The sequence below is a fragment of the Calypte anna genome, chromosome 3, assembly GCF_003957555.1.
Source record: "Calypte anna isolate BGI_N300 chromosome 3, bCalAnn1_v1.p, whole genome shotgun sequence".
NCBI classification, from domain to species: domain Eukaryota; kingdom Metazoa; phylum Chordata; class Aves; order Apodiformes; family Trochilidae; genus Calypte; species Calypte anna.
Genome location: NC_044246.1, coordinates 12,300,806 through 12,372,894, shown reverse-complemented (window position 1 = coordinate 12,372,894; position 72,089 = coordinate 12,300,806). Strand labels below are relative to the sequence as shown.

The window sequence follows — 72,089 nt, the reverse complement described above, 5'->3', positions numbered from 1 at the left end:
CAGGAACAAATAGTGACAGGTGTCAAGAAGAATTCTGTTTTACAGTGCCAATGTTTTTGCTCTACTTTGTAAAAACATTTGCTCTCTGCTATCCTGCAAACATCATTATTAGAAACACATTTTCAAATTATATAAAGGATCACAGCCAGAGCTGATTATTTCAATAAAATGTATTTCACTTAACTTGAACACCCTTAATTGTGACAGATGCTTTATTGGAAAAGCCTTCAGAGAATCAATTTACAGTAGTACATAGAAACATCTGGGACTTAATTAGGACAGCAGTCACAAGTTTTCCTTAATGAGGTGTATCTGGCCACTGGCATAGGTTTACAAGGTATTTAACCAGGTGTTAAGTATGTGTGAAACATATTCAGTCTTTTCATAGAAACATTGCCAAACAAAGATGTAAAGAACAACAATAAATAAAATTCAATATTATAATTCTCATTTGCTTTAGCACTTCATTTCATTCTGAGCCCACTGCTCCCTTTTGGGGTGTGTTTCAGTGCCAGGTCTGGGAAACACTACAGATTACCATTTGTGTATGTGAATATCAATATTATAAAATAGATAACTTCTGTAATAAGTTAGGCAGCAGAGCAGCAGCCTTCCAGGTCATGGAACATCACATGTCATTCTGTTCATGTTATTTTGCCTTAATGTACCAGTTCCAAGCCTCACACTGCTCTGGAATCCAGGTGAATGTGCAGGCCTGAATTATTCAGAATTATTGAAATACCATTCAAACAGCTTTTTGTAGTGGTTTCGGTGTCAGAATTGGGAGCCCAGCTTTATGTGAAGGAAAGTCAAGCCCAGAAATTCCTCCCGCAGTACCCATAGAGAGGGACACCTTTGTTTCTTTCCATGGGACTTCCATGGAACTTCAACCAGAAACTGCAGAGACAGCTAGTCAGTGAAGTTCAAGGGACTTAATTTTCAGTGAGGTTTTCCCCAAACTGTGAGGGTTTTAAAGTAAAATACACTCTTTATCATTGCTTACTATTTACATTCAGAGATCCTATCTACAAAAGAGGTTGTTTTCTTATGGCTTCTGAGCTAATGTTAATGTGCTAATTGATTTAGTTCATTAATTTTGAAACAGCTAACTGAAAAGTTGTTATAAAATTTCATGTCCATGAGGAAACCACACAATTAGACTGCTGTAATTGAGGAAAAAATGTCCTTTGTTTTCAGTCTCACAAAGGATAGAACAATAAGTTAAAACTGGAGTTCTTGAATGTCCTGCAGCATTTAGACATCAGCACCTTTAGGAAGATTTGAAAAAACAAAGAATTTTTAGATGGGAGATGATGTTTCAATTTTCTGCTAAAGTACATGAAGTTAAATCTTTTTAGCTCTCTCTGGTCTCTTTTCAAAACATTTGGATGTGTGAACAAAAGGGGTAAATTGGTATGAACTCACATTGAATCCAGTCCTCAGAAACTGTAAGAGACAGATAGAAATTATATTTAAAAAACCAACAACACAGTACTGAAGAATAATTACGTTTACTAGTGAGAAACTGGGCTTCTCCTGTCTTGCTTGTCTTGAACAGAACTTCAAAAACAACTTATTTTTTCTTGTCACTTCGTTACTCTCAGCTTCATAAACTGCTTGAGTCTGCTTTGGTCATTCAGAAGAATGTTGGAAAGAGGAACTCCAGTTGTTTTGCAGAGCAAGGACCCTGAGAATAAATGCTTTCCTGTTCAGCTGTGAGCAAAACTCAGGAAACTGGAGGACAGAGCAAACAATCATGACATGCTTTGATATTCATCCTATTTTTTGCAGCCTGGAAGATCTCCTGGTTGCAACAGGAGGAGAGAGAAAGGAGCAAGCCTGTATGAGTTACTAGGGATGTGAGCTGTCTTCACATGCACTCAGCTTTTCCAGGGACTGAAGGAGATACTAACATTATTCTGGCCTGTTTTGTACCCATCTGGAACTGAACTGTATTTTGGGTAACTAAGGTAATATCCCGAGGCATTTGGCTGTAAAAAGAGAAGTAGGAAGCAGATCAAGACATCAACAGAAGTCAGAGACCTGCTCTCTACCCCTCCTCCATGTAAAGGCAGCTCCCTCCCTAGAAACATCATGCTTTCCATATATATGATTAAGGGGCATATTATTGAGGTGTCCTATCTTTTTTATTTTTGCAAGTTGGATTAGAAAACATGATCCTCATCGCCTGTCAAACTAATAGACAAAGCAGTTACATTTGGACAGCAGCATAACTACAAAAGTGTCCAACAAAGTGTACCAGCAGAACTTCAATGTATTTCCTATTTTAACAGTCTGTAATTTGAGTGTTTGTTCTCTTGAGTGCCTTCAAATTATGCCAATTTCTAAAGATTAGAGTCTAGGCTAAGTACTCTCCATGAAGAGATATGCACTGGATCTCTGTTTTAGTTGGAATAAGGTATATATTTGAACTGATTGCTCATTGCCTGAAAGAGCTATTCATCTGACTATAAAAATTGTGGTTTTGACATGGGAATGTTCCTGTGGCATTGTTTTACATAGCAGTGGCTGAATCTGAAACTTTAGATTCTCTTTGGACACTTCAGCTGTGATGTGGTTTGAACTGGAGTACCCAAGGCTCTCTTTGATTCCCTACCAAAGGAGAAGTAAAATATTATTGCATGTTTTTGATGTCCAGAGAAGTCTATGTTACGTTCTCTGCAGGACTGCCTTGTTGTGTGGCAGGTACATTACCTTCCTGGTAAGTAATGCTGAATAATTTATTTTTCTGGTGCAGGAAAGCAAATGAAAGGAGTCAAGCTTATAAACTTGAACTTAGTCTAAATCACCCAGAGGAAAACATTTCTGTTTACAGACTAAGCAGTGACTAAAGGTTAGTAAGATTCTCTTATTAATCCTGTTTCCTATAGTGACGCAAAGCATAATCATAGGCATATCCCAGGACCTCATTTTCTTCAGGCAATACAGCTAGAAATTAAGTTAAAAAAAAAAAAAAAAAAAGAAGTGCATTGTGGATGCTGTACTCCATACAAAGCCTGAGTGTTCTTTGAATAAGTTAAAGTTCTTGACAAATATTGATTAAATGGGTGTGTATTTTAAAAAAAATATTTACGTGCACATGTGGATTACTGCACTCCTTACAAAGTAATGTTGCCTCATGAGAGAACAAAGAAATTAGAAAAGTCAGCTATTTATTTACATGAGCACCTAGAACTAGAAAAAGACTGGATTTTATGATTTCATTCTCTTGACAAACAGGTATGTTGCTGATTCTGGTAGACTGATATGGTGCAATTTTTGCCGCAGATTAAGTTTACAAGGCAGGGAGACTTTCAGACCATCTTGTTCACCACTCATTATTAACACTAATTGGTTAATTTCAGCTAGTGAGGAAGCTTCTGTTTAGTAGGTTTCCTCTCACATATGACTAGAACTTTATATTGAAGGAATTTCTGACATATGTTTTTAGCTGAGTTTTATATTTTGCATTACATTTGAATATAACATTTTTGAAGCATTCATGAGCAGCAGCTGAAAAAAGGATGATGTGGATTTTTTACAGTACACTGAAACTACTCCGTTTCTGACTGTTCTTAGATGAATTGAGGCAAAGTTTCTTTTGGAGTTTTGCTTGAATAAGTCCTACAGGACTTGATTTAGTTTTGCCTGTCTTCAGTAAGAAAAACAGTGTAACTGTGGTTTGTTCTTACCCTGTCACAACACAAATGGCTCCTTGTAACAAAGACCTACAATGTCAACTTCACTATACTGCATGACTATTGACTTTAACTTTGCTTAGTCAAGAACATTATAAAAACAAAACTGCAGATAGATGGAAAAAAGGCAGAGACTTTAGAATGAAAACATTCAGTTATTTAAAAATAGGTTGGTTCCTATGTGACCATTAAAAGAAAAAAAGAAGCTTTAAGTCATATTTTTAAGAATAAAATGGCTCTACTGTGCAACTTTTGCTTTCTTCCAACAGAATGGTTCTGTGTTGAATTTCAAGGCTGACCCTGGAAAGCATCTTAGGTGATAAAGCAAAGATCAAGGCCAATGTCCAATTTTTCAAATTCATATTTCTCCAGTGCTTCTAGAGTCTGGAGGCAAGATGAAATCTGACTGGATTGAGAGTATTATATTCCCACATATGTCCCAATTAAAAATTTCTGAGAACTAAAAAAAGGTAGAAGAAAAAATAGTTTATTCTTTTTGGCTTAGTATAAGATATGCATGTGTGAACTGTAATTCAAGCAAAGCTTTTCAGAATCTCTTGTTTCAGACTGATGCTCATGACTGTGGCGTGCAGCCTTGAATACTGAAATTGCTATCAGCAAATGGCTCTCTTCTCTAGGATCACATAAATGCTTCTGTGCCATGCTGAAAGAAGAAAATCAGGTTGTATTTCATTTAAAGATAGAATGAAAGCTGGAACTTATTTCATATTTTTCCCCATAATTTTTCTTCATATTTTCTTTTCCAGTCCTATCTGCATGGCTGATGGTTAACAGGGTGCATTGCTTCTGTGTGAGGAGGCATGTGTTATTGCTTGCTATTTTCCATAGCAACACAGTGTCTCTCTTCAGGATCCAGTGGAGATGACCAAACAGAAAAGACTTTAAGAAGCAGTTTGTAAAAGAAGCTAAATTAAACTTAACTCTTTCAGGTTAACTGTACAGTCAGTATTTATTCTGGTATTAAAAAAATCTCTTGTTGAAGGCCAGAACACCCTCAATCTTTAACCACAAGAATGGCCATATTAGGCCAGATTCACTGAGTCCTTAGCACAGAAAGCCATCTCTTACAGCACTGGGTAGTGGATTTTTGCAGAACACAAAAGCAGGGCAGGCATGACATGATAAACAACCTTTTCTCACCTTCTTCAAGTTACTACAGGCTGCAGATTTCCTGGCCAGAAAAGCATCTGTTTTTAAATGTCATTGTGCACAAATTGGTTAGATTGCAAATAATTTTATCCCTTATTTACTCCACTAATGGCAAGAAACTAATCATAGTATCTCTGGTTGCACACTTCATTCATGAACAGTAAGAAAACTGTAAGAAAAAACAGGCATAAATCTGAGATGGGAATCAGGAACTAATTGGATTTGAAAAGTCCAAATCACTTATTGAACCTTCTAAAAGCACCAATGAGTTTAGAAGTACATAGCATTAAAATGTCTATGCTGACAACACTTTGTTTCCAATTAGAAGAGCAAGGTAATAGTAAATTAAGACTCATGTCAGGCTGTGAAAGATGAAATATTCCAGAGACATACTCAGCAAATGGAAAAGGTACAAAAACAGTGGTAAGGATTTACATGGCAAACAATTTGTGACCCACTCCACAAACCCAAGTATGAGGAGGATTGTGTGCACAGGTGTTGCTCCTGTAGCAACATATTGTAGAAGCAGATATTTACAACCCACATCTTTTTTGAGTCCTTTTCCATACCATACACTACATTACCTATCTGGTGATGGCAATAGGAGCCAAGAACAACAGCTATAGGTAAAGGGCATTACCTGGACAGTTTTTTGCTGTCATTGCAAAAGGTTTTTAATTTAATAGAGCATTCATGAGCATTGCCCCAACTCTCCAAACTTTTACACTTCCATATATGAAGGGTGCTTTAACCCCAAGTTCTGAAGTCATTTGCTGTACTGTAATATCTGCACTTTTATCTTTCTTTCCCTTGTGTTTATATCCCTCATGACTGCAGTGAAAACCTTAAACACCTACTATAAATTCTGAGACCATAGCTGAACAAATGAAAAGAATTACTAGTTTTTAGTTCCCATCATTGCCAAACCAAACCCAGTTCACATGAGCCTCATTCTGGCAGGCCTGCTAACACCTCACTGAGTTGTCTGACTTTCTGTAACAGCCCCAGCTCTGCATCAATCTCATATTCAGTGTCTGTCCAGCTAAGTGTGCTGTCATTACTTTGGCAACAGAAAACATCCTAAAGTAGTCATGTACTTACTCTTTAATTTAGAAAGTAAAAAAAAATCACTTTTAAAAAATAATACTTAAAATATATGTTAGGTAATCTCTGCCCACTAGCAGCTCTTAGGTTTCTATTGTTAATTTTCTATTTAACAGAGATAAATTTGGATTTCAACTATAATACTCTGGTATTTCTACTTTAAAATAAATTCACTAGAAATCATAAGGAGGTGGTTTGCAAATATTAGTGAAACATGCACTGCAAGAGCAGCAGCACACTGGTGAAAATAGCACACAGTATATAAAGTCACAAGGAAGGGTAAAGACTTAAGTCTGTAAGCAAAATGGTGTATTTTTGTCAGTCTTAATTAAGCTGACATACAAATACCATTTGCTCTCACTTCTTTTCATGGCTTGTTTCATTACCAGATTCACACAACTGAATAGCAGCCAGTTTACACATGACTTAAATACTATGTACAGGAGCTCTACATAGGATATTATAATTAGGATTTCTCCTCTGCTACAACAAAATTGTGGTTATAGACACTTTTAAAGATGATCAATAATAATATGCCCAATTATAGAATTATGAAAATATCAAGCAACAAGTGAATAATAATATAGGGTTTTTACCTCAAAAACATTAAGTTAAGGAAGCAACAGCCTTAAATAAGAATAATAAGAAGAATAAAATAAGAAATAGCACAGAAGAGAGTAGGAAGAATATAAAAAAATGCCTGGGAATGTAAATCTTCAATATAAGCATGAAACAGCAACCTAACAAGCAAGAAGACACACAGGAAATCATACTGCTACTTTTGTAGTTTCGCAGTTAGATTCTATTTTTAAAATTTGGTTTTACAGTCTTTCTGTAATAGCTACATGTAGAGAATCAGAATTTTTGGGGGAATAATTTATAAGCTATACAACTATGTGTTTCTTGTAAAAATTGCTATTTCTTTACCCAACAAGTCAATGTGATTAATTTAAGATTAAAACAAACAAGCAAACAAACACCTAAAGTCTAAATCATTTTCTAAAATTTCTTTACACGTGGCTGAATCCATCATGAAAATCCAGACATGACAAGAAAGTACTTCAGGTCATACATGACATTAGGACTCAGTTTACCATCCAGAAGGTCTGAACAAAGTTTATCTTTCAACCTCCCAGTCACAGATCTGATGTGCATGTACACCACCTGCAGAAATATTGGCTTTTTACTGTATGGTAAAAACCAACTCTCACTTGGAATTGATGATCTTAGAGGGCTTTACCAACCCTACTGATTCTATGGTTCACTGCTGCCACACCTCAGCCAGGCCCTGGGGCAGCATCCAGGTCTGGATGTGATGTGGCCAGAGATTCAGCAGGTCAGAAGGGGCAACCATGCCACACAGAGCTGTGCTGGAGCACCTGAGCCTGGCAGGGCACCGGGGGCAGCAGGGCAGCAGTGCCACACCGGGATCTCTGTTGCTTTACCCCTGTGAGCAGTGCTGCTGGGCCCTATTGGGTCTTATCATGCTGCTCCTCAGGAGCAATGATTTCTCTCCACTGACTCTGGGCATGGGTAAATATCTGCTATACTTAAAAACAAATGAAGGAAAAGATAACGAAAACTTGAAAGAATTTAAAAGAATTTTTTTTTAAGATTCTTACCACTGTGATCACTTCTCCTTCTGATGTTGCTGGGGCCCGGAGCTGCCTTTCCTCCCTCAGCCACAACTCGATGTCTGTAGCTGGCAAGCCCCCAGATTTAGGCCAGCTCAGCCCTTCACCCAAGGTCTCAGCTGCTGGGGCAGAGGGAAAGGCGCCCAGAGGTCGCTGGGGCCAGCCACCCCTGGCTCAGCTGGTCCCTTCAGCTGCCCTGATGGGTGCTGGTGCCTGCCTGTGTCTCACCTCAGGGCAGAGGAAGGAGTAAGCGCAGACACGAGGCTCCTGCGGAAAGGGCGGGACTCCTACGAGTACCCTCTGCTCTCCCCATCTCCTTGCTTCAGGCAGCCGCAGCTTCTCCAGGTTCCCACCACCCTACTGCCTTCTGGATTCACACCAGATCTCTCTGTTTCAAGGAATTATAGGTGTGTATTGCGATCCAATTAAAACTTAAGAGTATGGTTTCAAAAGGCACAGCAGCCGATCTGAAGCTTGCTGCAGCCACAGAGGGATGTGTGTGCTCACCCACCTCCTCTTCCCTCAGCACTATCAGGCTGCTGCTGGTGCTTAGCAGACCTATTTTATGTGCCAATTCCCTTAGCTAAAGTGGCAAAACAACCCACCCAAAAAACCCTCATAATGAAAAACTGAATAATTCTCTGCCCTACTGAAGAGTTTAATCAGGTCACAGAAGGGCCCAAAGCATGCCAGAGACCTGTGAGAAAGGAGAAGCGCAGCCAGCAGCAGGAATGGAAAGGGGAGGGAGATGAGATTATGTCTTCTCTTCACCATGTTAAATCAGTTTATTGACTTTCAGTCTTCATTTTATTTTAACTCTGAAACCCAAGCGTATCAGCCTGGTATTGACAAGCCTTTCCACTCCCTTCCCAGTGACTAGGCCATGGAGTGCTGCCACCATTCTGGGGCCTGGCTTCGAGCAGCCACAGCTGCTCCTCCCACTGTTCACAAGGGCTACTAGCACTGTATTTTTGCCTTTTTAAGAAAAAAAAAATTCTAGCACAGGAATTACTTCTATAATATTTAGGAACTGATTTTACCATTATGCTACAACAGCTGAAATGCAGCCTGAGACCCTTTTGAATGAACAAATTGAATGTCAAACAGAACCTGCTGCAATGGCTAAATGTACATATCCTCAAGGTTTTGTTCAGAGAAACATCCTTCTGGAGAGTAATATTAGCTTCCTCTTTGCAATCCAATGCTCTCATGCAAATGCTTGTAACTTCTCTAAAGTGAGATGTAAAAATTAGCCTTTCCTGCAAAAATTGAGTCAATCCATTGAGTTTTACATTTACTCTCATCCTGATTCCCACTCCACAGACAGAATGGCTTTTATCAATGCTGAAAGTAGATAGGAGAGTTTTAGTATAAAAAGTAGGCATAGCAAAATGCAGTGGTTGATGTTTAGCTCAGCAAATTTTAAACAGGAAATAAAAAAATATTTTTAACAGGGAAATAACTACTGGAGCAGTTTACCACAGGCATGGAAAACTCAGCATGTTTCTCACTGCTTAAATTTGAATTGGCTGTCTTTATAAAAAGATATTTTCTAGTAAAGTTCTTGGTGTAACCATGGAAATTGCTGGACATGATAGGCAAGAGGTCAGGTTAGGTCACACTATTATAACCACTCTTTTTACTGCAAACCATTATTATTATGTGCTTAACAAGCCACAGACTGATAGCCTTCTAGACAAACAGGACATTTTCTAAAAAAGTTGACCTGAAAGCTGAAGATATAGTGTGCCTTCACTGATTCCACTGAAGAGTGGATGCCCCAAGTGGCCTGCAGAGAACTGTGAATTTGGAGGATACTCTACAATTAAGGCCAAATACCATTAGTTCCTCTTACATGACTATGGATTTTAGAAAGTAATCACTCCAGAGTAATGCAGGTAGTATTAGGAACTGGTTTTACCATTATTTTATATAACCGATTATTTTATATATATTTAATATATAGCTGATTTTACCATTTTACCATGCATCTTTATTTTCCTGTTTCATTTAGTATTAGCCACTTCCTAAAGTGTATTTGGATTTTTTTTCCCTGTATGGGCAATTTCCCCAAAATGCAAAGACACAGATTTCATTTATTTTAATTTCACTAAGAACATTCATTGTCATTAATAGCTCCGCTAGTAGAGTAGAGCTAGACAAAGTATCAAGCCCTATTACTAGCTGATTTGGATAGCTGCACTTGATAAGGTTTTTGAGGGAAAAACTGATAAAGGGAAAAATTGATAAAAAAGAAATAGGAAAAAATAATAAACTGTAAATATCAATACATACTGTAAAACTGTACATGATTACTTAACAACAGTAATGCAGTTAAATCAATATTCTAGCCCCAGTGCTTTTTGTTTCAGAATGACATATTTTGGTATTTTCCAGACTCTTTCACCTTATAGCTGCCCATTAATTACCTTCATTTTTCGGCTGGCAGTACAAACAGGGTACAAATGTTTAGTCTGCTGCTTGTGTTAATATCTAAGAGCTGCAGTAGACAGAAGGTTTCCAGAACTCTGCTGTATAATCACCCTATGAAACTGCTTAGCTCTGATGTTTGTTAGCATTACTAGAATGTTTTCTTTTTCTTACAAATAAAGTAACAGATGAAAATGTCTCAAGCTAACAACAGCTTGTTCACAATGTTAACAAAACCATTTTAGAGCAAAGTAGTAATTCTACCTCAAGACAAGTTTTAGATGTGCTTACTTACAAATTACATTTCAGCATTCCCTTTCAGGGCCAGACTGATTTACACAGTGGAATATTTGTGTAAGCTGCCTTGTGATCCCACCTCATGAATAAAATTGTAGGAAGAAACGGTGGTAAAAGCATGTCCATAAATTAGCACATTCTGTAGGTCTTCTCAGTCAGCAAAGCAATAGCAGGATGAGATACAAAGCACATTAAATGTTACTGCTGTTCTCCCAAAAAGGGAAAAAACTTGATCCCGCGCATTGGCTCATTCAGTCACTTGTTGGGGCAGAAAGCAAACCAGTGTATAAATGTGCATATGCATGACAATTGCTATCAAGCCTGAAATTAGACCAGGCTTCCTCATTGCCATGTGAGCCAGCCAGTGCCATGCATCATCCAAACTCTGACTAGGGGCAGCATATTATGCTGAAGAACCCATTTATTACTCAGCAGTAGACAGTTCAACAGTGAGAGAAATCCTAGCGCAGGGCAACAACCAGGACCCTGCATCTAAAGTTCTACTGCCACTTTGTTAGGAGGCACCCTCAGCTCATTTGATCACTCATCCAGGACCATAACCCTGTCAGCATTCCTTGGACTAGAGCTTTTCTATGAGCAGCAGCATCAACTGCTCTTAAGGCCACTTCTTTTTTTATCAGCTGTCAGCCAACTGAACAGGTACAAGTGGGATTCAGCCCCATTCCTGGAAAGGCATTCCCAGAGCATGACTGTGAATTTTTTTATTTATGTTTGCTTTCTGAGGTTCTTTTTGCACTGCAGCTGACCCGCCAGCTTATTTCCACATAAAAAGTCAGCAACAGCAGAACTGGCATTTTAACATAATTTCTCAGATTGCAGGAAGCTGGCATGGATGTAACAGACAGATATGATAGGTGTCCAGATCTTTCATTGTTTCACAATTGTCACTTAGCTTCAATGGATTTCTCATATATTTTAAATTAAACACAAGGTAATATTTACAGGACTGACATTGAAGTCAGATCAAATAAAACTATAGGTCTGTGCAGAAGAAAGATGGGAAGTAGCCTTTGCTCTCTGTCCAAGTGGACCTACTTCACCTTGTCTGCAAACTGCTGCTGTACTTGCCTCTACAGGTTAATAGAATATGGCAGTGATTTCTATCTTCAGGATTGTTGCTTCTGGCTCTTGCCTGAGGCAGCATGCAGGTCTATGCAGCTGAACTTTCCATGTTTATTTTTTACAGATTCCTTTTTATCAATAGAAACACAGATCAAAGCTACAACATTTTAAAAATTAAGGTAGAGACTAAAGACAGGAGCTGGTCCCCAAATGGAGGATTCGAGCCTCTAGGCCAGAGAGACTGGGGAATTTCCTCCTTGTGTCTCAGAGGATGTTGCTAAGGAGACCACTGTTGCTTCAATGAGTTTGTGGGAGGGACTGGTTAACATATATGTAATACTTGTGCTGCTAAAACAAAAGAGAAGCAGAAACTATGAGGAGTCCTTATCAGGACAGAGTACAGAAACCCACTTGCAAGGCCATTTTCAACTACTGTATTTGCTCCTACTGAAAAAAGTTGGCAACTTCTCAATTTTTTCCCCTTTCCTTTGCAGTCATCTTCATTTCAGATGGGACCCTTTGCTGTGAATGGCAAGGAGAGGGAGGGTATCTTACAACTAGCAGAAATCTAAGGAGAGCACAAGAGCACAAGAGGAACAAAGAGTTCCTTTGCAAAGGAACAGCTCTTCAGCTAGGCATAAACCTCCCATTACAATTTCAGCATGTAATAATTCTGTCATAATCCCCTGTTACTGGATTGTTTCAATGGTGCATCTTAGTAGCACAAATATTTGGCTTGGTTTAGATCTTAAAAACTCTATTTTTACACTTGACCTTCCAGCAGTCACAGATTTGATAATTTTCTGTTTTTTCATATTGACTTTTTTATCACGAGATTTGGCATTCACGTCAAATTCTGAGGTCACAGGACCTCTATTGTCCAATCTGTTGTTTTCCCATTATGATCTTTCTATGAGATAAATTAATCTTGATGAATGCTTCTGAAAAAAGAAGAGAGAGAAATTTCCACTGCAGGACTATTGAGAATCAAAAGGTCATTTAAATCTGATATACTTTAAAAAGTTTTACTGTTATTACTGTTTTGGTTTGAAGTGTACTTTTTACAGTTGTATTCAAGAAAGGCAGTTGGGTGGTCACCCATGTATAAATGTATTACCCTGAAATAATTAGCACAGGTTCTAGAATAAGTTGCATTTGAATAAGTATGTTCATCTACACTGAGGAAATTCTGTAAAACCTTGTAGCATTAAAGTAGTGTAGATGAGGCTGCCCTAGCAGTTTGTGGCTCATCTGGAAATAACAAAACAATAAGCCCTCCCTTGTTGCCTGAATCCAACTTCACAAATCTTTTTGTACAATATGGAAGAATGGCACACAGTTTTCATCAATGAGCTTCATCCCTTTCACAGTACTGATGCTATGTTATATACTTCAGCTGGCACCTGCTTCTTTAAATTAGGACTCACTTTTTGATCTTTAGCCTTTAAGATATTCTGTCCACCAGCAATATAAAGTGGCTTGCAATAAATACCTGAATAGCCCAGATCTTTCACATTGAAGACAAATTTAAGCATGTTAAGAAAGTGGCTGGCAAGAAAGGATCCAGGAAGCCTTAATAATTTATTTTCACTTAATTTAAGATCTTTTATTTCACCATAATAGACACATTGATACTCAGTCTACAGGGAAGTAGATGTGAAAAGGGAGTGTGGCATGACAATTTAGAGACAATGTGCTTAATTTCAATTATTGTCTATTTATAATTCTTTAAAGAGAGATTAAAATAACATCTCTAAAATTCAGTAAAGCACTTATATGTGTTTGCATTTACATTTTACATGAATTTTACACCTATTTACTGTTTCTGCTAGAGGAATGCAAACATTATTAACTGTGGACTAAACATAAAGCATAAACTATTTAATTCCTTGATGGTCATTGTTCTTTGTACTCTTAGGCTTTGTAGGAAGAAAACCAAAACATGAAAGGTGTAGTAAGAAGGGTGCCAATCTGTGAAAAACGTGCCTTCTCCTTATCAGCCACTATTCCTACGCTAGAGAAGGAGCAGGCTCCAAAGCAGGAAGGTGAGTGAGAGATGGCTACAGCTGGAGAAAAGTAAGGTTTTTTTAGTGTGGTGGAGGCTGGTTTCCCAACATCCAAAATTTCAGTAAGAACACCTGGGAAAACTCTTGAAGTTAGTTTTGTCATTTGTAAAGTAAGATGTAATTTTCATACTTATTTTTGTTGTTAATTTTGATTTTGGAAGGAGGTATAATCATGTGCTGCAATACATTGTATTTTTATGGAGCATTGTTTCATAAAATCGTCACCTTATGCCAAGCTATTAGGAAAGAATGAAATTTCATTGTAATGTCACTTAGAACTATCAGCAATTGACTCTGGTTTCTTCTCACTTAATTACTCATCTCACCCTAAACTATTTATATCTTAGAAATACTTGGCTTATTTTTCCCACTCAGAAGGAATGCAACTAAAACAAATTGAAAACAAAAGGAAAAACCCAAAGTTGTTTCAAAATGAGTGAGCATGATGTTATTCTTCTGAAAACCCTAGAGCTTCTTGACGAATTATTAACACTTAGCAAAGGAAAAGCCTAAATCACCAGAGATTTAACTGCAGACTTTTTGTGCTGAACCTTTAACCTTTTTAAAGGTTTACTGTGAAAACACTGTTTTGTTCCCAATGTGTCAATTCTTACTGGTCATAGAAGTTAATTCAGAAGATGTCATAGTTTAAATACCAATTTCCAATTATTTTTCTAAATTACTTCTTTGTTTGTGGGTTTATGCTTGCAGCCAGTAGTACACAACAATGGCTCCATTTCTTGCAAAGTTGGTATGTTCTGCATTCTGAGTATGTTGCTCAGTTTCTCTAAAACAGTCTGGGGAAGCAGGGGCTTCCCAACACTAAACCAAAGTGAATCAGTAAGCTGCTTCACACACATTTAGACTTCCTAAAACCTGTGCTATTTCTGTATTAGAAATGTGTGGGGAATATTCTTTGCTAACATACTGTGATTTCAACTAAGCTGTGACAGTTCTCAGCAGATGCTTACTCTCTCCTGCTTAGTTGTCACTTATTGATGTAATTCATGTCCTCTGCAATAATATTTACATTATAGTAACTTAAGTCCATTAGAAATGGGCCACATGCAGAATTTTAGGCTTTACCAAGGAGGAAAACAAGTAGGAGTTGTGATATTAGATCCTATGGTTAGCATTCAAGCCATCTGGGCCCCAGCAAAGTCAAAGTTTTGCCATTACTTTTGATGATTTTGTGACTAAATCTGCCTGACTTATCAATTGAGGTAATTTTTTTCTGTCTTCACGGTAGCATGAAAAAATGAGAAATTGTCTCAGAAATGAGAATCATACCCAACACAGCATATTCATAGCCACTATTTCTAGAAGGGTTAAGATCTATCTCTTTGGTTTGCCTCCATTTCCCGCAATCCTGAGGATGACTCTCTTGTGGTGGTTCAGCTGCATTAGTTTCCCAGATCTATGGGATTACACACCACATGGAAGCTGCATGAAAGCTCTCTGAGACTTCTTGCCACCACTAAGGGATAGGAGGAGGGTAGCTCAGGTGGATCCTTTTGCTTTATGAGGATTTACTAGCAAAACCATCTCCTTAACAGACCTGCAGAGGGACAGCTGCTGTGCTGCTCTGGTCTGGGTCATGGTGCAGGGGGATGGGAGGCAAGGCAGCATACAGCACTAATAATGGGTGGATACTATCCAGGTCTACAGTGTCTTTCTTCCAAATCCACATGGCATAAACCTCCACCTTTGTACCAAAGAAAAGCCAGCCACTGCTTTGAGAACAGCCTGCTGGAAGAGAGACCCAAAGATGGCATTGTAACACGAAGAGGGAGGTAACACGGGAAAACATCTAATTCACCCAAGAGCTGAACAGTTTTTGGGGTCTTTCAAGCATTTCAGTGCTATTAGGTATCCATATTATGTCTGCTAATGCCTAAAGCTGGACTCCCATTTCAGACCCAGGCCTGACCACGTTGATCTGTAATTTCAGGAATTCAGGACTATTTTACCATAACACTTAGCTGAAAATAAAAAACACATAACACTGGTGTCACCTCTGAGTGGTTCACTGCATAGCAGGCTTTCTACTTAGCAACAAAACAAGCACAAACTTTTCAGTCTCTAGTGTCTTGTCATTTCATGCAGGATAAAGGGAATCCTTAATACTAATCAAGTCCCAAGACCATAGAAGTTCAGGCACTACTGAAATCACTTTTAGGAAACTGTATAATCATCTAAATACAGGAAGGATGAGTTTAAACTGGAACATTTGCAGAAGAGAAATGGAAGGATCATTAGGGAGGAAAAGCTTTTAAAGATATTTAATTAGAGCAGCTTGTTTAGTCTAGCAAAATGAAGAGTGAGGGAGAAAATTAATGCTGTTGACAAATACACTGGTGAAGAGGGGTAAACACTAGGAAGAAAAGTTACTCAGAGTAAAAGACAGCACTGGCACCTTTAGTGATTTCAGACTGGAAAAGCAAGAAGGTTGCTGCCAGACTGAAATGCTAGAGTTATGACAACAGCCATGGAAACGAAGGATTTAAGATGGAGTTTGACCTAACTAAAAAAGGGTCTATATTATATGACTAGCTATGATGTGAGAGATCGGTCTTGATAACTGTTCTACTTAATAAAGTTTTATCTTTTTAAGACCTAGTCCACAAACAAACATGTACTGAAATAACTCGAGTCATTGTCTCTCCAGCTGTGAGCTGGACCTTCACACAGCAGATGCATTCCACAAGAACAATGAAATGAGTCCAGGCTCCCACACAAGTAAGAGAGACAGGGACTTGACTACTACATTTGGAATATGTTATTTGTAGAACTAAGGGTAAGCTTCAGACCTCACTGCATTCATAACTAAATATAAAGCTAATTTGTTTTATTTCCTACAATAAGCTTTATAGGCACAGACACACGTTTAGATTTTAAATATTTTTGTTATTTCTACAACTGAGGTGGAGAGAGTCAGTAGGGAAGAAATGTGGTTATGACATCCATAACTGATATTGAATAATCAGTTTTTAAACTTATTTTGAGAATCATAGGCAGGTGTCTAACTTTAATGAAGGATTCTGCACCATTTCCTTAGAGCAGTTTCTTCTAGGATATGTGTTCTTAGGCATCTTGGCAACTTAGAAAAATAACTCCAGAGCCACTCTAAGTTTTGCAATGCTGTATTAATAAATAACCTCGCAAAATGACTTAGCCTTTACATATGAGGCTTTTAACTGTATCTAGAGTTCTTTTTCATTGTACTACATCTGGAGACTATACATAACTTCTTAGACTTTCACCAGGGCCTTGTGTTCTCACACTATCAATGAAAGTCCTCTAATCCTCTGGTCAGAAGAGATGAAAAGGATATCTGAAGGCAATCTGTCCTTTTCCTGTCCTGTTGCTGAAGGGGGACCCAGAGGTGTCCAGTGGGCTGCATTTCTGTGCAATACAGTGAGGCCTTTCTTATATTCATGGCTTCTCATAGATGGACAGATAGAAGCAAAACGTTAAAACCACATCTCTTTATGATCAAGTTTAGATTTGCTGGCTTTAAATTCTTTGTTATATTTTGTGTGATCAGAAGAAATTGTTCATGTAGCACAGTAAATTCTTGCAGGCAGACTATGAAAGTATATTATTCTCTTTCAGCAGATTCAGCTATTGGGCAATCTTACCCAAAGATCTAAACTGTTTATTTATAAAACACCATTTAAAAATTATCTCTGGTGTGAAGTGTATTCTGTAAGGAGGGCTTGGGCCAGTTGGATCTAGAAGTGCAAATAAGAGAAGGGGGAAACAATACTATAAATGGATGAGATGAAGAAGATTTATGACATCATCTTGAAATTCCCCCAAGGTAAATATCAGGAATAAGTTATCATAGAAAACAAGTGGCGACTGTCTATGAGTCCAAGAGATAACTGATTCTTTCTGAGGAACACTGAATCATAGTATTCCTGAGTAGGGTCCTGTCATTGTTACATTTCAGATTCATGGTCTTAACTGGGTCAAATGAGACATTTTCACAGCCACCTGTATGTTACTGGAAATACAACTGAGAGTTCAGCATACATTTCTTGTGACTGGTCAAGGGGTGGTGGCAGCTAGAGGAAAGACATGCTTAGTACTTTGCTGTGGCCTTGTTGCAAGGAACTGGAAGGGAGAGGAAAGGGGCAAATTCAGAACCACTGGAGCATTGTAAACTCTTGTAGCTTCCTACAGACAGCTCTTCGTTTTCTAACTGCTTTATGAAAATCACTTAGATCTAAAACATAATATAAAGTGATAATTCTTCCTTCATTCCACAGGAGCTAAACCCTGCTTCACTGTAGAAGTGACCTGAAGGATATTCAACAAGAAACTTCACAGAGCATCATGAACTCAGCTTATCCTCAGGTCAGATCTAGAGTTTTCATTTTGTTAAACAATTATATGGTAGGGAAATCCTAATTACCTCAAGCTTAATTGTACTATGTGAATCTCTCACAGATGAGGAATTGTTACAGCTTTATGGATGCATTTAAGATATCTCTTAGCTTCTTTTGTTCCTTTTCTTTATCAAGTCCAGGCGTCACCGAGTTTTATTGAACTTCTGTGAGGACCTATGTAAAGCAATTGCTTACTTTGGGGAAAGTAGGAAAACCACTGAAACTGTCATTTTTGCTTTTCAAGGTATTCTGTTGCTGAAATGATGAACTCTTAATTTATTCAGTAGCACAGCTTTCTAATAGTGAAAAAAGCTTCGTATCTTTTTGAACTCTCCTACATCATAGACACATGTGTAACTGGAAAAGCACTTTAACTGGACAGGAAAACATAATCAAAGGAAATGTAGTTTTAATAAAAAAATGAGTTTGAATGGATTATTGCATGAGTTTTAGAAGGAAAATATCAAAGTTCAATATTTCAGATTGTGTGCCCTCCCTACTGTGACTGCATCATGGGCAGACTTGTTGCATGCATAAGTGAAAAAAACCTGGCTGAACTGAAAAGCTGGCATGTATCAAGTAGAAATTTTAATATAAATTTAATGCTGGTAGAAGTATAATGAATATGAGCAAAGAGGTATAGAATGCAAATAATTAAGTATCTACCTCCTTTGAATGAAAACTAGTGGTAGGTTACCCTGTTGATTTTCCCCTAAAAGGGAACAGTTCACAGAATCCAAAAAATAGCCATGCACAGGCCCGATTGCACATATCTCTGCCTGAGAGTGATGAACTTTTTATGAGATCGTTTCAATTATATCTTGAAGACATTTCCTAAAAAGGAAGAGATAGAGTTGTCCACAGCAGATTAAAAGATGTGATAAGAAACAGTGAACAAACAATCCAAAAGTGGACTCTGTAGGATTTAAATTTATTTGCACTTAACATGCATCTGAATATCAAAACACTAAGTAAAATTCAGCTTAATTTGTTACTTTGCTGACTTCCTACTCTTCAATCAGGGATATAACACAGTACACAATTAGCCTGGCTTTCTAAAACAATTGCTTTTTGGAAATCTCACTTGGGGTTTGCATGTGCATGAGATCCTGAAGTACTTTTTAAAAACTTGTTCTGTTTCAGTCAAAGTTGAGGGACAGGTAAGTGGCTCAGTTCTGTTTACTACAAACTTGATTAAAATAGGCAGCAAGGCAGAAGAAAAAGATCCTTTTAGTATGTCTATACTCATCCAGTTCAGAAAAGGCTGTATCATAAAAGGATATCAAAAAAGGAACTTTTTTCAGACATGAGAGAATCTGCACAACAGGATTTCCTTCTGCTCCCAAAGATGTAAAGCCTCTTAAAATTATAATGTGTTAGCAATCTTGGTTTATTTAAGTGTGCATACTTATGTCTTAATATGCATTTAATGATAGATTTAGATTGAGTTTTATTCTATAGCAGAAAAGCTTCATTAGCCAGTGGATCAGCTCTTAACTTATGTTCCTGTCTCAGGATTTCCCACCAGCGTGATGTATCTTCTAGCATGCCAAGGGCTAAATGGTTATGGCATAGTGTAGTGAGGAAGATTTCAGCATGCACTTTGCCAATGCAAGTTAACACTAGAGAGAGGGAGGAAGTAGGTCCATATTCAGTTTTCAGAACTGTAAGAGCCCCACAAATGAAAAAGTTTGTAATTTATATTTTGCTTGCTGTCATGTTATATGATACACAGAAAGCAAGACACAGTAGGCACACTTTCATCTGAGTAACACTTCACAAGGTGCATGAGGAAGAGGCAAAGCCCACAATTCCAGCAAGGGGAAGCTCTAGGATTATGCATAACTGGTGTGTTCTTGGACTTCTGGCTATGGGGCTGTGCCCTGGAAACAACTTGCCTGGGAGCAGAGCAAGATCCCAGCAGACATTTGTTTTCCATTGCTGTGCTCAGTTTTCAGTAGAAGGAACTGAACATGAGGGGCACTGGAGAGCTAGGTATGCTTGAGCTATGCCTTGATGCTGTTCCACAGGAGGATCTTAGCCTCAGTGTGCACTGTGTTTCCATTGCTCAGTGCCAACACAGTGTGAATGAATTGATTTCTAAATGGAAAAGGTTTTTAAGCTGGTGTGAAGGCACTGAGACTCAGAGAGCAATGGTACAGCCTCCTGCAGATTGTGGGACAGCTACGTGTTGGGCCCACAGAACCATTTTTTTGTTGCATGAAGTCTTATTATTTGACTCTCTCACACTCCAATGAAATGGGTCTGGTGAAAGCATGCCACCCCACAGATGGACTACTTATGTTTTGATTCTTTCATTCAGTAGCTGTAGGAAAGGATAATGTCCTCCCATCACTCCCACATCACTGAGCAGTTCCCAACATAAATGTGATAAATATTTTTCATGATGCATCAGTAATTAAGGATGTCTGTTTCTATTGCTTGCTTGCTTTAGGAATAGTGTCAGATACATTTTAGCTACAGGATGGATTAAGGCTACAAATACAGCTAGGATAGAGTACCTCATGCTTCACTTAGAATGATTTAAGCAGAGAGTTATTTCATGGTGGTCCCATCACACCTGTTCACACTTAACTGATTCTGCACACTTTTGATCTCTGCCTGACATCTCTGCTAACTTGTCATGCACAGTGAAGATCCCTCTGTTCCTGGGCACATATTGTATTATTTCTTGAATTGTAGGGACAGCCAGGTTATTCTAACTGCTCTCCAGACACAGGATAAGACAGTCCCCAACACTGTCCCAGGATATAGAACTCACTATGGAATCCTAATTAACGTTTAGCATATTTGTGGCTGGCATTCAAAAGTAATTTTATAAGCCAAATGCAGTGAAAGCTCTTGCAACCCTGTGGATGTAGAGGGTCAACATCTACAGTCAGCTTCCGAAGTTGCTGTCTCCATCTGCATTTTTCTAGTGAGAGCATTTCAGATAAAACAAAAGTGACATGAAGCTTTTCTGAATGTAGGCAATACTTGATGATTAAACATAAATACATGAACTATGAACTACACATGTGTCTGCCAGTAGAGGAAATAGAAATATTATAAGTAAGTCTTCAATTTTTTCAATCCACTGTATAAAGTTTACTAGAAATTTAGCTGGAGGAAAAAAGAATATATATAAATATATATATATATATGTGTGTGTGTGTGTGTGTGTGTATATATGTGTGTGTGTATATATATACCCAGAACTTTTTTTGTACTGCAGCAGAGTGCTTTGGCAAAAAAGAGTAGGTGCTGTGAGAAAGAGTGCGAACATCCTACAGTATCATTCAGAAAAAGAAAGTAATGGGTGGAATTCAGTTTCCTATAAAGAGAATAAATATTAGAAAACAAATAAGCAACCCATTTATTACATTATAAAGTAAATGGCAATTATAGTTGTTTGGAATCATCATAATTTAATATCTTATTAAAATTCTTATACTGCTTTTAGACAGGGGTCCAAAGAGACTTTCATAACTGTTTTCAGATAAAGTCAGGTCAAAAGTATTACCCACAAAAGTCTGCCAGAGGTGTCAGGGTTTTCAAGTGGGACCCCACACCTGTCAGCTCAACATAAAATGAAAGCATTTGTAAGAGACAGATGTACTGATGTACTTTGGGTTCATATGAAAAGCAAATGGATGCAAGGAGAACACTTAGGTCATTGCTAATTTAATTAATTTGCTTGCAACCACCATCAATTTTTCTCCTTGGAATAAAATCCAGTGTGCCTGTCTTCTGTTCCTCTGACATCATCCAAACTTTATTTGGCCTCAGTATGCTGGACCCAACACCTTCACTGCTAGGCTTGCATCTGGGTTATTTATATTTGATATAGCAAACAGCTGCTGCCAATGCTGCCCATGACTGACATTCTCAAAAATGCAGCCACCTGAAGTTCCCCTCTTTCACTAATTCTTACAGAAATTTGAAAAAAAAAAAAATTAGCTGATATACTTTATAGGAGTCAAACTCTCCTGTATTTTTCTGGAACTTGGCCTCAGCCTATTCTTGTTTCTTGTTGAGAATTTCATACACAAATAGGAGAATGCCCTTCATTCCTAACCCTGATATTTAGCTTCCCTGTTAAACATAAAGGCAAAAAAGGTTATGAAGTAAAATAATCCTTAAACAAGTTATTACTTATGACCCTCTTCATATTTTTTTTATACTTTCTACACTTTTCTGTCAAGTTCACATACTGTGTAATTATTTACACCCATTTGCCAGCAAATCCAGATGGTTCTGTCCTGTGTACACTTTGTAATGATATGGGCAAACAGGTGAAGTGAAATGGATACCTTAATTACATTAAAGTTTGTAGTGTGTGAATTCAAGTAAATGTCAATGATCAGCAATTTTTAATAACATAATGAAATTTTGTCAATGTGGGTAGAAAGTAAGGTTGGTGTGACATTCACTTGTTGATGTATCTGCAGAAGGGAGTTGCAAAAGAAACTGTTTTCATCAAAGCCCTGTCTGAGGGTTTCTTCTTGTCTCCTTGTCAGGCTGTAATCCTTCTGTGAGCTGTGATCCAGCTTGGGGATTTGTTTTGCTTTACAGTTTCCTCTAAGATACCGAATTTGGTCCTTGCCAAGACAGAGGTGTAACGTGGAGAAATTTGTGAACCTTTCAGGGGCTGTTTTAATGTTAGGAGACTTTTTCCCAGTGGCCAGAGAGTTGGTGGGATATCCAGGGCAACTCCTTCCCGTCCTCTATTTAAAGTCCAACTTGCAGTGGTATCTTGGTTTTGAGGAAATTGCTCTGTAACTCCCCCTTGGAAAGTTCATTTTTTATTAAGAATTTTATCAAAGCTTTAGGAAGGCAAAACTTTTCAAAGACCAGGAATTCAAGGTTTTGATCTGACAAGCTGTATTTTGACAGCTGAGATGCCAGATCAGATTACACAAGGCAGTATTTTACAGATGACTATGTCAGAAGCTGAGCACATTGCAGCTTTGCATATCTTAAGTCTTTACACATAAGACTGAGCAGATCTGAACAATTCAGGGATCCAGCTTCAGAGGGAAGCTTTAAAGGAAGACAAAATTCACACTGCAAACCTAAAAGTCCTTTTCCTGACTTGAGCTAAGTTTCTCCCCAACACAGTAGTTTTTTGCCTGGAGTCAAAGGTTATTTTAGTTCAGACCACCCACCCTCATCACAAGACCTAAGTATATATAAATTTAGAAGAGCAATCATATAGGAGGGATAACACAGACGAAAACTTCCTATGATAGAAGGATATTTTTCAGCAGACTAAGCTGGGAGGAAATCGAGTATATAACATGACAAAGCAAAACCAATATGATTGCAATGGCTGCTCTAAAAACCTGCTTCTGCTTTCTGGAGTCTACAGGCTTTTCCAGTGAAAATTTTGGCCCTAATTCTTATTACGTCCTAAGCCCTCTAGTCCCTTAAGAAACATGAGGTCAAGCAGAGCCTTGAACCTCCTTTCTAAAATACAAAAAGCAGTATAGTCACAAAAGCACCATTGAATCTTCTTGGGTCATGAATGCTCTGGAAATGTCATCCAGGTTTACACGCAGAGAATTCAAAGTCAAAGGCAATTAAGCATTATCTTAAAAACTCAACACCATTCTTGCCCATTCTACATTTCAGTTCCTAATTCATTTCTTTATTCCATACTCATTTACAGGAATAATATGGGAGTCTATAGCTCCATCTCTCATTAAAGCACAGTAAGATAACCAGTTTACTGGAAACAGAGGTAATGACTGTTCCTAAACCCCACTGAAGGAGTGAAATTAGTTGGCATTGACTCCCTAGAAATTTTAAGGATAGCTATAATGTATATCAAATCATCCTCAACTTACATGTTCTGAGATGAAGAAACTGATAAATGTTGTTATCTAAGGCGTAACAGTCTATAAACTGTCAGGATTTTACTTAAAAAAATTCAGTGAAAGCTGCCGGAACTCTGCCATTAACTTCACTAGGACCAAAGTATAACTGTCTTGCCCCCAGTTACTTGAAATTAGTGTACATTCCAGAGTACCCTTCCTGCTTGAAGTTTGTCCTTAAAACCTCAGGAAGTAAACTAAATTGGAGAAGTCAACTGAATTAAGATAATAGAATTTATCTGCCCCTTGGTCCCACATTTTTGCAACTCTACTGCAGTCTGTTTCATCACAGCAGAAAAAAATTTGTGGTTTGGAGAGACTAAGTACTAAAAGACAAAGACATTTCAACTGAAAGTTGAAGTTTTTTATTGTATTGCACAAGATATCTATGCAATCGATGTTGCTATGGTATTAAAGGATCCACATTTTCCAAAACATTGTTTGTTGCAGTACACATCACAAGCATTGTGAATAACCAGTGCCTTCCTCAAAAAGTAAAATAATCAGCTGCAAATTTAAGCATGTGTGGCAATATATGAAGAAGAAAAAGCAAGGAATATCAATACATATTTATTTTCAAACACACAAATATACAATTTTCAGAAGAGCACCAATAATGCCAAGCAACTATTTTAGTAAGGTACAGTATGTGTAGGGTTTGCAGTAAAAAGCCAATATGCACACAAAAAATATATTTTAACTTTTAAAATAATTTAACCATAATATCTTGCATGTGTCACTTGTTTACAACATATCATTTCATATACAATGTCAGGCCCAAGCCTAAATTTGTGTAAATTTGTGCATACTAATTTCAAGCAGCTTAGAATCTGGACCATGTGTTCAAGCTGAAAAAGCCTTCAAATTGTTCACATCTGAATACAGAGTGGTAATAATAAGACTGAGAATGTAGTTACAGTGAAGGTATAACAGAAATGGTACTATGGAAAATGAACACTATCAAACCCTCAAACACAAGATTCTAGTATGAGGCTTACATGTAAAGTGATACTGTAATAATTTATAGAAGTGAAGAATTAACATCAGTCTTCTTTCTGACACTTCTCATATTGTCATATATTCAGAAGCCCGTAGAAGTGAACTAACCAAATGTCACAATCAGCATCATCCTCAAACTCCATTTCTTCATTTTCTGATCATTAATACTGGTACTTAAAAACATTTTATATTTGCTGAAAACTGTTATTAAAATTTACCTTTCTGCTATGAGAATTTAGTGTAATAAAAATCATGAAAAACGATTGGTAAAAAAATAGTATTTTAAGAATATTTTTAGAAAACCCGTCAAACAACTGTAAATACAGCTGATTTTTATGAGTCTCTACTTTTGAACTATGTTTTTTGTTTGTTAGTTTAAGTAATCATTTGTAAAGAAGCAAGGGAGTACCAGTTCTAAGATTTATTCTTGTCCATTACATTGAGGACCTCATCCAAAAGTGATGGTCCCAAGTCAAGTTGCAACGAGAGAAGAGAGCCTGTAAGATCTGAAAGGGATTCTTCTGACTTACTCTTTGTCTTGGTTAGTTCACATGAAAGTTGGCTGTCATCAAATAAATCAACTGTTTGCCAATCAGTGCATCGTTCAGAAAAGCTGGATGAGTGACTGTCTCTACCATTAGTAAAATGCACAGAACCATTTTGCTCCCATATGTCATCTTTGTATGTTTCTTCATCCTCGATCTGTTCACTTTTCTCCTGCAATTTTTCTTCTATTACTGGTTCACAGCTTAGCCTAGGATTTCTTGATGACCTGATAGAATCTTGCTTTGAATTAAATGTCACTGGTGACAGTAAAGGCAATGTAAGGGCTTGAGAACCCCCAATGGCAGGAAGGGAAATAGCATTTTTCAGCACTGGTGATGGAGTTTCCGTAAACATGGATTCAGAAGTGCTGTTTGCCCTTAAGAATTCATTATGGACACCAGACTCACTAACTCTGGTTTCTCCTTCATTTCCAGGCAATAGCTCATAATTGCCTTGCAAAAAGGAGATGTCTCCAAAAACATCATGTTGTCCCTCTTTTCCAATGTGTATGGTGTGACGAAAATCTCCAAGTGGTGGACTGATCATATCAGGAGACAAGATATCCCTTAGTTTGAATTTCTTCCCTTTTTTATTGTTTGCTGCTTTCAAGTAGATGGGTGTCTTGGCTGGCATCTTTGCTTATAATTTCTGACAGAGGAAATTCTTAAAAAAAAAAATGGAGAAGAGTGAGAAAACTTCTACAAAGTCATGAAGTCCCTTTCTTCTGATGCAGAGAACTGTGGGGTATGTGGAGATAATTGTGTCCCTCTGCAGATCTTTCCAAGGTGGAGCATAAGTTTCAGGTCAGTTAGCAACCAAACGCCCTGCAACTTCCAGAACCTTGAGGAAACCTGCATGGGATACAAAGTTAAATCATTAATTTACTTTCCATGGTTCTTTCAGTCTTGTTTGGTTTAAAACAAAAGCAAAACATAAAACAAACCACAAACCCAAAAACCCCACAAAAACCATTAGTAATAGTACTGACAGCTCCAGTCTGCAGATCAGTTTTATGATTTTGCTTCCCTTCATTAGGCAGGATAAAAGAGCATAGATTAACAAGGACTAGCTAACCCTTTTCCAACTTCATAGACTTTTTTGAAGTCAGAGTGCCTTAGACATGGTTGCTGAGCACAATTCTTTTAATAAATATCACTATCTCAACCTTTCTTCTCCTTATTCAAGCATTCACAATGCTTGCCTTTGAGAGCACATGCAGAAACACATTTGTAATAATTAACAGCATTAAGCTTTTGGTAGACCCAGGAAGACTGACAGGAAACCTTTTAGGAAATGGAGTACACCACCTTGCCTGACACTCTCATTTAGTGCTGGAACTCTCACAAGCTGCCATCAATAACATATCTGATAGATGTGAACATTTAAAGGACAGTTTTAGTTATGTGAAAAAAAGTGGTAGTCTAGGTGTTTACAATTAAAAACAGCCAAATGCATGTGTTCTAGAAGATACTGACTCTTGTGACTACAGGAATTCTTCAGAGCAATTAGTTATATTTTGTAGCTCATTAATTACATGAGGTCATGGTGACTCAGTTGCTCTGGGCAACCAAATGAAACAGTGCTTGCAAGACATCTTTTAAAATGTGGTCTCTGAAAAACCTGATAAAGCAGTCTACAAAGGCCTTGGGTCAACAAGTTCTGGGAAAACACAATCTTCATGAATGCTTTAATGGTGTATTTCTTCTTCACAGTACCAGTTCCTGACTCTTGAGCCATCTAAGAATAAATACATTTTTCTCCTGGACATTTTTGTACTTTCTGCTGTTTAGTCCATGAAACACCAGAGCACCACAGGTCACTCCTCCTCACCAGAACATTCTGCTACAAATCCTTTACACTCTGTCCATCACCATCTTCATTTGTAAAGGAGCTTGCAGTTTTTGTACAGAGTTCCATGCAGTATGTGAAGGGAAGCTGTAACAAGGGCTGCTTTGACTGCCTGTTATCCATGTCCCAGCAGCTCTTTTTCTTCATCAAATTAAGCCCAATAAGAATCATCAGCTTTAAAGCTTTGTACTGCATGTCTATACACCCAGATTGTCATGAGGTATTTAAGCATTTTCACAAATCCTTCAACACATGTAATTAGTTCCTCCAGTGGGGTACTTAACTGTGCATCACAAGGGGACCTGGGAATCTAGCCAGGTCAGTATTCTGGGGGTTTGATTCCCTTTTCAGGACAGCTACATACTGTTAAAAAACCCTCCCCCCAAAAAAGTACAAATGAAAGCTGTAATAAAAAACTAGCTCAGTGTAAGGTTTTTATATTTTAAGGCTCATTTTGGAAATAAATTTCATCGCATCAGTTAAAAGCACTTCAAAAGTTCCTTCTACACAACAAAAAGGTAATTCATCAGGACCTACAGACTACTAGGAGATTCACATTACATACCAAAACTTCACTTAGCTCCATGTCAGTACTTTACGAAACAAAAAGAAGACTCCAATATCTACTTGTGCCACACCAAGTGGCAACAAAACTGATAAGCCAACTGTTTTAATTTTTCAGTTTAGTGAAAAAGTCACTGCATTGTTTTCTCCTCCCATTATCATTCTATCCAAGCAACCCATTTAGCTAAACAAAATATCCTCAGCTCTAAAGAAACTATTCTTAGCAAACAAAGCCAAATGGTGAGGTTATTCTATGTTTGTCTAGTGAACTCAGCTCTATCTCACTTCTCAGGAATAACAGGCAGAATTCTCTGATTCAGAGTCCTAATTCTTTCAGATCTTTTAAATATGGAATGAATGGCAATGTAGAGTCAATGTGGTCCAAAGTTATGCCTGTGGGTCACTATTTCAAAAAATGAAAGACAAATCCTAGTTCATTCAAAGCTGTCATGGGTTCCATCAGTTTGAATGTGTATGAAGACCATTATCACCAAACTCCCCAATGAGATTTTTATGAACCATGAAGGAGATAATGAAACATCTGAACATCAAGAATTACTAAAATCAAGTATAAAATAATTTTTTCTGTAAATAATCCATCTGATTTACAGAAGAGCACTGTATTTTGTTTAGTTCAAAGCTCAGGTAGAAAAAATGCAAAAACCCCGAACCAGCACAAACTTCTGGGGATCCGGATTTCCTTTCGTTGATGCATTACGAGAGAGCCCCAGTAAGGGGCACTGTAAAACCACACTACCCCAGAGGATGCTGCAAGTGTCCGGTGCCAGGAGTTGAAATCCCTTTCTCTTGAGTAGTTTCTGTACTTGTGAAAGCCCTGATTACCATTTGGCCAGTGGTGCAAGAGACTTTACATTTAAAGACAAGAACTTTCACAATTATGTATGTGCTTACTGCAAGTTCCGTTTGCTCTGCTGCAAACAAAGGCTCCCATTGCTCCAGATTTCACTAGCTGCTCTACTGAAAAAATATGCAAATTATAACTTCTAAATAAAAGATAAAGTTCTCTCCTCAATTGATAGGTTTTCCACAAACAGCATAACATTAGCTTCAGAGCAACTGTACTTTGTTTCTGCTTGCCTATCCTCTTTGTCAGCTACTGTGTGCAAAGGAGTAAATATTTTGAGCTACTTTGAACAGCTGAAATAGATAATAAATCCGGAAATATTCACTTAGCCTAAAATACTCTTGTTACTCATATTTCATTTACAATTAACTAATGAAGAACATGTCAATATATCACATGTGGTTTAAAGAAGTAGCTCTTAATAAGAAAAAAAAAAATAATCCAACTTTGGCAAATTAAGGAAGGCTTAACAAGAGTAAGTCTCCATCTCAGCTCCTGCAAAATTAAAAAAAGGAGTCCACAAAATTTTCACAAGAACTTTACACTCTCCCTGCATTCAGCAAAATTTAATAAAATCACTGATACACACAGGGTAAGAGAAGGGACAGAACATACCCTAGTCTTGGTACCATACCACACAGAAAGTTCACCTTGTCTTAAAATGAGGCTTTTTTCTGATCCTTCTGCTACAAGAGTCTCTGTTTTGTCTAATTTCAACTCAGTAACTAAGTCAACATATAACCGACCTGGAAAGCTAAAAGATAATTTATCAGAAAACCATATGCCTAACCCGAAGTCCACAATCCCAGGCTGCCAGCTTAAGGAAGACCTTAATTTCAGAGAAAAACAGCATGAAAGGACTTTTCTTCCAAATGAAGAGATATCCTGCTCATAACAAGATCCAACTGTGAGCTAAGCAAGAGAAACTTCAGCCCAGTAAAAAATAAAGTTTTTTGTCTGGCTGGAACACTTGCTCATTTTCATTCCTATCACTTCACACTCTCATATAAGTGTTTTGCTTGGTAACAAAGACTAATATTTTCAGAGGCACTTTTCCATCTGCCTTGCAAACCTTCTGTCCACTCAGCAATCATCACCTTACACACAGCTCAGTTTTCCATGGATGCCTCAGCTTATTCCACAGTCAGTTTTAAAGGACAGACTATCAGCAAATACCTTAACAGCTAAGCCTACAAAGACAGAGACAAATAAGGGTGAAAGTGCAGAACTTTATTTGTGACCTAGGTACTGAAGCAGTGTCCTAGACAAATAAATGGTAGAAAGCCAAATCAGGTTTCCGCAGAGCAGAACCAGAAGCAAGTGTGAGCTCTGGGAAGCTCATGGACTTTCTATGGGACAATCCCTTGCCGGGGGGGCTTTGCCTTACACACTCTTGGCTAAAAGCATGTGAACTTCAGAGAAACCCATTTCTAAAGCATCATTGAAAATAACACTGACTTATCTTGTGGAGCAAGTCACTAGGAGAAAGAGTCTGCAGGTTATTCTCCAAAGGAGAATACAGTAACACAGCACAAGACAGATACAAACTGAACAATAACCTGCTGTTACTTTTCTACCCAGTGAAATGTCTGCAAACACAGAAGTAGGCTTTAGGTTTTAGCTCACAGTAGCTTTCAGCAGCTCAAACTGTTGAGAATGCCCTTGTCAATGCTGATACTTTCACTATGCAAACCACATTTTTATTCTTTTTGTAACAGGGGCTTGAAAACTGGTTAATGACTACTTAAATGCATTTAAAACAATATGAGCAACAACCCCCAATATGAGCAAGTCTTAGGGTACAAGCAAAGCAGCAGATGAACCATAAAGCTTACCTCATCTTCCTGTGGACTTATGTGTCCATATCAACTGTCAGCCTCTGAAGATGAGACCAGAAGTCTTCCCACTAATAGAGCAGACCACCAGTGAACCTCTTTACAAAGCCACCACCTTCTGAGTAGCTTTAATCAAATCAGGTGCTAACATTTCTACCTCCAGACTGTTCATTTAACTATACCTTATTTATAAGAGGCCCAGTCTTTGAATTAATCTGTATTAAAGTCAACTTCTCTGATCAAGTTAGAAGTACTGGCCCCTTTGTTTCTCCCTCCATCAAGGAATTTGCATCCTTCTGATTAAAGCTAGACTTAATTACTTTATAAAAACACTCAGGCTAATCACACTTAAGTTCAACATATTTTCTCAAACTGCACTCAACCAACTTTCCTAGACAAAACCTAACCCATTTTATCTCATTGTCACATATGCTTTTAAGGAAATTAAGCAAAAGAAATTCCCAATCCTTCCCACAGCTACAGAAATGCAGGTCAAGATGATGCAGTTTATTTATTTCTCCACCCTCCTGCAAAGATCCAGATGCCTTCTGCTAGGCCTGGAAGATCTTTGTCCACCCTCTTCTTAAAATTCCCTACAGGTGCAGACTGCATATATGACTTCTCTTCACAGAGGTTAGTGATCAGAGATGATGCTCCTACAGTCTCTCCTGCTCCAATCTGGGCCCTGATGAATACAGTTCACTTTGTGTTCCACTCCTATCAGTGTTTTCTTTTTCACATCTAGCAACACAAGTATTTCAGCCTTTCAACACAGGTCATGTTTTCTGGAGCTTGGAAAACTTCTATCAACATCCTTTTCTGCTCTTCCTCTCCTCAGCTCAAATCTCTTTAAGCCCAAAAGCAAACACAATATTCAAGCAGGGATCTTGAGCACACAAGTTTAGCATCATCTACAGGTGTAATAAGCATATATTCAAATAATTCATGAAAATATTGTATAGTAAGAAAGATGGAAGATAGCCCAGCAGAGTTCCACCTGACATCTTTCCACATGAATAATAGCTAAATACTCCTTGGTACTGCTAGTTGAAGCAGCTTGAATTCTTGAAACAATTGTCTGCTTAGGGGTAAAAGCACAAGTATGCTCTCTAACATAGGTATGTTAATGAATGACAAGGAGTGCTTTGAAAACTTCAGCTATACACTAGTTGGGGAGAAATTATTTTAAAACAAAGGAATCAGTAATTTTTTAAAGTGAAGAAGAAATGTAAGAAAAATCATTAGGACACATTTTAATCTCCCTTGCTATAAACACTTTTCCCCATATAAATCAAAGATAGATAGCTGTGAGCAGCCCACTTGAAGTGTTAAAACTCATTAAGTGTAAGCACAGAACAGGCTGCCTACAGGCCAGGTATCTTCCATTTCTCCATCATTCTACTTTTTGCCCTCTGAAACTTAGGTTCATTAGAGAATCAAAACTAAGTTCTGAAATTATTTTTAATTGATGAGTGCTTTAAATCTTGCCATCTTTTCCTGAATAGTACCCCTTCAAATGGATCAAGCTTGAGTAAGTCATACTAACCTGGTAACACCTTCAGTTTTAAAGCATTGAAGTACTTGTTCATTAAAGCAAAATGAATGAGACGTTTCACATAACTAAGAGTTTTCACTTCAGGTTGTAAGGAAACAGAAATAGAAGAAAGACAATCTGGTCTGAAAAAAAAAAAAATCATTTCACAGTTCCACGTATACTTCAGACAGATGTACCAGTGCAGCAGGTACATAGCTGCTGCAGTTATCTGATTCAGAGCTGATGTTTAATTTGAGCAACTAGCCTGAGTCTCCAGGTATTATTTTGGTTTTTATCAGTTTGTTAAGCAACAAAAGCCCTTTATCAGTCAGGATCTTTCATCCCTATTAAGGTACTTGAATACTAACCAACTCATTTCTCAGCCATCCTTTTTGATCGAAGTGAACAGGGGGAATTCCTCATGTGGTGATGGTGGGGGAGTAATTTTAAGCCTCCAAATACCTCTCTCTCTCTCATCCTTTGAACCTCCTCCAATTTTCCAACATCCTTTTCAGAACAGATCAGAATCAATGACAACATTTCGGTATCGCTCCCTGTAACAGCATATACAAAGATAAAAATCACTTCTTTCTTCCCATCATTGCTGCCTTGTTTATAAACAAGATCATATGTCTGCTTTTATCCTCACCATCTTACAGCAGGAATTTTCCTGTATTTACAGGGTAGCATTATATTACAAACCTCTCAGGACCTCTTGTGCTGGTAAAACAAAATGCATTCCCCAAGCAGAATAAGCTCTATTGGCAAAAGTAGAAATCTGTCATTGCTGCCATTTCTTGGTTCAGAGTGGGCATCCCCATTCTGTTTTTTTAGGTTGAAGATACACATAAATTAGCTTAATCAACAAATTTTCTGGCATAGCAAATACTTTCCTTCTCCAGGAAATAAGCTGGATTTATATTTTTTTAGAATAAAATGCAAGGAAATATCTCAGAAAGGGAAAACATTTTATGTGAATGTGCCTAAACTATCAGTCAAAAAATAAACAGAGATTTCTCCATCTTCCTCATCAATTGACTTACCCACCAACCTCTATCACCTTCAGATTTATACCACAACGATTTTACACTCATTTGCAGGTTGCTCATAGAAATACTATGCAGCCCAATGCTCTATAAAAAGATCTCATTATTTTAAAAGAAATATATCCCTCTGATGACGACTTCTTTCTGGCATTTACTCTGAAATTCTAAATGTTTTTTAATACATGCTCTGTTGACACTGCAGAGGACTAATGTTTTAAAAATTTGGCTGTGATGCAATATCAATTCCAGTGCTTTATAGAGCCTGCTTTTTTTTGTTGTGCTTTTCAACACTCATTTGACTGTCTTAAATATTTTTTTCCCCAAAACTTTTTTCCAGCTTCAAGCAAGGTTTTGCTCACAGCTTTCTTTCAGCCTTGGAAGGTTAGCATCTTTTCTGGAATAATAAAATCCTTTTTAATTTTCCTCTCTTCTCCAGAGGCTGGCATTTATTGAGCTCATTGTATGTATTCTGTTGTTCAACTCCATGGACTGTGAGAGGTCCATCTTTAGTACCTTATTATTCACTTTGTTGGCTGATATATTTGTACATATGGATTTGATACCATATAGCACAGTTTTTCCTTGTCTTTCCATAAGTGGGTGAGTGCAAGACCATGCAGATTTAGGCACAGGTACATGTCAGTACAAAGCCTCACACCTTAACTCATGCATCCAGCGAAGGTGAGGTTATGCTACCTCAGACAGACTGCACTGAAGCAGTCTCACATCCTCCTGCAAAGCCAGCAGACCAGATGAGCAAGCAGCTGAGGACCATAAAATCATAAGGCACAAGGTGGAAAGGCTTAAAGACTTGCCCATTGGTTCTTCCAGGCCCAAGGAAAAAAGAACCAGAAATAAACAAACATACAAAAACCCCCAAAACACAAAAAACAACCTATAATCTGAGCCCATGTGCCACCTAAAAGGTTGGGTAACTGCCCAGGTTGGAATCTCATCTGCTGAGGAGGAAGTGATGAACAATTTTTAACTAAAGCAGCTCCCTGACAGAGCTCAAGGCAGTTCACAGTAAGTGCTGGTATTGCCATAGGGAAGAATTTGGGAAGATGTGGATTAGTATGGGCTCTTTCACTGTCAGCCAGCACTCTATCAGTTTAAATACATTAGGAATCCACACCCTTTGTAATTCTGAGCAGGTTAGCATAGATAGTTTTCTCCTTTTACAGAGAGAAGGTGTAGTTCCCCAACCCAGCACTGCTCTCAAAGCTGATTTAAGAAGTTCCCACCCGGGGTTTCTGACTCCTCGCTGCTGGTTCCTGGTTGTGCACTGCAGTTCTTTGTACCCGCTGTGGGCAGCCAGACCTTGAGGCTGCACTGCAAAGCAGTCAGGGCTGCAATTCACCCCACTGACTCAGCTTACAGTAGAGGCTCACCGACAGCTGCAGTCTGACTGATGGCAAGGCTTCAAAAGAGAGCTCAAGCCCAATATAACTACCACTGTCAGAAAGGCACTCTCCCCTTCCCCCCCGCTATCCTGTGCATGCACTTGGACCCTTATAAACCAGTGCAGCACACTGGACTGGGTGAAAACTAACTAGGAAAGGGGGTGCAAGATGAAAAGGAGTGAGGCTGATGCTTTCAGATTCAGCAAGCCACCAAAATGACTCAGCTAACTCATGAAAAATCAGTCTTGGAGAGGAAGAGTTCTCACAGAAGGGATAGGCAATTCTTAAACTCTTCTGCAAGTAGAAATGTCCATGGAATTCCAGCCAGATTTCATTAACTTCTGATGCAAAAATTGTTTGGTGGTACCACTAGCTCCTGCCTTAGAGTTAGCAAAGTAGTCACATGTTGAAATTATATTTTTCCAGCTATACTTAAGAGTTTATTATTTCTATTTTTTACAAAAGTTTCTTAGTTTAACTTTTCCTTAATTGGTAGCTCCTGATAATAGGTAATCTAAAATCAAAGCATTTCACACACACCCTCAAAAAAAAAAAAAAACCCCAAAAACCCCTATCCTGAACTCCCTACCTCTAGTTCTCAGATACCCTTCATCTCCAAATATCTTTTATCATCTCCTTAAAACACTGAAGTGACATAGGCATATATAATCACAAGTTCTACTATTATTCAATTCTCAAAGCATTTCACTTGAAATAAATATTTACTGTCTTGAAGTGGCTGATAAACTAAGTTTAAAACAAACTTGAAGCCTAGATAGCCCTCTATATGTAAAAGCTAACAATGAGATAGAGGTACAAAGCTACACACAAAAAAAAGCACAGGACATATTTGTTTTATTACATAAAAAAAGGATTAATCTTCCCTTCTGTGGCAGTTGTTCTACCTCCTTCAGAGTTGAATGGTCATCAAAGTAAGATCAAAGTGCATGAGGCGAGGTTAGATAGAAGAAAGTGAAAACCTCACTGAATTTCTTTTTTCATCCAATTCATGCCCCCTCTTTATGAAGCAGGGAAGAAATCACAGAGTAAACAGAACTTCTAAAATTTTGTTATCTATATACAATTCAAAGTAAATTGCTATTACTACAACTAAAGTATTTTATCACCCTTATATGAAGCAAAATGAAAAAAAGAGAAATCACATCTTCACTGAGAGTTTCAACTGTAGTCCTAAAACACAACTTCACTCTTTGAAGGCCTCATTTGAGCAGAGGTAAGAATCTGAAAGAATAAATGACAACTCCAAGACATGTTCATATTCTGGCTCTGCTCTGCAGCACATCAGTGACACCTGTGATGACAGGGACACATCACATGGGGCAGCAGGGCAGAGGTCTCCACTTCCTCCTGAAATCTCTTTGCAACACATGCTCAGTTCTATTAACTTGAGTTGCTTGTACTAAATTGATCAGACTTTTTTATTCTGTAATATAAAGTAGTATCAGAGCACATTCACTCTCTGTGCCAACAATTGTTTTCACATACTGCTATTAAAACTCGGCAGAGTTAATCAGCATAATTTGAAATAAATTAAATTAATATACTTAGCACTCGCACAGAGTTATGCTGTCTGAATATTCAGAGTGGCATGGTGGCAATTCAGTGATAAAGCTAGGTTACTGATTAGCAGCTGACACTTCATTCAAACTTTAAACCCCATTTATCTAATTAAACTGTCTGAAATACTGCTCTCAAATCCCACTAAAGCTACCTTCTCAACACCCCGGGTTTTACCTCAGTCAGTACTCAGCACTTATCTTCCCATTATTGCAGCTATATTTCAAAAGACAAGTACAGCTTTAAGACACAGCTTAAGCCAAATGGTGAGTGAGATGACAGCATCTCTGTGTATACACAGAACACAATCTCAAGCTTGCATGTGCAGGCAATATGACAGAATACTTAAATGGGTCAGGAAATACACTGTATCCAATGAACCCAAGCAGACCTAATGTACTGCAAGTCAAGTCCTGCCTTTTGCATCTTTCTGGAAAAGCCTTTTGCAGACAGTCATGTTCTCTCTGCACTCTGCAGGGGCTCCTGCTCAGAACTTTACCTCGAGACTGCAAGAGAACATAAATCCTTCTGTTTAAAGGTTAATTTTTCAAAGTGCTCCAAAATGGACATTTTGTTTTCAAAAGTAGTGTCAAGGGAAAGAGTATTGGCAGCAAAAAGCAAACTTCTAGTAGGCAGTGGCATTAGGGTAATGTAATCATGACTCACGCTCCTCACCCATTTCCTGAGCAGGGCTCCGCATGATCAAAAGCAAACCAGCCACAGTAATGCTGCCGCTCATTAATGTTTGCTAGCCTGAAAGGATTACAGCCTACCAAAAAACAAACTCATTGCAGAGTACCCTATTTGAAGCCTGACATAAACTGACACAAACAGAGTGGCGTAATCCCATACTCAACCAAACCAATAGCTTGCCTTTGTTGCAAGAAACAAGTTACAACTTTTAATGATGGGTTATCCTATCGGCACAAACCCTCACACACCTTAAAAAACTGCAAATCCCTGGGTGTGTAGGGAGAGGGTGGGGAATATCCAGTTGCTACATGGTCTCCAAGTAAATACAAGATACATGCCCTTTAGAAGGGCATTACGGCAAAGTCAGACTGCTGTAAAGCAACTACCACCTCCCCAGAAAGACTGTAGAAGAACATACATGCAAGCTGAAGCAGGAGCTGTGCCTCAGTGGCTGTTACCTTGTAAGAAAGGCACTGCAAGAGGCAACTTCTGTCTCAGTTTTCAATCCTGTTGGGCAGCCCGAGTGAAGCATGTGTCTAATAATACAAATTGGTGTTCATTTATAGAGAATTCTTCAGTGGAAAACAAATTTGAGATCCTTGTTGGGATGTTGGTCACATCTAATTTGTTCCAAAACCCACAGTAATGAAAACCCCCAAATTAGTCAGATATTTCAACAGCAACTAAGCTAGAATTTAGGTAACACAGATGACAACATTCAGCTGCACCTCTCTGCAGCCTTTATAGGTCAAACAAGGAGTTGATTCTTCTCCCCCCTCCTACCTCAGGAGTAAAGCCCTGCAATTGCAGGTCCTTTCACTCCCCTTTACAAACACCAACTAGCTGCTAAGCATGCTCCTGAGCACCAGTGACCATGTTTCTTAGCTACTTCTGACAAAGATGAAAGGGGAGAGAAAGCCTGACCATTAAATATATCGCCTATTGCCAAAACCATTGTCCACAGAATTAAGACTGGTCAGCAGTGGCACTCCATTCCCAGGATATTGAGGAGATCTACACCAAGTGCCTGACAGCCAAATTCCACCCAAATGAAAGCACAACGTGGCTTTTCAGTAAAACATTAACTTGCCTCTTAGAAATCTCAAACATTTTGCCCTTCACATGATGCAGAGCACTGGAGAACAGGCAGGAGAAACAGTTGCATTAGGCAAAAAGTCATGTTTAGCTCTGGCTAAACCAACACTAGCCTCCCCTTCTAATACTAAGCCTCCCCTTCCTTTAGGTTCCACCAATTGCTTCAGAGTTGAGAGAAGCTTATTCTGAAACAGAACAGATATTTACCAAGACCTTATATTGCACTGAGGCACTTGCTGCTAGACTGTTAACTCTGGTCATCCCATGTCTTATTTATACAACTGGAACAGCACAGAAGTGAGGTGCAGCAATCCCTTTAGGCATGGATGCACTTCTCTCTTGACCAAAAATGAGGTGTTACCACATGCTGCAAGTTGTTAATACAGCTGGTATGGAAGGCAGTGGGATGTAGTTATAGAAATAAAAATATAATTCAGGGACCTACTTTGCTGTATAAAGGGCACATTTATTTGCTTAATCTTTTCATAAGTAAGCAAGATGAACTTCTGCATTTACTGAAGGCTATTTAAACCAAATTTCTAATGGCTTTTGCAAGCTCCAGGGAGTCAGAATTCAAGTGATGGAAAGAGTGATATGTTGCTTGGTGTGGTTTACCATCCTTCAGAAATTTAATAAGAGGCAACGGGTTGTAGAGCTCAGGGCAGACACCTGCAGTGCTGACAAAAACCTCTGCTCAGCACTAGAAAAAAAAAATATCACAAAAACAAACAGAAAGAAAGCACAACAGCTATGATAAAAACAAACAAGCAACAAACATCAACTCAGAAAATAGAGCCAATGTAAAGATAGTCAGACTCCTTCTTGTAAAAGTAGCCAGGTATTCATGATCTTCTTAGTGGAGGCAAGAGGATCAGAAATTGAGTGCAAACCATACCCAGAAGAAAAATCCCCCATATAATAACGTAACATTGCATCAGGATTGCGTTTAATTTAAGGCACAATGTGGCCCTTTCTTCTCTTGAAAAAACCCATACTGTTTCTTTTAACAGAGAAAACCTCTGTAGAAATGTGGGATAGCAACACCACCCTGAGTTACAGGGAAACACATGGCCATCCGAGATAGTACACTCAAGAAATTTAAGAGGGAACTTGCATCTGAGGAGGGCATCAGCATCACTGTGTTGCTGCTTCAGCACTGGACAGTAAAAAAAATTGTGAATAATTTAGGCTTTGTTCCAGAGACTCTCTGGATATTCCTCACTTGGGAAGGAATAAAAGTATCATAACCAAAATACTCTAAATCACAGTCTCAGTAAGAGGCATGTACGGTAACTTCTAGAAGAAAGCCTGTATCACCAACCTGGCATTCCTCTGTATGCGGGTGCCACCTGAAGTCACCAGAGTTATGCTCCTCCTGGCTGCAGAAGCAGCAAGACAGCATGCTTGGGGGCTGAAGAAGGAGCCCAGGGAAAGACTTCCTGGAGGAAATTGTTAAAGTGTTCACCAACAGCTACAAAGATCCATGTTTATAAAACAAGAAATAGCTCATCAGCATCCCTATTGCTGTAGTCTCATGCTTCTTAAGTTAAACCTCTGCCTTGGGGAAAATGGGATTTTGTTGCTGTTTTGTTTAAGTTCTCTCAGAACATACTATACTTATACAAATCAAATACACCTATTTCCTTAGACAAAATAAGGCCCCAGACCCTGCTGTTAAAACTCTTGCCATTCCTGAAAGTATCCATTCACTTTAGAGAACAAATGCGGGAAGACAGAGACAATTTAACACTGGAAGAAAGGCCCAAACAACAATGAAGAATGATAAAAGCACCTAATCAATAAAACAAATACAACACATTAGCAGCTTGCAGTACAAGACTTCTAATAGTCACCGGGATCCCTGGTGAGTGGCTGCTGATTAAGAAAGTTCACACCTCCCAAAGTGAGTGTTTCAGACTGTCTGAAATAAGGCAGGCAGTATCCCTCAGGGTGCCAACACAGGTGGAAAGAAATTACATCTTAAAGTGAAGTCTCAATTTTAAAAACAAAAATACTGTGAATAACCGGAAAAATCCAGAGAGATTCCTAATCTGCCTTGCATTTTGGCTGTTATATTCCCAGTGATTTATTATCGAACAAGATGAACTGAGTGCTGCTCTAGACCTTGATTAAGCCTCATAAATAATGAAACTCCCCTCATACATCTTCCTATTCACCTTTCTTATGCCAGAGAAGATACAGAAAATTGTCTTCTATTGTGTTTTTCCAGACACAGAAATATTTTTTGGGGCTTCCCATTGAAAGGCTGACATTTACTTTCAATGGAAAATCACAGTTTGCTCCTTGTCAAACTTACAGCTGCAGCAGAGTGCAAGAAAGAGTTTACCAATATAATGAACATCTTGGGGGACATGTTGCATTTGGAGACCAACAAACCTCCACCTCAGAAAGTACTGTGAACTTCTATTTCTGTTCTTTTGTGATTGAATATTCCAATATTAAATACAAGAAGCAAGAATGGAAAAAAAAAACAACGTGTGGAAGTACTGTAGCAGGTGACAGATACTAATAACCCCTTTCCAATAGCTTCAAACAAACAGCCAATAAAAAAAAAACTAGACCAAGATTAACTTTCTGAATAACATCACCCACATCTCTTTCTTTTTTGGTTAGCAGTAATTAAATCAGTGTAATTACTGGAAGCTGCAACAGCTGCAAATCAGATCAGAATCAGGACCTTACTTCACTAAATAGATAATAAAACTGATATATCTGTAACGGAAGGATAGGTCTGTACAACACCCAATATACACAGCACTTTTGCCCAGTACATCCACTTGAAACAAAAAAAAGCATTCTTTTTCCCTTTCATGGGATCTTAGAGTAGATCAAGTATGATTTCTTATATGCCTGATTTCACAGGAGTTTCTCCTTGTTTGTATGCTGTAAAAGGTAATGTCACTCTCAAGTCTGTCTGATGTAATGTGATGTTACAAGCAAAAGTTGTGCCATTTTTTACTGTGGCTGTTAGGACTCATGTTGGCTTTCTGCTCAGCAAGACTTTCAACCTGCATTGCCAGTGGGTGCATTTAAACTCTTTGCCTTCAATTCATCCATTTCAGTTGGGGAATTACCCTAAAATGACCTTCACTGGAGGTCTGAGGGTTTGGGGGAGGAGAGGAATATTAACTGGTAGATAATGAAAATGAGGGGAAGACAGTGATTTTGATTAGTTGACATCTGAATACCAGCAAGCCACTTGCATTTTACCAGTAGTCAATCATGCTTTCAAGATTAAAATTTAAGATTAAATTACATAGGTCACACTTTCAGGATGGAAAATTGTGCTTAGAAACAGTAATGAGAATTTTGCAGATTAGAAGTAATCAACTGAATCTGATACTCTTGCACTGTAGTCACAAGGGACTACCCCAACGCCCTGCTGCCTAAGAGGACACTGATAAAAGGAAGGTCCAGTAATTCTGTATTTGACTATCACCATGTCCAGTCTCAGTAGCTGTAGTTCCAGGAGGATGCCACTAAAAAAAACCAACAGGGTTTCAGAGGATCGGCAAAACTGGTACTATCACTTATGGTTGCTAGACTGAAGCTAAACAGAGTGAAGTAAGAAAGAAAACATACCTTTTTATAACAGCAAGAACAATTTACTGAGGCTCACGTTGTATTCTCTATTATTAGCATTTTTATTTTAAAAGAAAAAAAATCTAAAATCTGCCCATTGTCTAATTCAAACAATTCAGGCAGAGCCAGGAGTCATACTGACACAGAACTGGGTGAAAATTCAGAAAGGCTTACAGCTTGTCACAGACAGGTTCCTAATGGTATGTTCTGGTCTTTATCATTTGAGATATGAACAGCATTTTTCCCTAAATATGTGACATTTCTCAAGAATTAAATATTTGGGAAAGCACTTTTATCTAGAGAAAACCATCCTAAATTTTTAGAGTATTTTTGTCCACAGATTGTTTTCTTGGCTGTGAAGATGATTATGAAGGTTGAAAGGGCAAATCTCCTTGAAGTTATCATAACAGAGCTCTCATCTGAACTGTTATGCTTGGAAAGTTCTTGTATATCAGCACAAAACAGGCAAAAAAATAGGTTTTTTTAAAAAATCTGTTTGATACTACTTCAAATCCTGGATGGGGAACCAAATAAATTCTTTCCTGTTAAACTGCCAGGAACTCTGAAACAGAGATGTGGCTTCACTCACCTTTTTTTTTTTTTTGAGATAGTTCTTGAATTTGACAATACTCTGTCATTTATTTTCAAGTGACATCTCCTATATCTCCTATATAGTGAGTGCTGTAAAATTTGATTTTGGGACTGCATTTGCATTTTCAAGATAACAACCAGAGAACTACAAACTTTGAAATTCAGAAAACCCAGTAGCTACTGGCATCTACCTCATAAGATGTACTGAAAGAGCACACTGAACCAGAACACCCGAAAAATTGTCTATTACCATTTCAGACAAAGATCTTTAATGTACACACATACACTGAGACAACTGCTCCTATTTCAGCAGATACCAGGCTTGTTTACTACACAGTGATTTCTTAGGTGATGCCTTTTTAACATGTTCACCTACCCCTCAGATGGAAGCTTCCATTTTAAAGCTCATTTTCAGCGTTTTTAAAAATATCAGACTGCCATTCAAACCAACATTTTCTCTCCTTCATCTGCAGCCATCTGTGTATGTTTGTTTATTGGGTGGATTAGAAGAAACTGGAAGAATTTTAACAGAAGTTGTTAAACTGTTTCTCTAATGAGACAAAACTATGTATTTCTACTCCCCTGCTCCACCATCATGTCCTTTAATCCCATGCATGTACCACTGATCTAAATCCGATGCCTTGCTAAAAAGTTCTGGAATTTCTGTGCTTTTAAAGATAGTCTTGACATTTAGATTTTTATCTGGGAACGTGTATTTTCCTGTAACTGAATTACAAGGATGGTCAATTTATAGGTATATTGAATTGTAAAATTTTTGCAAGATAAAATAGCTTTGTGTTTGCCAGATAAAGTGCTCCAAAATTATCTTTCTATTAAATAAACCACCCTTCCTGCTTACATTCCTTTATCCCCACAAACAACTCAACAAGGAGAAATAACTATCAACCCAAATTCAGGAAGGGCAGAACCTCCACCTAGGAACTAGGTATGTGGAAGGGGGTGATAGAGGACAGTGAAAGTGAGGAAAAGATTGACTCTTGCACAGATGCAAGGGAGAAAACCATGTAAGCAGGACTGATGCAGGAAAATTAAGCTGGAATTTAGCAATAGGAGTTCTCATCTTTAGCTTGCTTATTTGAGCATGGAGTCTGCTTCTTTCTGTACAAGATTTTTCAGTTTTATGCAGATTATATCCTTCTATTTTCAGAGATTAGTTGAATACATCTAAAGATTTACATTTCAGTTCATATACTCTTCTTACCAAAGGCAGTATCAGAAAGCTTCCAACTTCACTGTTGTTACTTCATTATATGCTGCTTCTCTCTCTTACTCCTCTAAGCTTGTCAGTGCATACCCCAGCAGTCCAACTGTTACACCATGCCTCAAAATACAATATTTATAATGCAGATTCCTCTGTCAAAGTAGAGGCACCACTGTATTCTCAAGGTTGTGAGTTGAAGTGTCAACTGCTGCAACTGAAAGAGAAGTTAATTCTCAGACAAAAATCAGACTGTCTGCAGCATAAACTGCTTCATTGTTCATTGCTTTTGTTTGGAGAGGCAAATTTTATTTTCATCCTCACAAATTCCTTTAGGAACTCCTACAGATTCCAAACCTACTTGGGCTCTTGCTATTGTAACTTCTCTTCTTTGTGCCTAGAAATATGTTTTTTTAAGAGCTGTACAGCCTGCTCTGCCATAGAATTAATTACATTGTTGTCTTTGCTGTTGACTTTACTGAATCTTGTCTAAAATTTAGACTCTGGAGACTGGGATGCGTATTCATCACACCTGAGGGTGCATGTAGTAAAAAAAACCATAAGAAATACAGCCTCCCTCCCCACTAAAATCATGCCATGGACATGCAAGAGCAGAGCAGCTGCCATACAAAGTACTGGTCTGCTCAGTCCACTGTCTTGTTCCTAACAATAATTTTCTATTCAGTCTGTATGGCATTTCTTACCACTAAGTACTTTGCCTATCATTAATAAGAAACAAGTTAGACCAAATATTAACATAAGCAATCCAACATTATAATTTTATATTTTCTTCAAACTGAGTAGAGTCTATCATTTAGTTTTAGGCAAGATGACCAAATGGAGCAATGTATTACTATAAATCTGTATTATTGCTGCATCAGAAGCCCTGATCACAAGCTAGGTGTATACTAAGAACATGACAACAAGATAGCACAAAAGACAGTTCTTCAGCTGTGGCTTTTTGGGGTCCAGGGAATACTGTTAGCTTTGTAACAGAATTGTAACTGTTGTGAACATCACCTTGATCTTGTTTCATGTTCCCACTCCAAGTGTTTGGACTGAAGTAAACTACAATCCTATATTCCATATATCAATCTACACATGGACACACATTCATATTCCCATTCAAGCAGAAAAGACCCCAGATACTCCACATCTTACCCTTTCATGAACTGCGTTTATTATTCCAAGGTCATCTGCTAGAGAGCCACAAGCAAGTAAAGAACCAGCTTAAACTTGAAGAGCAGTAATCTTTTGTATCTAGAGAACATGTGAGCTGCATATGACATGCAGAACAATCAATGGCACTTTTCTTTCCTTGTCCCTCTTGCACTCACCAATGTAGCTCTCCTACTCTTCGAGGCTTCCTTAAACTGGGCTAGCCCCTAGCATTATTTGCAGGATCTATGCATCCTTAAAAGAAGGAAACACCAAACACTACACAGCCACATACCATCCTCCCAATGAATACAGACAAGTCATGCAAAAGCTAAAGAAAAGTGTCTTTGAGAAGACCACAGCACTGGGGAAAAATGGTATGGCTGGCCTTTACCTCAAGGTAAAGAAGAGCAGAATCTGCATTTTCTTTTTCCTTAATTCTCACTATGGCTCATGCAGCTTTTAGTGTCAGAGATGCTTCTGTTTTTAATCTTTGTGGTTACAGAAACATGTAATCAAAGAGCCAATGAGTAACTTTAACGCTTCAAATTACAGGGAGCTTGTAAGATTAAAACTGATTAAACTATCATTCTCTTGCGATAGATTTTAACCCACCTGAGACATCGCTTTAGTTACCAAAAGACAGTTTATCAAATAATCCAAGAAGAATTACCAAAAAATAATACTGATAGCCATTCCCCAACAGATTTTGTCATTAAAAGCGGTGGCAAGAGTGTCTGAACAAGACACTGTTCTCTGACAGTGGTCTGTCATCCTGAAGACAATTTATGGTGTGCATTTCAAACGTTGAAAAGAGGAGAGAAAAAAAACCCCAAAACTTTCACCTTAAGTTCCATCACATCTTGGACTAATCTCTGCCTGAGTTTCAGATGTAGTTTACCCAATCTCATATATAAACAGAGTTAAAGTCAAACTAAATCAAAGTATACACTAAATCTCATTAACTGAGGCAGTAAGGCAAAGTTAGAGGTCTCTAGAAAATACTTAGACCTTAATGAAGAAGTTACAAGTAAACACATGCTATTTAGGCTGTACTAGAACTGGAAATACATATAGAAGGATGAAAGAATGGAACTTGAGTCTGATAAGAGTATCTTGATAAATGCAATCTAAAAGGTTAGATTTAATAATTAGCATCAAGAGGAAATTAAAATATTCTTCTGGTATCACAAGGAATTTTTTTTTAAGGTTCTAAAGTATTGAAGTACTGATTTTCCTAAAATGGAAGAGATTTCTTAATGAGAAGAATCTGTAAGTGCTGCTGCTGTACACTTCTTGCCAGTATATATAAAAGAAATAAGGAAAAAAATAAACAAAAAGGCAAGAATGTAAATGTGGGGGAAAAATTCCCAGCAACACCAGTGTTACATTCCTGTATGTCACTTGGTACATCACTCAAGTACTAGAAAAAACAACCAGGAAAAAAACCCTCTCTACAACATAGGAGCTGACCCAGTTATCAAGAGAAACCCACCTTCTTAAAAGTCAATAAAATTTGCTAGAATAGGAGAAACAGAAAGTGTTTATGAAAGCAACAAGATCCATCAGCTTCTTCTTCAGCAAGTCTTTAACTTCAAGTCTTGTCTACTGTCTCCTTCCTGCTGAAGATGTGAAACAATATTACTCATACCATTACAGGTATCAGTGTTTCCCCTTGTGAGGATCATTACAGAAAGCTCTGCTGGATAGAAAGGTAGTTTCACAACCTCTTTGGACAAATGCTTCACAGGTGCTGACTGTGGTGACAGCAAAGCACCTTTGATCCTCCTTACAGAGTATCACTAATAATTCTGTACCCCATAATTAAAAATATATGTGGAACACTAAGGCTGCAAAGCCAAAAACTCGAAGTTAGGAAATGCCAAGATTATGTTACTTGTGTAACCATTATTTGGCTCCTCCACCATCTGAATAACAATGTTGATCAGCATCACCGAACAGACTAAGAGCAGGACCTTCAGCTTTAGCCCAGAATTTCAAACAGGCCCTCTCTTTTTGTTGCTTCTCTTATTCCCCTAAATACCGTGTGAGACAAGAGGGCTATGACAAGTTATGTGACCATAATGCACTTACATATGTGCCACCATTTTCTACAGACATTTTCCGATTTATGGCTAATTGCTTATGCCATCGTATCAGGCTTTAGGTTTTGAAGCTTGTTGTACTCTAATTTTTTTAAGCCTGTAGACTATAGCAGTAAACTAGAAGGAAGAACATATTTTGTACTAATTTACTATATGTATACTAGTGCCTAGTATTCTAGAAAAAGGAAAAAACCCACAACAATACAACAACAAACAAAAAACTGCACATGTGGAATGAAGACTCAGCACCTGTTTCCTTTGTTGAAGGTACCATAAAAATATTCAGATACACGTAAATGTCTACTGCAAAACAGAGAGAACCAGATTGGAAACATCTGCTATTTCAAAGGGCCAGGGGTGTGTTGGGGGGAATAATAAAATACACCAAGCCCTAAAGTTTAGACCTCCCCAACAAAGACATTAGGAAGTACTTATTTTTAGAAAGCTCTCTACCGGTGACTTTAAAAAAACCCAAAAAACAACAACAAAGACAAACCAACACACTAAATGCATCTAAACAAGTTTGCAGAGACCTGACTAAACAAGTCATACCTCATTTCAGTGACTACAGCTTGTCATCAGCACTTGTATCTCTACAGAAGGTCAGCTGCTGTTTACACATAACCACAGAAAAGTTCACTTAGCTGATTCAGAATGAGCCCAGCACAATATCACCATATCAGTCTATTTCATTTCTAATCTAAGTTGTTCCCTGTTGAACTTTGATAGAAATTAAAGCAGTGTATCAGATTTGGTGAGCTTTCTTCTGTTATTCAGTGCAAGTAAACATTAATGCAACATTTACATAGTTAAGTTGTATGTTGTTGTCCCACACATGGTGGGAGTTGAAACCCTTCATGTGGCTCCTTGGCATTCATGAGATAAACTCACGAGTCATCAAGTTTCAAGAGTATTGCGCAATTAACTTCAAAGATAAGATAAATAGACATTTCAGTAAAATGGTCTCATGTAAAAAGCTACTAGGGTCTTGTAGATACGATTTAGTTTAAGTATTCAAGCATCCCTTTCACATTTTTAGAGCTCTAAGGTATGGAAACAAATTGCTTCAATGTAGGCTCAGCCTGCAAACAGCCTGTGAATGGCTTATCTCCCACATTTAAAAAAAACACACCGCCAAAACCAAACCACCACCAACAACAACAAAAAAAAACCAAACAAAAAAACCCAAAACCAAAACAAAACAACAACAACAAGTGAAATACAATCAACAACTCACTAGCCTCTCAAAATAAAAACTTCACAAATGCTTGCAAAAATATTAACTGTGCTCTTGGGGGCTTAATTATTGGCAGAACCAGAAGACAAACATTTGTTTCTTCATCTGACTATTCGATAAATGTCAATGAAACCCAGGTAAAAGTATAAACACATCTTGTCACCCTGGCCAACTCCATCCATTTGTAATGATCTTTTATCCTGGCAGTGTACTCTCTGAAGCTTTACTGCATCTTGATTTAACCCCTAAACTATGAGGAAGTCAGTTGTCTCCTAGGCCAGTTCCAGCTGCTTCTGTTGCACTCCCCTGCAGCCATGGTGCTGGAGTACTGTACCTTTACTTAAGAACATTATGAATCCAGAACATTGTAAAATATTGTGAGCAACCTTTATCTTAATGTGTGTCATCCAGAAATCTTTCTTCCTCCCCTGCGTAGGTGGTGCTTCAAAGCCACTCTCACTGCTCTACCAGGCACATCCATCAGTGCCAGGTAACTGCTCTGTTTTTCAGTGAGAGGAAATTTAAAAACAGTCCCCCATCCAACATGTGAACACAATACTCCCCACATCCCCAGTTACATGCAGACATCAGTTTATTTGGGAAATTCATCCTGCTATCACATAGAAAACCAACCAGCCACAGTGCCACCCCTGTAAGTGCTGTACCCCTACAGGTACCATGACTCTGCAGCAGAGTTTTGTCTATTAGGCACAGACCACCCAATCAGTTCAATTTTACCACAGAGGGTGGGAGAGGCAGACAGTTCTCCCTGAGGTAGTTCAGACCTCTAGTCTGCCTTGACCATAGTAAGGAGGGGGGGAAGTTTTGTTTGTTTTCTGGGTTTTGTTTAGGTTGTTTGGTTTTGTTTGTTTTTTTTCCCCCTAAAAAGTAACATTTACATGCAGGAAAGTCTGTAATTTTACATTATTATGAAAGGCCAAAACCAGCACTTGGTGATCTGATCCACTGCAACTTTGTCAATAAAGCTGAGGAAGAACAGGAGGAAGAACTGGTCAGGAAGCATCCCTGAGACATAGCCTCACTGGCAAGAAGTGAAGGAGAACTTGAAGGCAAATTCTGCATGGCAGAGGGAAATTTCTTTTAAATGTTAGTTCCCTCTACTACACAAAACTATGTCTCAAGACCTGGGCAGAGGACCAGAATTTCTTCTATAAGAAGCCATGTAGCTTATAAGTTTATAAGCTATAGCAACATACCTAATTATGAGAAGCTGAGAGCAAAGCATGTTTTGCCATGAACTATGGCTTTCTTTGTTTACAGTAAAGCTGATATAAGTTGTCTGAACAGTTTTAGATGCCTCTTTGAAGTATAGGTGACATTTAGCCACAGCAGTTAAAGAAGGGATGGTGCAGAACCACTGTGCCTCAGGCAAGAGTGGCTCTGGGATGGATGTCTCTTAGCTGATACTCATCTCTTCCCTTTCCAAAATTCAGCCAGGCCACCTCCTAGTGATTCTGGCTGGCTTTACCAATCCCAGAAGAGAGGCAGACCCACAGAGGTAGTTTCTGCATCGTGGTTTTCACTTCTGTGGATCACAACATGCACCTGAGAGAAGAGCAACCGATTATCTTTAATGTAAGGAGATAGGCCCCATTGTTTCCTTCCCAGATACCGCTGGGTTATACTAAGGTCAGGAAAAATTATTCCCTTCTGTACTGTCCTACCGACTGAAGAACCTGCCCAGTTCCTGTTCTCTACATGCTCTAATAAAAAACAAACGTTCAAAGCAAGGAGTGACCCAAACACAGGAGTTTTCTCTCGCTTTTCTGAATGTTTCTGCTTAAAGACTATTTTTAACATGACATAGAGCTAAAGCAAATCTTAATGCTAACACTAAAACAGGCTGGACCCTTTTAGTACAAGACACTTTAAAAATAAATCCTTGTGACAGTAATCACCTGCTGATACATGCTTTTATGTTTAGCCAGCTGCTAAGAAGCCACATCTGTCACTTCTTGCTTCCACAAATGTGCTTTCCTTTTCTGTAGGGAAGGAGAAAATTCTGCTCCTGGAATTGCACCGAGTATCACGATGCCTTTTTTGGTATCTCTGTCATTCCTCTAAACATATGAGCCACAGCACACGGATTATAAGATTTCTGGTACTGTGCATCTTAAGAATTGTTTGGCTTTAGATGTTCACATCTTAAAGCCTCTGATTTTGTCCCTATACTTCGCTGAACAATGCTACATATTTATAACTTATATGTAGCTGAAAATAATGGTCTATGCATGGGTAATTTCACTCCCCCCCCCCGAGCATTCATTGCTTCCCTCCCCTAAATATTTTTTTTATAAAGGGACGAGGATCACATTTATTACATTACACATTTCATAAGAGGCCATCTTCCTATTTTTAAAACGTAACAACGATCTCCAGTGACGCAAGTCCTAAATTAATTACTTCCTCTATTTTAGACTCTTTTTAATGCTAGCCGAAAATACACCGATTCCCTCTTTATCGGTCTACTGACCACATTTCTTCATCAGCAACCCAATACAAGTTCTTATTTGACTTCTCGACTTGAACTTTCTGCCCTCCGGTCCGTATCCCACCGAGCCACCGCCTCTCCCTTCAGCCCCGTCCTGCCCGAGGTGCAGCCCCAGCCCAGCTGCGCGGCCACAGGCGGCGAGGACAAGCGCACGGGTATTTTTAAACCCAGCAGAAAGGGATATCCCGCACCACCCCCCCAACACACACAGACAAAGAATAAAACCAAAAATAAAATAATGAAAAAAAGAATGCCCGCGCTGTTTCGGGGCGAGGTAGGCATGCCTTCAGTCTTCCAGACAGGGAGTAAAATCAGGTATGTCAAAATAATCAGTGAAGAAAATTTAAAGGGATTATAACGGGCGAATTTCAGCTCACAATTTCAGTGATGTAGAAACACCCCGAGACGCTCTTATCAATGAGATTGCTCCGGTACAAATCCCCCAAGCAGCCAAACACATGGATTAAATGGTACACTCCCAAACCCGTCGGAGACGTCTCACCTCCCTCCGAGCCCCGCCGCCTCTCCGCAAGGGAAGAGGGGCCGTGCCGGACCCCTTGCCGACCCCCGGCCGCACAGCCCGGCAGTGGGGGCCTTCCCAGCTCCCCGCATACGCCGCCCTCGCTCCCCGACTTACGGCGCGGCCGCTGCTAATCCGCCGTTCCTCTCTCCCCAGCTAACTCCCTCCCTCCCGCCGGTGCGGAGCCGGGAGGGCAGCGGAGCCGCCCCTGCGCGGCTCGGGGCGAGCGCGGCGGCACCTGTGAGCGCCTGTCAGTGCGCGGGCGGAGAGCCCCGGGTGCGGGGCCGCAGGGAGGCGGCGCTGCCGGCGGGGAGGGCGGGCGGGCAGCAGGGAAATCCTGGCACCGCGGAGCGCCTCATGGGAGGCGGGCAGGGGAGCCGAGCAGCAACCACAATGAGAAGGAAAGGGCTTTGCCTCCCCTACCCCTTTGTTCGTGGCTTTTCATATGGTTTGGTTTGGGGGTTTTTTTTAGCACCAGGAGGCCTCCACTCACATGGTCAGGAAGCCTCGGCTGGGCAGCGCTTCTCCCCCCGTGAGCACGGTCACCTCCTAGAGGTTCGTAAAAGCTGATGATTTTTCACCCAAACTCTCTTCCCCCTCACCTTCTCGGCTCCCGGGTCCGCCAAGGGTGAGGCTTACAGCCCTCTCTCCGCAGCAGCTCCCGCCGCACTCATTCGTTCTTGCCTTTCTTCCATTATTTAGGCGTTTTTAAGGAGCGCTCAGGCTTCCCTGACTGCAGCCTCTGCGATTTGCAGGTAAACGGCAAATGCTGCGAGAGCGGGCGAGGCGCAGGGGCGTCTCCCCCCGCCCAGAGGGGGGGCCAGAGCGGGCAGCAGCGCGGAGGTGCTGCGTGGGGCGCGGAGCACCCAGCATCGCCATCGCGGGGACCAAGAGCCCTTTAACGGCATATTGAAGGACACCTGCCCATCTATTTTATACAAGTGAAACTGTCTAGCCCAGAACGTGAAACAGCTCACAGCAGTAGTTGCAGTCCAGCAGACTAGTGACTAGGAAGCCCATAAATAGTGGGCTGATGTTAATATTTTTACAAGTTCTATGGTTAATCCAGATAGGGACCCCGGTATTGTTTCACTTCTCTCAGTGACATCCTCCCGGAGTTTTCTGTTGGCCCATACCTGAACTCAACCCTCCACGTCTGCCAGTTTTACCAAAGGGTAATTTTTCAAAATGTTACATTTGGCACTGGCATACAAGCACTGCACGTGTATTTAGTGAAGTATTAAGTGTGGCACATACCTTACCCAGGCTAAGGTATTTTTATAAATGTTTGCATAATTTTCATTATGTGTGGCATTTTGAAATAAGTATAAACAGTGGATGCATTGTGTATACATGTATACTTTAAAATATGTTTACATACCCACAGCTGGGTGAAAGAATTTTTCTCTTTGCTCTCTTTGCATTGTTAGCACTGGAGCCCTTCAACGCTAAAGCACTTTATCACAGGGCAATTATATTTTCTTTTCTGTAAATACAGTGCCCAAATTCAGAGAACATTTTCATTTCAAGGTGTTGAGACTGTAATATTCATCATGCCTGCAGCTGGCTAAGCAGGGTGATGCCTCTGGGCAGGAAATGTCAGGTCACACACAGCAGTTTGTACCTCGATCATGGTATCTGAAATAAAACTTAGGCCAAATATACTGTCCTTTCACATGAAAATTCTCAATGCCGAAGTATTTTCAATTCTATGAAAATCCTTTTAGCCATTTGGTTTACATAGTGTGATTTTAATAAGCAACCAACCAAACACACACCCCAAAATCGCCCAAACAAACCCAAGTACTCCATACATTTTTAAGAGCTGATGGTGAACTTGCTCCCTCAGAGCATGGGCTTCATGCAGTCTTTCCTCTGCCTGATGTGCAGAGACCCAGCTGGGACCAGGCACAGACTGAGCAGGTGCTTGGAGGAAACAGTCCAACCACTGCCCAAGGGAGCAGGATGGATCTGTGCTGTGGGCTCTGACAGCACTGAAAGCATGGCCAGAGACTGCACAGTTCCAGTAATTCTTAATTGCTATTTCAGAAGCCAAAGTAAATTTGAGAGCAGCCCAGAGGCTGCTCCCAGTTTATGCAAAAGGACAGTCAGAGAAAACAGCTATTATAAAGTTTGTGTAAGCAAAAGAAAAAAGAATTCTGTAATAAATCCTGGCTTCTTTGGATACATTTCCAACTGTGCAATTGCTCGTGTATTAAGCCTTTGTGAATCTACTCCATGCTACTTTTAATCTACCAACTCTGCTCTTAAGAGTACTTTCTCATTTAGGAACCTAATTTAAGTGATTTTAAACTTTTTAAAAGGGTTACTGTAGGCATGACATTGCTCATACTTCTTTTGAGTTCAGTGTGAGCATGCATGTGTGGGCTCCATATGCTGAAGAGAATCTACACAGCTGTTTCTGAGGACAAAAAAAACCCCACCAGATCGACACATGGATTCATTTGCTGTAGTAACAAGCTGGCAACATCTTACAGCAGCACACTCAAAAGCTTCTTCCAGTCATGTCACACATCCCTGCCCCTTCTGAATACTTTCCCTGGTTCTTTTTCAGAGCTGGGCTTCAGACCTCTGCATGTCACTCTACTGACCCACAGTTGGTTAACTCAAGTGCCTCTCTTTGCTCTTTTATACTGTGACTTCCTGTGCCTTTGACCTGTGGCACCTGCTCCTGCATTTTCTCTTCAGTTTTCCCTTCTCCTTATCTCCTCCAAGAAAGAGTCATACTTGTTTTCACTGTGGTGAGGGGATGACCTGCTTCTCTTTATCCTTAAATGCCTATCTGGCCCAAAGCCCCAGCCATGACATTTCTGCTGTTCTTGATTCATTGCTTTTACCTTTTCCAACCCCATGTTAGTCACCCCTGGGTTATCAGAGGCAGGCTATATTCTCCAGTACATGGAGCATGTTCTTTACTTACCCTATACTGTGCCCAAGTGTAGTGTCATAGGTGGTGATGATACTGGTTTGTTCTCTCATGAAGAATCAAAGGATTTATTAATAGGAAAATACGATGTGTGCACAGAAATACAGTTAGTGTTTTGAGGCAGTAATGGTTTAGAGAAAAGTTTTGGTTTCTCTGCAGAAAAAATACTGATCTCTTCCCCATATTGTGGGAAAACCTGTAAAACAAAAATGTAGGGCCCAGAGGCAGAACCAGGTTTTCTAGAGAACCTCAGTTCTGAATTTCTTCAACTTCTTTGCAGTTCAGTATTATTAATAACATGCAGATTTTCAGTTGATCACTGGGAAAGAGCAACGGGATCCTTGCTCTTTCATCTCCTTCCACCACAGACCAATGCTGTCTCTCCTGTCATTTCAAACCTCCCTCATCAGGAACTAAGCAGGAGTTTAAAGTGTGGTCATACGACTCCTAAATGGCAGGCTTGCTTGAATACTTAACTACTCAAATACTTACATCCCTGTGATATCTAGAGAATGTAGATATCTCTTTAAGTGGTTTGCTGAATCAGGACAACTTCTATTTGTCATAATACTGGTTTTATTTATCCATGCCCAACTCAAGCCTGTGGTGCTTTTGCATTTCTTTCAGCTGGAGCTAGATCAAGAGTTTAGTGAGGATTGTTAAGCAGTCTGTTATGCTTTGAAATGGTCTGTTTAAAGCTGTTCTTTGACAAAGGTTTTATGATGCTTAAAGTACACATGATTAACATAAGTTCTGGAAGGTAAGAAGTTAAACTATTTAATGTAAACAGTCTTCATACTACCACCATAAACAAGAAAATGTTACTAAAAGCTTTTTCAAAAACTGTCCAATACTATTTTGCATTCTGAAATATTATTGCTAAGTAGTATTTAGCAATACTATATAGGAATAGTCTATATATTTGTCCCAGGTTTAATAATTCCCATAGATTACTAGTGCACACTTTTCCAAACACATTTCTGATAAATTACTTTATAGAGTGACAGAACTTTAGGGTCAGAAGGGACTTCGGGGTCGTCTCCTCCAAAACTGTGCCATGATCCAGGATCAAGTACATAACTTTTAAAACCTCCCAAAATCTCTGGACCTTGCCATGCTCTTTTACAGTGGATATGCAGCCTCTTTAGAGTTCCCTGAAAGAGGCTGCTGTGTACCATATCAAACTCCTCAGCCACCTTTCACAGTCCCTCAGATCCCTGTGGCACTCCTGTGGGCCAGTTGGGCAGCCACACATCTAGGCTGTTCCTGCACATATTCTTTTCCCCTCTAAAATCACCCACTGTTTGAAATTCTACAACCTCCCAAGGTAGCTTCATAGTCTCATCCCTTCACTATCCATATTTTTACTACTTTCCCAACAGATACACAGCCTGCATCTTTCTCTGCTGCAAATGAGTCTGCTTTCTTCTCTCACTGAGCCTGGAGAACAGCAAGAACTTCTTTATAACAATCCTATTTGGAGGTTGCTTTTTTTTGCAGCCATATAGGTTTTCCTCATCATTTGCTCTTACCAACTTGAAACAATGATCAGTGCTACATAATGCAGCTACTTTTCATGGAAATTATTATGCAGCATTGGAAAGAAAGAACATGATCTGATTGAGAGAAAAATCTTCTGCAACTTGTTTGCCACAGATTATTTCTATAACTGTCACTTTGGGAATTTCTATAAATAAAATCACTATCACTCTTCTGAGAAGTGAGCATTTACTACCATTTCTTAAACAATGAAAAAATACAGATCTGTTTTTCATCTAAATTCTTTATATATTTGAAATCACTCAGAGAAGAAAGTCCAAAGAATTGTGGTTAGGTTTGACGAAAAGAAGCCTCCCAGTGGGATATTTAACAGAATACCTAGAAAACAGTGTTGAAAGACTTATAATATTTGGAACTCATTTTTTCAACTCCCTTTCTGTGACCTCTGAGCTCCAGAGGACCTTACTTGGCTTTAACTCATTATCTTCCGTGGTGATAACACTTTGGGCCCAGGGGAGAAAAAAGGACTAATTGATCCACAGTTTGGGCAAGGCTTTTGCCTGACCCTGTACATATTAATGATGGATATTTGACTTGAAGCTTTTTTTTTTTGGTTTTTCTTCAAGCACTGCACAAGATTTGGCTTTCTGAGGCTGCCTTTTCCTACTGCATTATGAAACACCAAGTGGAAGCATATGTGTGTGTGGGCACCAACCTTCCACTCTCTGCCCCCCAGTCTTCCCAGACTGCCTAGTTCTGCCTGGGGGGCTGTATGGGGTGAGGTGGTGATTCAGCTGGTGAAAGGAGGTGGTAGTTCACCTACTGCTCCAGACAAGCTTTTCCTTTCTTTTGTCATCTGTTCTCTTTGGGTCCCCTAAGCTCAGAGAGCTTTTCTCTGCTGAGCTCCTCAGGGAGAAGAGGACACAAATTCCACAGCACTCGATGGAAGGGGATGCAAACCAGTCTCTAGTGTCAGACAAATGCCACTGTCTATGACTGCCAGCAGCTTCAAATACATCATTAATTTTAATTAATTTTTAATGGAAGGAAGTTAACAGCTGTTTTAAGCTTAGAAGGGGAAAAGTAAACAAAAAGTCACTTGAAAGGATATTGCAGTAGCTCATAGAAATGTAATAAATGGATACAGCATAGAATAAATATTATTTTACTTTGTAAAGTAAATATTTATTGCTAAAAGTAAGACTGAAAGAACAATGAGAGCTCTGCAAAATGTTGTCATGTTTAACATGAATATTTGTGCATCACTATCATCATTTAGGGACTAATTCTGAAACTGCTGAGTATTCTTTGCTTCCATTAACTACTTGTGGGAGGTAAGAGAAATCAGGCTCTTTGGCAGTTTTAATTGAGTCTGACAATAATGCTGAATAAAAATATTCTTGGGGATAGCCCACAATTATACAGCATGAGCTCATTTCTTCATTATAAAATGTGAGCTGGAACCATTTATAACTGCCAGCCAATATTACAACAGGCAATTCCAGTTTTTTGTTGCATGGGAAAAGCACTAGCAAGCTTTAATGAGTTTCTAAAATAGCTGCCACATCAGAAAATTGTAATTGTGCTTGTTTTTCTAATGTGAATACCTGTTCAGCAGACATCACTTAAACAATGGCATCCAAATAGACCAGGGCATGTAAAATAGCTACTTCTATTTGTCAGCTGTACCCCATTGTTTTCAGTCAGAGCTCGCAGAGCAGCTTCAGCTGTACATTCCTGGGAAGTGAATAATATCAGTTGAGATTACACTACAGTACCACATCTATTACAAGCACATTATAAAGATTGAATATAACCTAATTAGGAAATGCTGAAGTCGGATGGGTGTGGATGTGGGCTGCTAAAGAGTCATCTTACATGACCTGCACTTACTGAAAATGAGAGTTCACAGAGGATAAAGCAAAGGTAACAGTGTAGATTTCAATCCTGAATCTAGGTATCAGATACACATCTCACTTTCCTCACACAGTTGCCACTAAGCTAAAGAATTGCTCCCCAAGTTTCACTGCCATTAAACTCTTTCGTAAACCCTTTGTTACTTTGTGAATCCAGCAGGAGAAACCAAATTTGGTCACGTTCTTATTTTTGATGCGGATGAGAATCAGAGCTCTATTCTGGCTTTTAATGTTGGAAGAAAGAAGTTGCAGAGGGAGGCAGCCAGATTTTCTTCCAGGAAGCTGTTGTTCTGTGTGTCCTTGCAAAAAGCTGTGTCTCCCCTATACTCCCTACTACAGAGCCCCTCCTGGCTCATATTAGAAAGGAGAGTTTAGCAAGCCACTGTTCTCCCTTGGGTCCCAGCTAGGTATTAATCCAACACCAAAGAAAGCAAAGCCCTGTAGACCACATTGTCCTACCTGGATAATGGGGCAATTCCATCTGTAATGTAGCTTCAGGTTTTTTCATTTTTTCGTTTGGATGAGATGTATATAGAGGATCACAAGATCTGCATTTTTTTGCAGGTACCTCAAGGGCTCATTTTTACTGGACAAGTGAAGAGACAAGCTATTCCAACAGCTTCATGAGGCCTGCATCTTCCCATAGGTCTGGCCCTTCTTCCATCCCTTCTGGTTGCCATAGCTCTCTGCTCACAGCCTTATCACAACATCACTAATCAGCATTATAATCTGTATATCTGATACATAAAATCTGTATCTGCTGCCCCTGTGTCTGCACATTGTTGTTAGGCAGCAGAATGCCTGTCACGGACAAAACGCCTTCAAACGTGTCTCATGTCTTGCATTTACCTCCTGGTTCCAAAATGAAAGTTGCATTAATGCCAACAGCTGGAACAGATCAGTGTTCCAAGCTGGATTCATGCCTTACCACTGATTGGAAGAGTGGTTGCAGAGAGAAAACTTCAGCATGCCAAGCTGAAAGTAGTTTACTGTGTTTATGGGACAAAGTCTCATCTGTACAGGTACTCACAAAGGACAGACCAGTTTCCCCACAGTGCAGCACAGAATGGAGCAGTTGAGTGTGCAGCTAAAACCAGTAAATATAACCACAGACATCACAGTATGTGCCATAGCTGAGCATGGGACCAGAATAGATACACTTGAGCATAGCTCTGCAGTTCATGTATTTAGACCTGAGCTAAAAATCAACAGTTACCTCTTTTCTTTGCCATGAATACATTTTTTGAGACCCATTTTCCACTGGAAACGTAGGAATGATTCATCTTTTCTGCTGTTGGGCTTCTCACATTGTTCAAGTACTATGAAACTGATTCTCGGCTAATTTTGCTGTCAGTTGAGAAGAGCTGGTAAGATGATGGCATGATGCTGGTGTGAAATCAGATGCAAGCATTGCTTAAAGAGAAGCACTTCAGAGAGACATGTCTGTACTGTACATTTACTACAGGGTGCACTTCTGTATCTCCTGACGTTAGCAGAGCTGTGCAGTGCCCATCCTGTGGCCTGTAGACTGGCACCATGTCTGCCCTATTGGAGACTCCACTAACACTGGAGTTATCCCTCCTTACAAATGTGATTAGCTGTTTCTAATGCATCAATTTTAACTACATTTAAAATGCAAAATTTATAAAATTACCTATTCCCCAAGACTGTAAAGGTCTGACTTTTCTTGTTGCCCACTGTGCCCAGAATTGTTAAGAGAAGGAAGTTGCTCCCTTACTTTTGAAGCACTAGAATGGCACCTGCTGTCTTGTGGGCCCCTGGTGGCCACTTCTGAGGGGTTTATGAAAGGCATATAAGGAAAGAGTGCTCATTGTCATTAGGTTTGTATCTGCACAAAAAAAAAATAGAGTATGCAATTTGAAAAGATGTCCTAGCTAATCCAGGACATGCAGATTCATACTTTTTCTTTACACATGGTAAAGATTTAATGATTTATTTTAGACTGAAAAGTATTAGAAGGAACAAAATACAAGGAAAGATTCAATGTGGTCTTCATGATAGAATCTGAAATATATTATTTAAAGATACTTACATTTTGTAAAATACCTAGTGCATTTACTGGAAAATGTCTGGAAACCTAATGCCAAATATAACATATATGTTTTACTTTAAAAAATATTCATATTGATTAATGTTTTTGCCAGCACCCCTGTTACCTAATTAGATGATGACATCTGCCTAAGCAAACAACATACCATATGCAATTAAAACACTGATCAAGTTGCATAGGATATTGATATGACAGTGCTGGAGAAATTAATTTGCTAGTGAGACACATTGGTGTGGTTTTTCTCCCAGACAAAAATACTTTAATCTGAAGAACGTAACTGTCATTAACTCCTTCTCTCCCTCCCTTGCCATCCCCCCCCCGTATATATATATATATATATATATATATATATGTAAGTATGTTTTTATTCTAGAAGATCACTTTAGAAGCAACTGGATGAATCTTTTAAATGTGGTAACAGCCTACAAACTGGCCATTAACTACAGGGAAAAGGTGCCCTGCAAGTCAAATTGAAGCATAGAATAATAAAACTCCCACTTAATGAGTAGGAATTTTGCCTGCACTTGCTTAGTCCAGAACCAGGTGTTTATGGTTTGGGGGATTTTTGACACTCACTGAATTTTTTAAAGCCCACACTGTTTTAACTAAAGTATCCTTTTTGAGTATCCTCTTAAGCAAACTAGTATCATGGGACTGTGATGTGTACCAAACCCTAATCAACTGTTTTTCTGCTGTATCACATAACTTGTTTTTCTTAAGTAACCACAATACTTATAGGCTTAGGTGATTTTTTAATTTATTTCTTTTGTAGTCTGGTATGTTTAATGTTGGTGCTTTTTTTTTTTTTTTTTTTTTTTTAATGTTGTTTCCTATGGGTGTGTTGCACATCTATCTTTAAAAACTAAAACAAATAGAGACCTTAGTAACATCTGCCAGTTTACTAGAAACACACAAAGTGGTTTTGTTACAAGATTTCCATTACTTTCAGTGGCCATTGCTCCAAAATCTCTAGAAACATCTCTTTCTCTGTGGCCTAAATTTTCAAGTTGTTCAAGTATTCACTGCTCTTCAAACGTTTGCTTTTTCAGCCTATCTGAATACTTAGAAATTCCATTGCATATATCTTTATTTTTTACTTCTGATTGTACAGCTCAAGGCTGTAAAAAGTAAACCTAAAAGAAACGGAGAAATATGAAATTACCTTCAGATAGCTATTTTTCTTCTGTTGTGACCATTTTATAAGTCTTTTTTTCCCCATCAACTTGTAGTACCTTACAAATATTTCAGGTAGATTCATCAATCTTCAGTTTAATATAGGAGCCACATCAGCTTAAAGCTAGGGTATTAGTGCTCAGCTACAGGTTTTCAGTGATGTGCAACTATCTTGCATTTCTATGCTTGAAGAGATGACTTTTCTACTCAATCTATTCCATTTTTAATTGTACTCCTAACTGATGTGCAGATCTCAGTTGTGCATTTTATGCAGTGCAGACAGCTTTTGGAGAAAAACCCTTGACATCTTCTGTAACAATGCCATGTGATGAGTCATGATATGTCCAACCATGAAAAACTGATTTAAAAAAACACATTGTTGAAAAAAATACCAGAGCAGATTACAAAAGATTCCCTAGGGGATACCGTGGAGAAAGGAATGTGTCTTATTCAACATTTACTCACAGTCAACAAGTTCCTGAAGTCCTGAACTAAGATTTAGTCAGGCTCTGATTCAGTAGGATGCACACAAGGAGATGCAGAGGCAATCCTTCCTAAAGGGATGCCAGAGCTCTCAGCATTTCCAGTGGTTTGGGGAAGGGAGGAAGGTATCAGCTGGGAGGAGACAGAGGAAGGGATCCTATTTCTGCATCTCAGTGTTTTCATATTTACCTTAGTGTGGCCTTCCTTGCCATTGTGTAATGTTTGTTTTAAAAGTGACTCAGAATTTATGGAGCCTTTCAGGAGGATGTCCCACAACCTGTGATTCATGACATCCTGCAGAAATTGCATGCTGGTTAACAGTAACCTCTGTGTGGACCTGCATTTCTGAGCTATGAAACTTCACAAATGCTGACAAATCCTTCTCACTTAGTTCTGTCAAAAGCCTTTTTGGTGATGTACAGCCTTTCAGAGTATGGGTCTACCCCCAAAAAAGCTTCCAGAGTGCTTGACAGCAGCTCACAGGCCCCAGATAGTCCATCCTTCCACACTCACTGACCCCTGAGAAATAAGGGGGTCAAATTTAAAGAGCTTACACACATCAGTGCTACATTATCCAAAAACAACTGTTGGATTTTTAAAATACAAACTTCCAAATTAAAGGCTTAGCCTGTAAAGTTAATTATCATGCCCAACACTGCCTGCTGGAGCAATCCCAGGGATTTTGCCTGGAAGAGGTTATCTTATGCCCCACTTGAGTTCAAAGAAAAGTTTGTTGACTTCAGGTAGCTCTCGGGCTGGCAATATGTCTAATAAGATTTACAAGTTTGGAGTACATTGACTAGCAAGTTATTTATATGTAATTTTTAATTAAGTTGATATTTATAATAAGAAAACCCCATAATATTAATAAATCAACGTTATTAACACCTAAAGAAATGAGCTTTGAAATATGTAGTCTCTTAACAGTGAAACGGAAATCAAAACGTAGACAGGAAAGTTGCCTTAAAAGGAAGCTGCTATAATGATGTAGCACACAAACAGGTGGGCTTCCTATGGAACTTGTTGGTACTTTGCTTCTGATATTTGGCAAAATGTGCCCATAACAGAAAGTCTTGCCTGGACATCAAACTAACTTACAAGAACATAGCACAAATGACAGTGTTATGCATGGCCTACAGTTTGGGAGATTCCTCTTCTTCAAGGTAAGAAAATTTTACTCTCTTCAAAAGCAATTCTGAAAGGAAAATATTGACTGGAGAGATAAATACTGATCTGAACTGAATTACCTTAAAGCTAAATAATAATTTCTGTCGGTGGGGACATGACAGTTGACACTAGAGAAGGATTAAGAAACAATGAACTTCTACATTCCAGCACTTCTCAGGTTGGAGTCATGTTGCCATTTGCTGTAAATAGCTGTGGCTTCAGCTGAGCAGCACAGGATGTTGTAAATTGAAACACTTCCTAAACAACACAATGGCTGCACAGGTGCAGTGAGCCAGCAGGATGATAGAAACAGTTATTCTGTGACGCTCATCCTTACAAATATGTGTATCTCTTGATCCCTGTGGCCGTAAGAAACCCTTTTAGTCACCTTTTCTCTTTGCACTGAAAACTCCAGCATGTGAAGAATGTTTTCAAACAGGATGACAGCGCTACATCCGGCACGGATTTGAAAGGAGTTGATTGCAAAGAGCAGGCAATAGCCGGTAATATCCTTCCTGCTCAGTTGGCCCTCCTATCGCTGCTGATCTCAATATGGGGAAGTCCCAAATAAATAGGAGCTTTAAACTTCCCCCATCATGCCACATTCCTATTTGGCATCTAAACCCCTATTATTTGCTATCCAATGGGGAGACAAATGGATCATCGATTAGCTCATGCTAAGTTTGAATTGAGGAATGTGAGTACGTGAAATTGCAGCACCATTAGATCACCCTCGGCTGGTAGCTGCCTCGCCCAGTTGTTTTTCAAGGATCGTTCTCATTCCCCTCAGAACATGGGTATCCCTGACAGATGCTGCTGTCACACCTAGGCTGGGTTTGTACCTACTCCGGTACACCATGAGGATTCTGCCCTCCTCACAGCTCTGTCAAGGTCTTCCCCTGAGCACATGGCACCTCTCTGCTCAATTTCAGTGTTGCTTCCTGCAGGAACTCAGGTAGGGAGGGGACACTGAATGTCTTTCCCTTTAGTATGCAGCTGGCAAGTGGCTGGGTTGTCCTTACCCAGGGGATAGGAAATGCTTCTGGATCCACCAGTTCAGACAGGCCTCAGGCTGGTTCTACAGCAGTACTTGGGTTTGACTGTGAGAGTCACCCTTTTCCAGGTTCATAACTCATGAGCCACTACTCTTGTCTGCATCTCAGACTGATTTTTTTTTGCTACAGCACCTTTTTTGCTCCTTGGCCTTCTAGGAGTAATGGCTTTCTAGCAATCAGCCTTTCTGTCTCTGGTTACCTGCAATTAGGTGCAGATTGGTGAGTAGGCACCTGTGAAAAGGCAGGAATTGGGCATTATCTGCTTGCAGCTTGAGGCCTCCTTGCCTTGAGGGTGTGCAGCCCCAGGGTGTGCAGACCCAGGGTGTCTTGAGCAGGACAGGACTCCGCTCAGGTTGATGTCCTTCTGGCCATGGGATAAGCAGCTGCCAGAAGTGACATTTTTGTCCTGAACATAAGCTACATCAACATTACAGATTTGCTGTGGAGATGAGGGGTGGATTTGGTAGAAAACCATAAGGCTCTCTGCTCTGGGCATCTCAAAGTGAAATCTGTGCTTAACTCCACAGATTTATGTGTTTTCTCTTAACTATCTCTGCAGTTACTGAGTAATTGTGTAACTTTTATCAGGGCTGTTTGTTTGTCCTCACAGCTCATCCATATCCTATGTTTTCACTGTGTTTTTCCAAGTTTAAAAGAGTGAAAAGACAATTTCACATGATTCTGTGGGACAGCAGAGTGCAACAGTAACTGTATCTTTCACTAATGGGCTTTCTCCCAGTTAGCAAATGTTGACTATTAACATTCATTTCTATAACATAGGTCTCATAAAGAAAACATCATAATCAAATAATGCAGTATTTTATGTTGCTTAATTAGTGGAAGGGAAGAGCTGAGATAATTTACCACTTCATCATCCTCCAAATTAAGAGTCTGGTGCTTGAGGCATCTACCTTGAGCTCCTATTTTTTACAATTAAGGTCACCAAGAAAAGGGTATACTGCCAGACCAAATGCTGATAAAATGCTGATCTTTTAAGGGGCTGATTCTGCTCTTATTAAGTTTAGTGCAAATTAAAGAGAAGGAAAGTTCACAGGCATCAGGGGAGATGTAATACAAAACCATCAGTGGTAATAGCTGAATCTGAGGTATTAATAAGAAAAGCTGTGGTGTTCCTTTCTATCCTTTGTTTGTTGATAGTTTATTTTGAAAATGAAGATGCAACCCAAATTTTAGTCTGTCAGTGTTTGCTTAATTTTTATTTTATTTTCCAAAATACGTATGTCTAGAATTTTTTCTTACCTTGTGTTTGAATAGTTTCACAGATTTATAAATAAAACAGGAAATGAAAGACTCTGCACTAAGTAGGTAACATTTTACTTTTTGTTTAAAAGCAAGTCCTTAATATAAGAGACTAAGCTAAAGCGCTAATGTGAAAATCAACTTTTAAGTGAAAATTAATATACTTCTATAGCATTCCCCTAGGATGTCCTGAATCTTCAGCTCACAGGAAGTAATTAATTATTTCTCAGCAATGGCTGAGAGGTTCTAGATAAAAGGCTTAAAACTGGACTTTAAAGGTATTACTGATTTCATTAACTGCAGGGATGTACTGGACCAGAGCTGAGGAGCCATTGCAGGAGCCTTCTGGAATGTTGCTCCAGATGCATATCGGGATTCACAGGTGCACATTTCTTGTCCTGGATATTCAAAACTCAGAGGGGGGGCATTCAACACTGAGCAAATTCTTAGTAGATGGAGAATGCTGTCTCCAAACTAGAAGGGTATGGTTGCCAAAACCCTCATGGCAGCACACAGTTCACATTACAGTGATCTGTTTCAACTTTCTGCCTTGGTTTCTTTTTTTGGCAGTCCAAATGTAGTAATGCACGAGTGAGCAGCAACCAGTACTAAGAGCTGTGTTGAATGTCTTCCTGCTGGTTTTTTTATTGCCATTTTTACCTCTATCTTGTAATGAAAGAGTAAGAGAACATCCCAAGGCTGACAGGCAGCCAAAATCTTAGGGACTTCTCACCTACAAGAGTTTCTTGTGGAGCCCAGGGGAGAGCATGGGTAAAAGACCTGAGCCATTGTTACTCAGTTTGTAATTTGGAAAAGATCAGAGTCAGATCCACTGTGCTCTGCCAAGGACTCTCTGCCTACAAAATCCAACTTAATCTACTGGCAACATGTTGCACTTCTCCTAGTCAAAAGTATTGAAAACTGTTTCTTTTTACACGGCATGCATTTTGAATTTTAAAATTTTTTTAAATCACATTTTTTAAAAGGTGTTTGTTTTTTTGTTATGAACATCTACTGAAATAATTTCTCATCCTGTTCCTCCTAAATTTTCCTTTACTCTTAAATGAGAAGTTATGGTTGTTTGTCTTTAATAAGACTTTTCTGACCTAAGCAACAGAGAAAGGTGAACTGTAATAATGGAATATTATGCAATGAATCTCAATTGAGTTTGATCCAGCTCTAGTCATGAATATATACTATAGACTTTTGATTACATGTTTTGATTAGTCAGTGGGAAGATACGATTCTGCAAAAGGACTTTTAAAATTTTTATTGACATACTTTCCAACAATACAGTAGCATTCATTAACAGCATTCATTAACAGCTGTCAGTGACACAGCAAAACTGCCTTTCCTGGCATGTCCCCTGGTTTGCTGTTTGCTCTGTTTCCCAGTATGTACCCTCTTCCTGGACATCTTGTCTGGGTGAATTTTGATCACTTTCTATATATTTCTGGGATTTTCAGCCTTCCTAGAGAGACTAGCTCTTGATGAAAGGTCTGATGCTCTTTTGCATGTGTCATGTGCTCATGTATGAGCTGACAGTTTTGGACCAGACTTGTATACAGAGGTCCTAGATAAGCACAATGTGGATGTGGACACATAGTATGGATATGTACCTCATTCACACAGTCTCTGGTGCTTTGGCAAGCATGGGATATACTCCACATACATTATATAGCCACCTTGGACCTGTGCAATCTGTGTGACACTTATAGGAAGAATCAGCTTTAATCACTGGTCTGCTGTTGCAAAATTGTTCTATGGAGGAGTAGTAGGTCTAGGAAGTTCCAGAGGTATGTATGGTGATACTACATAGAGATAAAGCATCTGAGGCTGAATTCATCTGATCCTGTCCTCAGTTGCACGAGAATAGCTATTTAATCCTGATTCTGTATTTTCAGTTAATTAGCCTTGGTTTTCTTGAGTGGTTTCTCAAAGACAAGCTCTCAGTGGAGACAGTCTGGTTTCTCCCTTGGCCCAGCTCTAGGTTTTTTTTCAGGGCTACCAGAGATTTTGGATGCTGCTGCCTTTTCTGGCTTAACACATTTGTGAATACATATTAGATGTTTCATTATATTTAGGATTTCAAAGAACTCCCAATGATCTCCTGTGACAAGATCATTCATTCTGTGGCCCACTAAGCACATGAATGACCCTCTGACGTGTAGCTGAAATACTGAAGTATAGTTCCTTTTCAATTGACTCATTTTAACTGGAATTTAGAATAATCAGATATTATATGTTTTTAGATTTATGTAATTATAAAAGCACCATTAAGACTGCAAATAAAGCCTTAGATCATTGTGAAACAGCAATAACAGTCCAAGAAAAACCCCAAGTTACCAAAAGAATGTTCACTTATGGAAGGAAAGATAAATATTTCTAAGAATCACATCATAATTTTAGCCATATCTGAAGGAATATTTTTTTTTCCAGTTTGTCTTTTACCTTTGGTAATTAGAAGTTATGGCTCTTGCCCTGAGGAACTGCAGTTTCCATTTAGCTTTAATTTCAGTGCATGAATGGAATGCAGCCCTCTATGCACGAAGCACATGCTGCCCCATGGCTCTCTCATTGCTAGAGATGTGCTTGTCTGGTCCTCTGTGAGCTACAGCTGGGAGGTAAAAAAAAGAAGTCCCATATTTTGGGTTGTGCAGTGTCTTTAGCTTCTGGATTTTGGGGATAGATACATACATAGATAGGGCTCCAGAAACATTCTGCATATATGTGCGCTTGTCAAATGTACATTTACTTTCTAATCATAATTGTGTTTGTGTTTACTGCATGGTTTTGCTTCATTAACCCTTTCATTCAGGATTTTCAGCCAAGAGGGTGTTCCCTATCTGTTCTTTTCCAGAAATAATATAATACAGAAAAAAAGATAAACATTGAGAAAGGAGGGTAATCTTTTGCCAAGAATGTAAGTTGTAAAGAATTTAGTCAGTTTATTTGACTAAAATGTTTTGTTTAAAATAATAACTGCATTTATAACACTCCAGCTCCTTTCCCAGCTATGCTACTTTGGGATCTGTAAAAGCAGTCAGAACAACAGATAGATCACACCAATTAAAATTTTATCAAGACCTGTTGTACCAGGAAGTTTATTTCATGCAATTTAAAAACACAGGCATCCAAAAGTACCAAGATAGTTTCCCCCCAAATAATTAGATTTAAAGTAATAAAACTGTTGATGCTGGTTTTATTCCTTAATGTTAGATACACTCTGTGTGACCTTCTGTCTGGTCTGCGTCATGCCTTGCTCTAAAAACAGCCCATGATACTCTATTTCATTCTCCTTAAAAGCCCACAATGTTTTTGGACATTCAGCAGGTCTCTCTGATACCAATTTCTGTGCAGTTTTACTCAAATCAAAAGTATTTCTAAGTAAGAATCATTCCATATGTGCATTAAATTAATCATTGCATGTTTTTTCATTAATATGGTGTCTGTTTACACATGCAGGTATTAAAAATAGCCAATATGAACATTTAATGTAATTTAAAGATAAACTAGGTGCTTTATTTCTTTGTTTAGCTTTGGCACTCCAAACATTTTGCAAAAAAAGAGTCAGTTCTTGAGGTCAGGCTACAATTTTATTTTTTTTGTCTTTATAACTTATTTCATAGTACCATGTGTTCATGCACAGAACTACAGGAACTAGGTTTTTTGTGAAACAGAGTGAATATCAGAGGACTTAGAATGAAAGGCCATGCTGGCAGCTGTACTACCATTGTAACATCATTTAAAAATTTCCATCTTTCCTCCCCTGCCAGCTATATGCAAGGACACTTAAAGTGATGTAGAGGGAAAGATACAGTAGTCTGGCTACAAAGGGCTTGGCAAACTGTCATATAATCAGTGTCTAATTTGCAAAAAGAAGTAATTTTAAGTACAGAACCTGTTTTTTTGCTTGTATTTACAAGTGAGAAAATATGTATGGGGAATGGTTAGACAAATGTTTTAAGTTGCCACTGCTGTCTTTTCCTTTCTGCTTCAAGGGCTGGAAGGGCTTTTCTTATGCCAATATAATTGTTTTTCAGCCATATCATCCTGTGGCTGCCCTAATATGTGTACTGGCATCAAACAGGGGATGGATAATCAGGGCAAGAGCATTTGCAGCTCAGGCCAGGGCAAGATTGCTTCCTTCAGCAACAGCTGATACCAAATTCTTCTGACTGAAAGTGTTTGTCAACACTTGGACATCAATATGTTGCACAAAACATAATAAAGCATGGAAGTACACACCAGTCTGTCCATCAGATCTACTGTGCAGTGAGAAGTCCTATAAGGAGCCACGGAGTTTGACTGCTACTGGTTTGGAGAGGACACTGTGCTGGAGCTGATATGTGCACATCACACACTGTGTCACAGCCATTCATACATAGCTAAGATTGCAAGCCCCAAAAGAGCAAAAGTACCCCTAAAGAGGTTTATTAATTTCTGCATATTGGTGCCAGTCAAATTCTTGCTGTTAGACAAAACAATGTCCACTAGAGGGCTCTTTTAATTTTGACATAAAATAACAATGAAAATCTTATTAAATATTAAAATCAAAATATATAGTTACAATAACAGTTAGAAATTGAAGGTTGAGTCACATCCTACTGGGAAGTCAAGCACTGATAATAATATTACCAGTCATTTTTTGATTCAAAGCAGACTTGATTTTTTATCCATTAATTATCAACTGATTATCTACTCATTATAAATTATCCACTAATTTATCCTCATAACACCTCTCTGATATGCCAATGACTTTCATTTTATGCATGTAGTAATTTGGGTGGATCATATTTACTTGATGCCAGAATCTGATTCAATGATGCAGTGAAGATCAGACTCATCTCAGACTGTAGGGTCACCCCTCAGCTCACACTGTAAGGCAGGTGGAGTACACTGCAGTGAGCTGAAAGCTGAAGAAAAGAATATGAGAGCAGGGCACACATCATCTCTCCAGCATAATCTTACCTCTGCCTTTCTCGCATGATGACATTGCACACCAGAAATGCAATAGCTTTACAGATGGTGTGGGGACACTTTGGGAACTGATGCCAAGGCAGAGCCCTGAAATTCAAACCCTTCTCAGTTCAGAAAAATCTCACTCTCACGTCAGTTACACTGAGCAGGATATACTTCCTTCACACAAGCCAGCTTGAAGTTTGTAAATGTTATTTTTCTCCTTTCTTCTGCTCTCAACATTACTGCTGGTCTACAGCCCTCCTCTGACACTCACCAAACCTTGGACTCCTTTCTGCAGGATACATCCAGCTTGTTGATAATTTCTATAGTGATAGGAGAGCTTGTATACCTCTGCAGGCAAAATCTACAGAGTTAAGCATTGACAAAAGCCTTGTTTCCTGCACATGGACACTTCCTCTCTTGTCACAGCTCTCCCAAGAGAACAGGGACTCAGTTTTTTTCACAGTTCTGTACAGCTACACGTAGCCCAGTGGATGCAGCTGGACTGAGTACAGGGAAATACTGTAGTTCAAACCATTTGAACAGAACCCTAGTAAGAACAATTATTTCCATCCTTTTGCTGTTTACTTTCCAGATTTTGGACACTCAGAGATTAAACATGACCCAAGTTCTTCTTCCAGAAAAACCAAGCTGGACCAGGGAGGGTGCCTCTGCTTCGCAGCCCAGAGCAGTGACTATGATAAAAGGCAGGGGAGGAAGGGGGAAATGGTTTAGATGGAAACTGTGGAACTGCCCTCCCCTCTCAGCTCTGACTGCTCAGCATTTTTCACCACATTTGGCCCCTGCAAGGCAGGAAAGTCTGACCTAATCACTCAGCAGCTTTATTTGACCTGACTCAGTCTCTCTCTTTAGGAAACATGATTACCAGGTCCTAAATGCTTCCTAGAGTCTTTCATCTTTCCTCTATCTAATTAATGCTAATTTCCTTGATGGTACTCCTAAAGTACAGTTGGAGCCTGGATGTATATTACAGAGCACTTTACAATATTAGCATTAAATCAGAGAGAGATTGGGAAGCACATATAATATGCATTTCCCGAGACTTGTGAAGGGTGGGATTTTATCTTGCAGTGCATTAGTGCCCCTGAGATTGCATAACACCATAAGTCACTCAGTTATCATGACACTTGGTTGCCTGGAAATCCTCTTCCTCTATTCCATATGCCTATTTCCTTTTTGTAGACAAATCATTCTGACACATGCTGACCTGCAGCTATAACTTTTACCTTTCTGGCAGTTTTCAAGAGTGATTTTTTATCAAAATCAAAATTTATAATAAACTTGCTGAGAGAAATGAAGAGGGAAACACATTTTGAGCCCAGAAGTGTACCTGAGACATAACAGAAGAATATGTAAGACTATATGTTAAAAGGTACACTCAGTTTGCACTGTAACATGTAAGATACCATTGAATCCATGAAAAGAATGAATCCTGCATTTTAGTGATACTTCCTTTAGTAAGAAAGGTATAGGGATTATTTAAAATGTAATATTAGAGCACTTGCCTATATGACTAAAGCCAAATCAAGCAGCCAGCATCATTCCATGCTTCAGGGAGAAGTCTTCTATACAATGATACATGACTGTACAATTACAGAATCACAGAATTATTGAGGCTGGGAAAGACCTCTGGGCTCATCAAGTCCAGCCTATGACCTAACACTACTACATCTGCTAGACCATAGCACTAGGTGCCACATCCATCCTTTCCTCAAACACCTCCAAGGATGGGGACCCCCCCAGTTCCCTGGACAGTCTATTCCAATGCCTGATCACCCTCTCCATGAGGAAGTGCTTCCTGATATCCAACCTAAACCTCCCCTGGCACATCTTCAGGCCATGCCCTCTTGGGAGGGTACATGCAGAAGTGCAAGTGAAATTTAGAGATCAGCTTCTGTAGATGTGTCCTACATGCTTTAAAAGTTGAACATATCTGGCCCTGTAACTCCAATAACCACTGTGCTCTATAATCTGCTCACGTCCAGTGATGGAAAACAGATATGAAATACAGCTCTTTTGGTTTGGTAGCATTTTATCATCACTTCCTACTGATTACCCAGAGATCTGATCAAGTCAGGGAATTCCCTTCAGATTTTGTCTGCTGTTCTGAACAGTATCTCTTTGATGGCAATACATGCACCCCAGTACTGTTTATAACTTGGCTTAGATCAGTGCTTTAACTCTTGGCTACAATATTGGCTCGGTTTCTCTCTCTCTTGTTATTGCCAAGGATCAGAAAAGCTCTCAGTACATCTTCCTAGTTCATGTACAATATCTTCTAAAAGCCAGCCAAGGAAGGAAAACCCAAACAAATATCCCCTTTCCTCCTTAATAATACCAAACTTCCCCATGGTTTTACCTGAGTTTTTATATAAATCATAAAATGAGAATATTATCAGATCACATGTATGTAAATCTAAGAAAAACTATATATTGAGCTTGCTCCAGTGACTTTTTTTCTGAGCCACCATAAATGAAAATCAATTCATTTTTAACAACAACTTAGCTTCAGTGATTACAAGGACTCAACCCCAAATTATTTGCATTGTAAATTATGACATGCCCATTTTACAAAACCTATGTGTTCTTTAGTTTAAAATCCTCCTTCTTTTTAATGAAATGCAGTAGCTGGCGTTTCTACTGAAAAAAAAATCATTGAATATTTCCATGTTGGCTTCCAGCTTGTCTGGTGTTTTTGCCTGGCAGAATACAGTGCATCTTTGTATTTTATTAATGGGCTGAGCTTCTGGACAAGACCATGCTTTTTGGCACTACAGAATTTTCTTGCAAAGTATGCAATATAAAATGGACAGAAACAGAAACTTTCCTAC

At 39.0% G+C, this 72,089-nt stretch overlaps 1 protein-coding gene across 6 annotated transcripts; it reads right to left on the bottom strand.

Annotated features, from left to right (window-relative positions):
- Positions 1-24,101: 24,101 nt before the first annotated feature.
- On the bottom strand, positions 24,102-51,500 carry CDC42EP3 (CDC42 effector protein 3). 6 transcript variants are annotated; one of them, XM_030448135.1, is made up of 3 exons: positions 50,821-50,983; positions 32,312-32,497; positions 24,102-26,148 (listed from the first exon to the last, which is right to left on the bottom strand). In XM_030448135.1, exon 3 carries the CDS (start codon positions 25,928-25,930, stop codon positions 25,166-25,168), a length of 765 nt encoding a protein of 254 aa, XP_030303995.1. In that variant the 5' UTR covers positions 25,931-26,148; positions 32,312-32,497; positions 50,821-50,983; the 3' UTR covers positions 24,102-25,165. The 6 variants fall into 6 exon arrangements, 5 of the variants coding, with proteins under 5 accessions (XP_030303995.1, XP_030303996.1, XP_030303998.1 ...); XM_030448136.1 differs by having other exon boundaries at positions 32,312-32,450; XR_003987392.1 differs by lacking the exon at positions 24,102-26,148 and adding an exon at positions 31,959-32,086.
- Positions 51,501-72,089: the final 20,589 nt, after the last annotated feature.

Bases quoted from the DNA above. Each gene is read 5' to 3' on its own strand.
- CDC42EP3 (XM_030448138.1), bottom strand. From the start codon at position 25,930: ATGCCAGCCAAGACACCCATCTACTTGAAAGCAGCAAACAATAAAAAA.